At 39.4% G+C, this 72,089-nt stretch overlaps 2 protein-coding genes across 2 annotated transcripts in view; both read left to right on the top strand.

Moving 5' to 3' along the window:
• Positions 1-8,046, top strand: part of slc39a7 (solute carrier family 39 member 7) — a 13,118-nt gene extending 5,072 nt beyond the window's left edge. The window contains exons 3-8 of the mRNA XM_049601843.1: positions 626-794; positions 1,132-1,212; positions 2,369-2,503; positions 2,769-2,882; positions 4,081-4,277; positions 7,047-8,046. Coding sequence (XP_049457800.1) covers positions 626-794; positions 1,132-1,212; positions 2,369-2,503; positions 2,769-2,882; positions 4,081-4,277; positions 7,047-7,301 — 951 coding nt within the window. The 3' untranslated portion in view covers positions 7,302-8,046. The remainder of the gene's footprint in view (positions 1-625; positions 795-1,131; positions 1,213-2,368; positions 2,504-2,768; positions 2,883-4,080; positions 4,278-7,046) is intronic.
• Positions 8,047-50,430: 42,384 nt separating this feature from the next.
• On the top strand, positions 50,431-60,915 carry LOC125904444 (chitin synthase chs-1-like). Its single transcript, XM_049601838.1, has 22 exons — positions 50,431-50,468; positions 51,682-51,817; positions 52,174-52,362; positions 52,491-53,367; positions 53,616-53,799; positions 53,979-54,074; positions 54,368-54,529; positions 54,619-54,793; positions 54,958-55,059; positions 55,182-55,323; positions 55,557-55,757; positions 55,867-55,982; positions 56,110-56,278; positions 56,428-56,607; positions 56,750-57,028; positions 57,147-57,318; positions 57,411-57,448; positions 57,556-57,620; positions 57,833-57,943; positions 58,030-58,244; positions 58,368-58,461; positions 59,567-60,915. Exons 1-22 carry the CDS (start codon positions 50,443-50,445, stop codon positions 59,672-59,674), a joined length of 3,837 nt encoding a protein of 1,278 aa, XP_049457795.1. The 5' UTR covers positions 50,431-50,442; the 3' UTR covers positions 59,675-60,915.
• Positions 60,916-72,089: the final 11,174 nt, after the last annotated feature.

The raw sequence follows: 72,089 nt of genomic DNA, 5'->3' as shown, positions 1-72,089 counted from the left end.
CTTGAAAAAAATAAAAATACAATTTGACACTTGAAAAGAACTGTTTAAAATATCTGGAAATTTGCTCATGCTCACTGGTATTTTCCTTCCTGCTGAGAGTTGGATGAGAAGATTGATAGCACTCTCATATCTGCCCGTTCAGACTCCAGGAAGTCACAGTGTGTCTGGCCAAGAAGTAGTCAGGCACATAATTCAGGCTAACTGTTCAGCCTCATATTTAACATCTCATCTTACTCTCTGCAACAAGCTTTTCTTCTCCCCTTAAAATGTCCAACTATTCCTCTGAGGGCTCTGCAGGCACTCATCTAGTCAAAGTGACAATTAAAAGCCAGAATTTGTAGTGACTTTTCATTATCGCATTCTATTGTATTGTTCATATTATTTTGTCCACCCAAACACATAATAATTTCGACTCCATTACTGCAAAGTAAATTTGACTTTTGCATGGCCAAAAACTTCCCAGTCAGTTGTATTCCTCCCAGGAGAGGCTTTCCATGTAATCATTTATCATATATTTGACCCATTGGTTCTGATTGATAACAATATGACTGCTGTTTTACTCTCATGTTGAATTGCTGATTATGATACCAATGAAAAATAAACCTCCCTTCATCCCTGTCCGCAGGCCATCGGAGCGACCCTGTTGATCAGCGCTGCTCCTTTCCTCATCCTGTTTCTGATCCCAGTTCAGTCCAACAGCGACCAGCACCAGAACCTGCTCAAGGTGCTGCTCAGCTTCGCCTCAGGTGGACTGCTGGGTGACGCCTTCCTGCACCTCATCCCACACGCTTTGGGTAGGTAGTAGATCAGTAGAAGTCACTTACCTTTTTCACCCATGTAGGATAACTTGAAGCAAAATGTTTTATTTAGGTGCATTTGTAATGTCAAATACTGTACTGTACTATATTCCTGATTCATCAGCTCACAAGAATGCTACAACAGAGAAAATATGTATAATCACACGTTTTGCTCCACAGCAATTTGCAAACTTTATACGGATACAAACAGTATTTTCAGTCAACTAGTGACAAGAGCAACCACATGCTCATTGAAAACATCGACACTGTAACAGGATCTTCAGTTTGTCCGAGTTCAATGTCTGTTTCCTCTTGTTGTATTTGTTGTGCACAGAGCCCCACTCTCACCATGGAGGAGAAGATCATGGACACTCGCACGCAAATGAAGAGTCACATGACCACGGTCACTCCCACGGTACACAGTGTTACCCTTGTCTTTCAGTTTGTGTTGTCAGTGTTACCCTTGTCTTTCAGTTTATGTGTTGTTACTTGGTACTCGTTATCTCAGAGGGGCAAAAATCATACATATACAACTTTCAGCTGTATACTGTAAGGAGTTGGCATGTGACGTTACCAGAAATGTATTAGTTGATACAAATGCCACTGAAATTCCACAATTCTCGATACCCAATTTGATATTACGGGAAAAAAAAGAAAGATAAATCCCATGTTCTTAAACATACACTCCTTTATCAAGGACTTGTGGGCAAGGCAACATATTAATATATGTACTACACTACATATTTCTGCTCTGTTGTCATTGTTGTTCAGCTCTTGTACGTGTAAGATAAGAAGCTTGGTCTTTTTGGTAGGCTATTTTTCCCGCCTCTCTTCCACTGTGATTGGGCAGAATGGTAAGAAATAACTGTGACATGCGCAGGGTTTTATCCAAAGTTTTTTTTTTGGGGGGCATTTTGCCTTTAATGGACAGGACAGGTAAGCGTGAAAGGGGGAAAGAGAGAAGGGGGGATGACATGCAGCAAAGGGCCACAGGCTGGATTCGAACCCAGGCCGCTGCGGCATCAGCCTTGTACATGGGGCGCCTGCTCTACCACTAAGCCACCGACGCCCCAATATCCAAAGTATCCAAACCAAATATAGTGCGCCGTGTAGAATAGACGCTCAGTGCCTTGTAACGCTGCTGGCATTTTTAGCATAGTGTAAATACACAGTGCTCACATTGCAGAAAATTTACGAAACACACTGGCCTTGAGAAAGAATGCTTTTCTTTTCAACCAGTCAAGGCAGAGCTGTCGCTGCCTCTGCACTTGTTGCTGTCTTCCATGTGTTGTAGTTCCATTCTAGTAGGCGGTCTCCTTCTTCCTTTGGCATTTCACGGCAAACTACAACACTTGTAGGTGTATACACTACCCCGTCAGGTCCGGAAGAATTGCATCCTCTATAGTACTGAAGAAAACTAAGTACCGTCACTTTTTCAGAATTTTTGGCACGGTATTGGTTCTTGTGACATCCCTATTAATGAGCAGAAGTTAACAGATGTGACATCGGTAGATATATCACACTCTGTTCACGTATCACAGTTTCAAGCTGTCTGTCCTCTGCCTGTACAGGAGCCGCCCACAGTCACATGATGTCAGTGGGTCTGTGGGTTCTCGGTGGGATCATCGCCTTCCTGGTTGTAGAGAAGTTTGTGCGGGCGCTGAAGGGAGGGCACGGCCACGGACATTCCCACGGCCACTCACATGGTACGGTGGTGCAAAGTAAAAGATGTTTATTGTCACACTAATATTTATCTGCAGAACAAGAATATTCTTAATTTGATGACATTAAAGATTGCAGTTTATGCCTCGTGTTATTTTGTATGTTTGTATAATTTTGTACAGTATGTTCAGTGTATTAGCCAAAGGAGCTAGTAACCCTAAACATTTATCAGCCTCTGTAGCCACTGCTCAGAATCTCACAGTCTATCTGGAGACTGAGGCTAATTTGAACTTGATGTAACATTTTCAGATGCTCCCAAGGAAAAGGACAGTGATGGAGAAGAAGAGAAGGAGAAGAAGAAGAAAGAGGAGAAAGACAGCAAAGACGAGAAGGTGCCAAAGAAAGAGGAGACAAAGGGGACAGGTGAACAATACCTTGATTTTTATAGATTTACATTTGAACAAAGAAGATAAACTAAGCAGCTCCCTCTGGTGGTCACTCACTGAGCTGCAGTGTGGTGGCATGTAAGATATCAGCAACTTTAAAACACGACATTTGACATCAAACATTTATAATTTTAGTTATTAAAACACCAAATTTACTAACTTTATTATTTGTTGTATTTTATTAAAGCAAAGTTTTCTGGGTTTTTTGTTTGTTGTTTGTTTGTTTGTTTGTTTGTTTGTTTGTTTTTTTTGCAAAATATACTTAGCTTATTTTGATCATTGAATAAAGATTGTAGTGGTTCCTGGATATATCCAGGAATGTGGTAAGCTGTTATTTGTAGATTTGTAGATTAAAAACATCTAGATGTTTATATTTAAACTAAATTTTAATAGTGATTTGGTATATTGTTTTGTTTATATGTACTGGTCCAGTATTGGCCTTGCAAAATCAAAACTGAAATTTGACTTTTATTGTGCCTTTTTTTTTACTGATAATGTATTGTGTTTTGAGAATGTAGTTTTATAGTGTAAATGTTGTAGACATGACAGAAGCAACTCTTTATTCTGACTGTTTTTCATTTTAAGAGCAGATCAATACTTGAACTGCTGCATTCTGTCCAAAACCACTCAATTAGAGAGGTGATCAAAATAAATAATATAAAATATATTCACTACTGCCCTCAAGCATTCCCACAACTGAATGAAAAAATGAGCATAGTGTCTGAAATCTGAATGTAAAACTCACTTAGAATTAAGACATGAAGTGTTAATCATGTTGAGTTTTATTCTCATCTTAAGTCATGTTTTCAGAAGCTGCAAACACTTGGCCTTGGCTTTTATAAAGGCACCATCAATTATAAATCTAACATCAGCATTTCGTTGATCAAGTTCGTCATTTGCCTGGAGGGGCAGAAAATTATAATTGTGCTACTCCCTGTGGGCTGAAACATGTTTGGCTTCATTTCAGTTACTTACGTCAGTGCAGGTATGTGCTGCTGGCATCATTATAAGTTTTCCAATCAGAACAGTGTAGCCTCCATCTCACAAACCGATAATACTCACCCCAGAAATGCTTTGTTATCTAATGACCTACATTGAGGCTGTCTGAAAACAAGGTCTTAATCAGCTCATTGAGTTCTTAACCTGATTTTTCTTCATTGTCTCTACTGACAAAGATATCAAGGTGTCAGGTTACCTGAACCTGGCAGCTGACTTCACACATAACTTTACCGACGGCCTGGCAATCGGAGCATCGTTCCTCGTTAGTCCAGCTGTTGGCGCAGTCACCACCCTCACCATCCTGCTGCACGAGGTCCCACACGAGATCGGAGACTTTGCCATCCTCGTCCAGTCTGGCTGCACCAAAAGAAAGGTAGTTGACTTCTCAAGCTTCAGGTTATAAAAGGCAAATCAAATTTATATAGTCTGCATTGTAAAATATTCCCGCCACTCTTCACCATAAAACACTGGGAATTGAGGCTGGATATCATTTAAAAAAAATACAATACCAGTAACTTTAATGTGACACAGATGCCATTAAAGTGCTTTATTTTACACCCTTTGTTCTACTTCATTCTACACCTGTGATATGCACAGAAACATTCAGTTGCGTAAAATGCCACTGCACTTTCAAACATTTTGGTGGCATATCAGCACGATGAACTCTGTCAAATACACATTATACAATTGACACAGTCTGTGTGGGTTGTAGGTGCTGCAGTAGTGGGCCAATCACATGTTGCAATAAATCAAACAACACCTGTGGTGATTGGCTTCAGAAGTATTGATACTACTTAGTACTGGGTTATTTTGATCGATACCTTAAAGGGAAATTTCAACCTGTCTCCTATCGTCCTAAATTTGTTTCAAGTTACTAGTGACATAAAAATAATAGTTAGAATGTTAGCCATTAGCCTAGATACAGCCGGGGCGCATTGTAGCGTCAGACCTGTTAAAACGTAAGTGAACGGGCATACCTGTCAAGTGTTCAAGTTAGTCCACTAAACAAGCTTTTTCTCCACAAAGAGCATCTCATATCATTAGGATAAATGTCAGAGAACATATAGAAAACAACATGTAAACGTGTTGTCTTACCTTACCGGTGTGGTGCCGTGTTTGTTTATCCATTTAGCTCTGCTTTCCAAAGCGCGGCCGAAATATATCTCGCCAGCTCTAGATAAAGCCCTGCTGGATACTAACGTTACTCCAGGTGGAGGTCACATCCAGACCTTGAAAATAAGGCTGCAACTGGTCCCATTCCTTGCAACAGAGGCATTCCTCACAGGTACACCACCAATCTCCAGAGCTATGCAGCATTGCAGCAGCCATTCGTCCTCTACCTGTTGCGCCTCTCTCTCTCTCTCCTCCTCCGTTCTTCAGTTTCACGAAGCTCTTCGTCAGTGTATCCTTCCAGCTGTTGCTGCTTGTTCAGGCACGCTATGAAATCGCTGCTTGTTCTCGTGATATTTCGGCAGCGCTTTGGAAAGCAGAGCTGTGGTGCGTTCCAGGCAACCCGTAACTCGTGGTTTCACAACCTGTAACCCGTGAAAGTGCACTGGAACGGCAGTCAAACCCGTAACTTCCCACCCGTGAACTCGTACCAAAGCAATGTACTCCCAGTTCTGACCTCTGACGTCATATAACCCACAAACAGATGCGGTGATGCTGCGTATGATACACAGTAGAATTTAGGACAATGTAAAACTGTCTGTTGAACTGTTTGTGCACCACAGAAACATCAGTTTGTCACGGTCACACTGATTTTGTGTTCACGTTTGTGGCTGTGCACCTGGATGGAGGTGGGAACTCGGAGATTTCAACTAGGAAATTTCCCAGTTCCCAGTTGTCTGGAACGCAGCACTAGATGATAAACAAACATGGCAGCACACCGGTAAGTTTTCTATATGTTCTCTGACATTTATCCTAACAATAGGAGGCGGTCTTTGTGGGAAAAAAGCTTGTTTAGTGGACTAACTTTGCACTTGAAGTATGCCCGTTCACTTACGTTTTAACAGGTCCGACGCTACTAATGCGCCCCGGCTGTATCTAGGCTAACGGCTAACATGCTAACTATTATTTTTATGTCACTAGTCACTTGAAACAAATTTAGGATGATAGGAGACAGGTTGAAATAAACCGAAATTTCCCTTTAAAGGTACTGATACCAACCCTTGTGGAAAACCCTGCCACATCCTGATTGGTAATTATATTGTACAACCATCCAGCTCCTTGGTTTTCTCATGGAGCCTAAAAACTCTAGAATTTCATTGTTAATGTTAAAATACAACACAGTTTCATTTTGAGAGTCAAAACATCCAGAATAAGCTGGGAGCAAATTTTAGGAATTTGGAGGCCCTTTAACAAAATAAGTGTGTAAGTACTAGGGATGGGCATTTAAAGGGATAGTTCGACATTTTGGCAAATTCGCCTATTGCCGTAATCCCTATAGTCATATGGGTAGGTACATTACCTTTAATTATCAGTGCCTGTTGTTCTGAGATCGGTGGGGCAGAGCTGCCTGCTGCTCGGTGCACAAAATGGAGGTGAATGGTACAGCCTCCTCTCTCCCTCAAATAACAAACTGGAACTACATGAAACTTCACTTTGCTCCATGTCTTTGGCTTGTTACCGCAATCTTTTACAATACATGTGTAAACCATGATTTACAACAGCACTCTGTAAACTTTTCTCAAACTTTCTGGTGTGTCCAGCTGACAATACTGCAAATGCAAGGCTGCAAGCAATAACAACGGCACTGTCTCAGCTGCGCATTGTGTCACTCCGCCCAGTGGTTTACTCAAGAAAGTAGTTTCGAGTATTTGCTTCATGTGTCGTAATGTTACTTAATTATACATTATTATTTCATAGCGTGGGGAATGCGCAAGCCATGTGTTTTCCACTAGAGCGTTTTGGAGTCATTTGATGGTGTATTTGGTTAGTTTTGAGGGAGAGAGGGGGCTGTACCGTTCACCTCCATTTCAGCTGGCAGCTCTGTCCCACCGATCTCAGAATAGCAGGCACTGACAATTAAAGGTAATGTACCTACTCATATGACTATCGGGATTACGGCAATAGGTGAATTTGCCAAAATGTCGAACTATCCCTTTAAGACTGTAGTAATCCTCTTCTTCTCTCCCATCAGGCCATGTGTCTACAGCTGGTGACAGCCCTGGGAGCTTTGGCCGGCACAGCTTGCTCCCTCTTGGCTGAGGGCGTGGGCGCTGCGGCGACCGCCTGGATCTTGCCGTTCACAGCCGGCGGGTTCGTTTACATCGCCACAGTCACCGTGCTCCCAGAACTGCTGGCGGGCCGCTCCAGTTTCGGCCAGTCTGTAATGGAGATTCTGGCCCTGCTGTTCGGAGTCAGTATGATGGTGCTGATCGCCGAGTACGAGTGAGACGCAGCAGTGTGGACACAGAAGGAAGAGGTCAAAAAACGGTTGAAAAAAAATGCTGGCTTTTAGTAGAGTTCAAGTGGATTGTTATTTGTCAGGGGTGTATTTTGTTTTTTTTTTATATTCTGTTTTGGGAAGAACACCACGTACTGATGGCAAATGGATGATTTTTGTTGTCTTGTGTTTTTTAGCAGCTCACAGTCACATCCCTGATTTGTGTTAATGTCTCTTTTTCGGCTCCATGGCGGGAGAGACTGAGAGCTAGAAAGAAACGACCTGATGGAAACGTTTTTTGAGGACTGCTTTGCCGTTCGCTGAGGGCCTCCATCAGGACAGGAGGTGAAATCTTCCTGTCCACTGGTCCCAGAATTCATTCACCGCTTTCATCACAGGGATCATTCAGCTGCAGTTTTACTGCAGTGCAAACTGACAGCCGGTTTCCTCCAAAAAGTGGCTTGAAGTAGATTTATTTTCCAGCCACAACACTAACCTTTTTTAAACCTTTCAGAGTTGGCTCAGTGAATGAGCAAAGAAAGCAAAGATCTGTCTCAGTTGTTTTCACTACAGTGACCTGCTCAGTTATACGTGTTCAATGTCTGTTTCATTGGGAGATGTTGAATGTTAATATTTTTACATTCCACAAAATAAAAGTAAATGTTGTGGCTTGAACAGCTGTACTCAAATAGCACCATGTTTACTGTCAAATCATTAAAATCTTTATAAAAGGAAACGCCGTTTCAACCTTTAACACTCCTACACAATCTGTTGTTTTTTGTTCCAACTGAAGGATGATAAAGAACGCTGAAAACACTGACAGCTGTGATGAACATCCCCAATAAAGGTTCATAATTTTCAGTGATAACTTTTCAGCATATTCTCTTACACATACTTAAAAATATAATGAACTGTGATCTACATGGTTGAATGGCCTGTTTGGAGAAAAAAAAAAAGACAACTGATAATTTCATCTGCTCCTAACCTTGTCTGAAGAAGAGTGTTTGGCTCAAAACGTCACACACAGTACTTTTGCGATGTGCTAAATAAATGCACGTGAACTGGGAGCATCAAGTGTGTGGACTATCCTTCTTGACGATCTGCTCTTTACAGACTTGACCACAAGAGGGAGCAAGATGTCCTTATTGTTTCTTTAAGATGCATGACAGGTTGCATACACATTTCAGGAGTATGAAAACATTTCACCTGATACCTGTCATGCAGAGAGAAGCGTTACACCCACGCTGACATATGAATGGGTTATGTTGCTCTGCTACTGTAAACTTTAACTGCATACTTTCTGCACTTTTCTAGTTAGTTTTAACAAAGGTGTTGAATTTTGAAATTGACTTCTTGAATGTTGATTTCCATTTATGTAATGAGTTATTGATATTTGTTTTTCCCTGAATCAGATCTAAAGATAAAGGTTGTCTTACAGTGTAAAGATCGTAAAGCCTTTTACAGCAAACCTGTGATTCTGGACAATACGGATAAAATTAATTTGACTTGAAAATGTATTTAAAATATTAAAATATTTTCAGTGGCATCAATGGGCTTAGGTGCTGTACTTAAAAAACAGTAAGATTATGCATCTAGGTGAACCCAACAAGTTTTTTTTTTTTTTTTTTGGACTGAATAGGTTACAGCAAGCCTAGCTTTGCTTATGAGGCCTTCAGAAAGGCAAAGTGATATCAGTTTGCGTCACTTCCTCCCAAAGAATGATCTCCCCTCTCAGACAGTATAATTAGAAAATTTTTGCTAGGCTTAAAGAAGTCAACAAAAATATTTTCTCCTATTTGTCATTGAATGAAATAAAAGATCTAAGATTTTTTTTCTCCTCACAAATTTGATTAATTGCGTTTCAGTTAGTTTCACTTTGCACCTTTCCCCAGAAACTCCATCCACCTGATACGTGTGGCATATTTAAGATGCTGATAAAACGGCATCAGTGGTACACACGTGTGGCTTGGGATGGTCACAATAAAAGGTCACTAAAACGTGCAGTTTGACACACAACACGATGCCACAGGTGCCGCACGTTTTGAGGGAGTGTTCCATTGTCATCCTGACTGGATGACAATGGCAAAGACCATGACTGTGAACCAAATGTTTATCTCACTGTCATTACCCAGCTCCAATAAAGTTTCCGTGAATGTCTCCAGCTGCCCTGACAGCGGATGACGTGTAACCACAACAGCCCAATATCTCTACATCCAGCGGCTCCACCTGCAAGATTGTCTGATTACAACTGACATACACGGGGCAAGGTTGCACGGGCGTCATGTCACATAAGCGGAGCGGGGCTCTCACCTGCTACACACACTCCATTTGCAGCTTGCAGTGGTTGTCTGCTTCACTGTGTGTGTGGAGTTTTACCAAGTTTAATGCAGTTGGTAATGGAGTGCTTGGAGGTGTGAAGAGTGTGTTAAGCAGCATTGAATTAATTAACTGGATCATTTTGACAACATGACACATTCATATATTTTTATGTGAAATGTAAAAATACTCAAAGGGTTGCTCTGCTGCTTCTGGTACAGTGACGTGTTCATTTTTATCACTTATAAACAGATCGGTATCGTTTTCTTTTTTTTTTTTGCACAGGTCTGTGTAGTTGTTACCTGTTTTTACCGGTATAGTCTGTTTAAAAAGGATTAAAATGAATTTCTCACAATGCATGCAGCAGAGCAACCTAGTATTTTTTTTTGCATTTCACATTTAATTGTCTCAATCAAATCAATGCATCCTGTTTCAGCTGAATAATTCAGTTTCAATTCACCCATCAGAACCCAAATGTGTCCTAAACACACATACACACACACACACACACACACACACACAAAATTGTAATGGTGGATTTCTTCCGTCAATGCACTAATTTGGAAAAACAAATCCAAAACAAAAATAACTAGGATACTTTACTGTGTTTTGTTTTTTCCTTCCATTCCAATTGACAAAGAATCTTAATGCAGAAATCACCTAACAGTAAAAATGACAATAAATGGCCTTGACAGACTTTTTTTTTATTTTTCAATAAAAACACAAGTTTATTTTTCATGAAGAGTTAACGCACATCAGTCAGTTAAATAATGTTTTAAAACACATTGCTTATCCTCCTGAGGGGTCCATGTCATTGGTTCGACAGCCCATTGGTCCGACTGTCTGCGGTGCTGAACGGCTCGCGGCAGGCGTATGGTGCGCTGCGACCGGCTTGAGGCGGAGCAGGCTCACGGCTTATGTGTTTGTCACTTTCTTTTTCATTTTAACCCACACCATGATCTTTTCCTGACCCTAACCAAGTGGTTTTTGTGCCTAAACATAACCAGACCTTAACCACAGGCATCATGATGATTTCGGAACGGACTTCGGAACAATGAGTTTAATATGGTCGGAACAATGGGATGTCGAACCAATGGGCAGTTCCCCTCCTGAGAGCCTGTGTCCTCATGTGAGGACATTACATTTTGGGTTTACTGGACCTTATACTTCATTCTGCTTAAAGGTAGGATCTGGAGGATTTTCAAACAAAACAAAATATAGACATATACAAATGAAATCCTGCTTAATCATCACCTATGGGCTTCTACTCATGTGTGGTGGTGACTCTGTTTGCAGAGCTCCTGCCCTTTAACTGTATTTTGGTGTTTTTGGGAAGCTCGGACCGCTTCTGGGCGGAGATTTCCCCAGCCAGTGAGAGAGCGCAGGTGCCGTGCCCGAGCGTGTCCGAGCGTGCACCAGCGCGAGCCTTGCCTGAACCTCTTCTGTGAAGCCTTCTTCCATACCTCCGGGCTCCGTACACCCGGGAGAGTTGAGCCTGATAGGAGGGGCCAAATTTGAATGTGTATTTACAAACAACAACTGGAAAATCCTCCAGACCCTACCTTTAACTTAGACCTCTTGTCGTCACCCATTTTTTGTCCCATCTAGTGGTAGTAAGAGCACAATACACTAATGTGTGGAGCTACATTAGGGTCAAAAGTTTTGTACTTGAAAAAATAAAATTTGCAACTGAAAATTCATGTGTTGATCTTATATTTTTTAAAATACAACAATGTATTCAAAATAAAAATAAGTGTATGAAATATTTTTTCAGGTTAAATATAATTTTGATTCACTTTTGTAATTCTTTTGAATAACTAATTTATTTTCACTTTTCACTTCCATATATATTACTGCACATTTTAGTGACCTTTTATTGTGACCATCCCAAGGCACACTTCTTCAAAACCTTTGACCCTAATGTAGCTCCATACTAATCCATGTAAAAACAAGTTGGCAGTCATCTCTGTCAAATCAGTCTGCAGCCAATTCCGACACAAAAGTGAACAAGGTACAAAACCTGATCACTTTTACAGTTGAAACTTGTTTATTTATGATTAATAATGTTTGTAGGTTGATATGGCAACAAATTTGGCAAATTTTAGCAACAGTGACAAGATAAGATGCTGTTAATTAGAAAGCACTTGTTTAAAGACATTGGGACTTTATCATCAGCTCATTGAAGGACATTGGGATTTTTTAACGTCTCGTTTGAGGACATTGGGACTGTACTGATCCCAAATAGCTAGGAGAAATTAGAAATACATACCAAACAAAGGTGAGGTCCCAGGAGGATATATATTTTGTATTGTATTTGTCATTACTATGCAATATGTCTCCAGAAAACAGTGTGTTGGAAATATCCTGAGGTGAATATTTGGTGTACATCATCAATAAACTGCTCTATAAGATGACTGTATCATTAGGAAATCAAACAGAACTGTATTTTCCTATTTAAACGGTGTTTCCCTATTAATTTTCCCGGTGACATTCAGATTCAAAGTAGGCTACAGATATTTTTGAAAAATTCCTGAGTAAAAGCTATAATTTTACTCATTAACTTAATAAACACAATGTTTGGATAAAAATGCAGCTATGTATGTGCAGTCTTTGTGGGCTCCCTGCCCTTCCTCACTTGATCCATGACACCCTCATGTACTTTTTGCTTTCTTTCCCCTTCCTTTCCTTCTTTCTTTCCTTTTTTTGGAATTCAACTTCCCTTTCCTGGGGAAAGACATGACAGTGTGTGTTGGTGCTCCAGCAGCATAAGCAGTCACTCACATTGGCTCGAGCTACATTTAGAGACAGCTTCTAAAGACTAAACCATTTTGGACTTTTAAGAGGTGAGAGGGGCCCTTAAGCCCCACTTGTGCCATTTCCATCAAACATTTTCGGTATAGTACCTTTGGCACCAAAAGTAACCCTTCAGACATGGACCTAGACCCTAGTGTTTCCACTGCAAACAGTACTCTTTCATGTGGGTGGGGTTATTGTCAGTCACTGCTCCATCCAGAACTCACTGTATTTAAAGATATATACTATCTTTATTACCGTGGTGACACAGAGGAAAGTCTGCACCTCCTTTATCGTCCACAGAATGAGGCTGCACGCCAACATTTTCAGAACAAAATAAAACAGGCTGCAGTGAGAGTCTCTCTCCATGGGATATCTAAAATTAGTCAATGTTGAATGTGAATTAGTGAAAATAACCAGGTCTATGGGGATTCGGTGACCAATTATGTCAGATATCACTGTATTCATTCTAACCCAAAATTCATACATTTGTTCACATTCCTAAACTGTGTGTAAGAAAGTTGCATTGTGTTCAGGCTGGCAAAAAGAGCAGTAAGGATTAGGAATGGTTTTAGTGGCTTTAGTTGAAATGGATACACTGGTGATTTGGGTTCTTTGAACATCTGAAAATATTGCTCCAAACTGTACTCCAATCAATTGTAGATTCATCAGAGGTCAAATTTTCTTCCCATTTTCAGACTATTGGGAGTTCTCCCACAAGAGCACCTGTTAGACTGGTATAAATCCAGTCTTCTAAAAGGGGAATCAGAGAGCCAATCAATGGCAGGATGTGCCTTCAGACCCTTTCCCCACAGGACTCCATAACTGTTAAGGGCAGAATGTAAACGTAGAAAAAGGACGTATTTGGGATGTTAAAGCAGGCTCTTAGGTTCTCAAAGGTTAGAAGACCTTTTGAGTTGTATATGTGGTTGAGAGTATCAACACCTTTCTCACTTCATCGCTGACAAACAAAGGGCTTGTTTCCAGATAGTAAATGCAAGTTGTGCCATAATGGGATTTGAAGATGCTACTTATTGGTATAATGTAAATGTCCCTCCACTTGTTTGAGGTTAACTGTTGTATTAGTGATGATAGGACCAAAATTTTGCATTCATTTCTTTAAACTGAGACATGAGAAGGTGGGGTCCTGCAGTCCTTGGGCTCCAATTAGTTGTTGCTCTATTTCTATCCATGGAACAATAGATGAGGGGTCAACAGTCAATCCATACTTTAATATAGCGTAATGACAAGCCATGTGATTTGGTTTTAAAGTCAGGCAGAATTCCATTCTTTCTGAGGGACCCCTCCCCACATAACTCAAATTTAGTTCATTGATATTTAAATCATCAAGGTGACAGCTTTACAGTGACTGTTACAGTGAGGAACTTTCTACAGAAAGACACGGAGTACATAAAACATGTAGATATGTAGGTGGATGAGCAGATTGTGCAATCTTTCCATGATGTGTTTTATTTCCTTGTATGTCTGCAGGGGACATGTGTTCAGTCACTCCACCTTCTGCTTGTTAAAAAAACGAAAGTGTGCAACAGGATTATATTTGTGATGAGTAAATAAAAAGGGACCTTGTCACTCCTTTTTCTGGAAGCCCTCTCGTCAAAATGACAGGTGTTTTCTGGACTTCTCGAAAAAAAATTTATATGTGCGTCATTTAATTGACTTAAAAAAGAAAAACAAAAAGGTGCCATGACTTTCAGCATGATTACGTGTTTTTCTAGTTCTACAGCATACTGAGGGTTTTATTCATGTCATCATTTTGGTTTAGTTTATTATTTTTAAAGACACTAAAGGCATCACATGACGAGGGGCATGACAAAGTGTCAGTATTTCATGACCTGGCGATGACAATGGGCTAAAAAGTTATGGATAAATGTTAAGATAATGGACAACCTGCAGCCTCCATGGCTGAAAAATGAAGCCAGTAAGGAAGTGCTAAAAACTGCAGTTCTTTGAGTGGTCACTTGAGGCTGACTCCAGAAGCTGTTCAATCCCCATAGACCCCCATGTTAAAATGCCTTTACAGCAGAAATAAACATGTTTATAACCTGAAAGCTAATATCCCAGTTCATGCCAACTGTACAGGGGGTGAATTTGTTTACAACTCACCTGTTTACATTTTAAAAAGGCTTAAAGTTATACCAAATTAAGGACAGGCTGCTTTGAGTGACAGGCTGTCTGCCGATAATGTCCTCAGCGTCTCGCTCAGATCCATCTCTCGCTCCTCCAAAGCACCAGACTCTCTGACTCCAAAAATCCAAGATGGCGACGGCCAAAGTGCAGAACTTGAGGCTTTGAAACAGGAGTCCCCAAACCAGAAATGACCTAAACAGTTCAAAAATATATGTTTTTCATCCAGTTTATAACCAGTTCAAATGAACACATTTGAAACATGACACCTGATGTCAGTGGAGGTGACTTGAGTTCATCTGAGAGAGCTGTTCAGGGAAAAATAATGAAAGGTTGGAAACTATGTCTGCCTCCATTTTGGGACCCACAGGTGCAGAGGAGGAGGAGCAGGCTGATGTTTTAAGCGTAAATTTAGTTCACCACTGTTTCAGTCATCAAGGTGACAGCTTTACAGTGCCTGTTACAGTAAGAGCCTTTCTACAGAAAGACACGGAGTACATAAAACACGTAGGTATGTAGGTTGATGAGCAGCTTGTACTGTCTTTCTATGATGTGTTTTATTTCCTTGTATGTCTGCAGAGGACACACGTGTTCAGTCACACCACCTTCTGCCTGTTAAAAAATCTAAAGTGAGCCACAAGAATGTGTTTTGACGAATAAAAATTAAGCCTCTGTGTGTGAACAACTCTCACTCTTTCTTTTTCTGGAAGCCCTCTTGTCAGGATGAAAGGTGCTTTCTGTTTTTGATGACTAATAAATAAAAGCACATATCTGACAATCCTCAAGAACAAATTATGTGTCATTAAAGTGACCTATGTAAATAAAAGGTGTGGTGACACAGCATGACTATGTATTTCTCTAGTTCTTCGGCATACTGAGGGTTTTATTTCATCCTGTCATTTTATTTTAGTTTATTTCCCTATTCTTAAAACAGTCATCAGTGTTCTTTTCTTTTGGAAGTTCAGAAAACTGTCAAAGAAATATTTTAATTAAAAAACAAACACTTAAGACATAATTTCCCGCTTCACAAATGTACTGGTTTAAGTGATATAAAATCCCAAAAGTGGCATGTCACTGATTCATTACTGGAGCACCCTTGAAATGCCTGTCTTTAGGGTTTGCTGTTGCTGTTTATAATTTAGCAGGAGCACATATAGAATCAAGAAAAAAAAAGCCTTCATACAAACAGATAAGATACCGATAAATAAATGAAATGAATGATAAACCTATACAACAGGCTCGATGAATAGAGTCTCAAAAAGAAAATCTTACATGTTTAAAAAGGGAGCGGCACGGTGGTATGGCGGTTAGCACTGTCGCCTCACAACAAGACCCTGGTTTGATCCCAGGAGGGAGCCCTTCTGTGCGGAGTTTGCATGTTCTGCCCATGTCAGCGTGGGTTTTCTCCGGGTACTCTGGCTTCCTCCCACAGTGCAAAGACATGCAGGTTATTGGTGACTCTAAATTGCCCATAGGTGTGAATCTCTTCGTGTCAGCCCTGTGATAGTCTGGTGACCTGTCCAGGGTGTACTCTGTCCCTCGCCCAATGTCAGCTGGGATAGGCTCCAGCCCCCCCGTGACCCTCAAGAGGATAAGTGGCTATGAAAATGGATCAATCATCAATCAATCAAACTTTATTTATATAGCATTTATATGCAACCCCAAAGCGCCTATATACATATAGACACATATACAAATTGCTTTCAGTGTAATTTGGACATTTTAGTTCTTTTTTCAGTTTAGTTTAGACTTGTCATCGTATCAAAGCACACGTGATACTCATAACACGGTGGCTCAGCGGTACATTCAAGTGTTCCAGTAAGAGCGTGCCAGCATGCATGATACCGGGAACCTGAGCTATAAGTAGCTTACTGGAATTCAGACAACATTAATGTCATTACCTGCACATAACCTACTGTGACATATGTCACAATGTTGTCTGTGGAAAAAGCCTGTTATCAGCAGATGATGTGTGATCTGCTGTTAGATCTATGTACAACCTCGGTTCCAAAAAAAAAGTTGAGGCGTTGTGTAAAACGCAAATGAAAACAGAGTGCAATGATGTGCAAAACCTTTTTCACCTATGTTCAATTAAATACAGTCAAAGGACCAGATATTAAGGTTTAAACTGATAAACTTGATTATTTTTTGTAAATATACACTGAGCTTTATGTCTGCAGCATGTTCCAAAAATGTTGGGACAGGAGCATGTTTACCACTGTGTTACATCACCTTTCCTTTTAACAACACTCAGTAAGTGTTTGCAAACTGAGCACACTTTTTGTTGAAGTTTTTAAAGTGAAATTCTTTCCCATTCTTGCTTACTTCTTTGCCTTCAGTCACTCAACAATCCGGGGTCTCTTCTGTCATTTTTTGCACTTCATAATGTGCCACACATGCTCAATGGGAGACAGGTCTGGACTGCAGGCGGGCCAGTGCAGTACATGCACTCTTTTATGAAGCCACGCTGTTGTAACATGTTCAGAGTGTGTCTCATTGTCTTGCTGGAATAAACAGCTACTAACACACCCTCATACCATCACAGATGCTGTTTTTGTTTTTTTTTTTTAGCTTTGAGCAGATAATCTGGATGATCCTTTTCCTCTTTAGGCCGGAGGACACAACGTCCATGACTTTCAAAAACAGTTTGAAGTGTGGACTCATCAGACCACAGCACACTTTTACATTTTGTGTCAGTTTATGTCAGATGAGCTGCGGCCCTGAGAAGTCAGCTGGGTTTCTGGATGATTTTGATATATGGCTTTCTCTTTGCATGGTAGAGTCTTAACTTACATTTGTAGATGCAGCAATAAACTGTGTTAATCGACAAAGATTTTCCAAAGTGTTCCTGAGCCCATGCATCAATATGCTTTACACAGTCATTTTAGTATTTAATGCAGTGCCACCTGAAGGTCAAAGGTCACAGCTATCAGGGTTGGTTTATAGCCTTGCCCCTTATGTGCAGAGATTTCCCAGATTTCCTTCATCTTTTGATGATATAATGGACTGTGGATGGTGAAATCCATGAAGTTCTTGCAACTGTGTCTTTGTGAAAGGTTGTTCTTAAACTGCTGGACTCTTTGCACACACTGTTTTTCATAAAGTGACTGTCCTTGCTTTTGAACACCTTTCATACCATCAAATTCAGTATGAGTGTATATTTATAAAAAACAATAATATTTATCAGTTTGAACATGAAATATTGTGTCTTTGTACTGTATTCAGTGGAAACTAGGTTTTTTGAGTGTTGTAGCATTTTGCAAACGAAATGTGTCATTTTGGCCAGTGACTTTCAGCTTAGGCCTGATTGTAACAAAGTAACTTCTGAACAGACAAATGTGTTCAAGAAAATGAGAAAAACTGGAATATGGCTCATGAATAAATATGTGAAGTTATTCAGGATGCTCACCTCAAGGTTTTAATCATTTTATTGCAACAATATTTATTTTGGTGGTGTGGCTTTGCTCATCTGATGCTCAGGAGCAAATCTGAGATTGACACAGACTGTTCCACTCTGCAGAGCAGTGTCGTCATTAGGACTGGGTGAGGCTTCAGCCCTGCTATGTTTTGTAAATAGCCCAGAATCTAAATATATATACGCTATATATATGTTTTAAAAAATTAAGAATAGGCCTAAAAATGTAAAAAAGCACAGGTCTAATGATTTCTCTGTCCGATTTCACTTGTGTCTGAATAATGTACATATTTACATTCCACTGCTGTTAACATAAATGCATACACTGAACTATTTTTCCAACTCTAGTCGATATTTTTTCAATGATAGCACTTTTTCTGTTTCTTCTCAGTGCTTATTACTAACAACTACTAATAGTTAATATTTAAGTTAATAATATGTTTATTTAAGTTATTTAAGCAATAAATAAGTTAACATTATTTTGACAATTCATGATAATACAAAAAGTTAGTACAGTTTTGAAAAAGATTTAAAGCTAAGTAGAGTGCCAGAGTGAGTCAAAATGCTTGTTTATCATGGACTCCCTTACAGAGGTCCGGGCTAAGCTCCCAATGTCCTTCAGTCCTACAAGCGCCTGTGCTGCAGAGCCTGAGATACAAACATGAAAAACATTCACAGTAGGAGGCATAGCGAGTTAAATGTCTGTGTAGCAGTGAGCAAACAGACAGAGTTCTATTGTGAGAGACCGAATGTGGACATGCCTGACTGAATATACACAATATATTCACAATATACACAGCCTGTAACATCATGGCTAGTTTATGCTGCTGTGTATCTTCTGTGCAGGTCTGACAAGTCTAACAATGACAACTAACTCCATCATTTTTACGAGCTAGTCCCTAATAAGAGTGGTTTTTGCTCTGTGCTGGAACACTTAAACTAACCAGTGTAAATTTACACGTTGCCCTTAGCATTCCTTGCTATTACAGTGTATAAATAATGGTTTACATTTTTGCTAAAAAAAAAAAAAGAAAAAAGAAAAAAGATTGCTTCTTTCATTTGACAGCTCTCTTAAGTTGAACAGACATATTTTAGCTTTTCACCTTTCATTAACAATGAGTGCCAATCAACTCTTCACTGACAGCTGGTGAACAAGAGACTGCAGGTGTTCTGGAGTGGCCTTGATGGAAATATCACAGAGCCACCACCCAAAATAGGCCTTTTTTCATGTTTCCTACTGCGTTAAGTCAAAACATTGTCGTCTATGTAAAAGGCTCATTAAATCCCAAACGTCCATCAAAAAAAAAAAAAATGACATCACAAAACTATGTCCAGATTATACAGACAAATAGATGTCAATTAACATAGATTGATGAGAGCCATATGGGTGGATCTAAAGCAATATTTCTTTTTATATACATGTATATATTATTTTTTACTGCAAAACAAAAGCCAAAACACACATACAACAACATAAGGACGACAAGAACAGTGAATACAGGACGGTTAAAGAAATTTGTCACAGGAACAAACAGCAAGGTTATGTTATTTGTGTGTGTTGTGTCAATTTGTTGCTGCAGTTGTGTGTATGTGTCTGTATTCTAAGCAGTCTGATATCAAGTCAATACAATGAATGGATGAAAAAAGTAATTATTTCTAATGAACAAAAAGCAAAAGGACAATAGTCACATAAATGTCGTTTTTTTAACAGCCTATTTAATTTATGCCTCATACGCAAGTAGTTTTTTCTGTTTACCCATTTTTTCCCAGGAAATAGTGATAGTTTGGTTGTGTATTCCTGGAAATGCTGTCACTTGGGATTAACTCGTAACATAAATGCTCTACTTAAATGTTCATCTCATATTGTACTCTTTGTATTGTGATTAAAAATGTTCAAAACCTTATCAACTAAAAATACTTTACAAACGTTACATTAAAAATCCAACTGTTGGTAATAAAGACAAATATACTAAATATAGAAATAAGCTGATACATGTCATACAAATAAGTAAGCGAAGACATTACACCGAGCTTATCAAGGCTGCTCATGGTGATCAGAAGCAAAGCTGGAAGGTGCTAAATGAGGTTCTCAGTCGGGGACAAAAAACTACTGTACTTCCTGACACCAAAATCAAGCAAAATGCCAGATCAAATTCAAAAGGTGATGATCTTGCAAATAGCTTTAATAATCATTTTAACTCTATAGGAAAAACTCTCTCTGAAACTATTAGTCCACCAGAGGGAGCAAATTATCAACAATATCTTCAAGGTAATTATATAAATTCTTTCTTTCTTGCACCAACTGATAAAACAGAAGTAACTAATATTATTATGAGTATGAAAGACTCAAATACTGCAGGCGTGGATGGTATATGTAGTAAAATCATTAAAGCCATTGTGAATGAAATTGTTGATCCACTCGTCTACTCCATCAATCTCTCTTTGCTTTATGGGATGGTACCTAAAATGACAAAGATAGCAAAAATTATCTCAGTATTCAAATCCGGGGATAAAAATAACATGCAAAACTATCGACCAATATCTATACTACCCACCTTCTCCAAAGTATTTGAGAAAATTGTTTATTATAGACTTAGTAATTATTTAGATGGATTGAATATAATTATTCCATCACAATATGGCTTCAGAAAGAAACACACAACCTGTATGGCAATTATAGATCTCACTGAAAAAATTAACGACGCCATTGATAGAGGTGAGTGTGGGATTGGAGTTTTCCTCGATCTATCTAAGGCGTTTGATACAATTGATTTCTCAATCCTCTTTGGTAAATTGCAACATTATGGTGTCAGGGGCACAGCGCTAAATTGGTTCAAAAGTTATATATATGATAGGGAGCAATATGTTCATGTAAATAATAATGAATCACAGTGTAGCATTATTAAATATGGGGTCCCTCAAGGATCTATATTAGGTCCACTTCTTTTTATTTTGTATGTAAATGATATTGGAAATTCTTCTCCTATTTTACACAAAGTCCTTTTTGCTGATGACACAAATTTATTCCTGTCACACAAAAACTTGAAACATCTCCAGAATCTTATGAATCAAGAATTAATAAAGTTGGACACCTGGTTCAAGTGTAATAAATTATCTTTAAATATAAATAAAACAAATTTCATTGTATTCCGCTCAAATAGAAACCGAAATGATGTTGAACATGTGTGTATAGAAATAAATGGTAGAGCTATCGAGAGGGTAGACTCCACTAAATTTTTGGGAATATACATAGATGAATTTTTAAATTACAAAAAACATATAAATGATCTGACTAAGAAATTATCCAAATATGTGGGCTTATTTTGTAAAGTCCGACATTTTCTTTCTCTTGAAGCTCTTTTAACTCTGTATCGGTCTCTATTTGAGCCTCACTTGAACTATTGCAATGTTATATGGTGTAATTCATATCCCAGTTATCTTGAGAAACTAAAGACCTTACAAAAGAAGGCAATTAGAGTAATATCATGGACCAAGCTAAATGCCCCCTCTGATCCTCTTTTTTACAGTTACAAACTTTTTAAACTCACTGAATGTAATACTTTCCATAATGCCTGTGTGATGTATGATGTAGCATTTAGACTCAACGACAGACTCTGCCATCTCATCCCAATTTTTTTACCCACTCATGAATACAACACGAGAGGAAAACAGCTTATAAAGGGAAAGAGACGGAAACTACAATGCACAAGTCTTAGTGTGACCGTTAAAGGACCGCAGACTTGGAATGAGGTTGAGAGCATGATTAAAGAGTCTGCATCACTGTCTATTTTTAAAAAAAGATTAAAACAAAAATTGCTGCTAAATTATGTCTAAATCAAGCTCAGCTTGCTGGTTTTTGTCTCATGTACCTGTGCCTGATGTGTTGATATTTGTGTCGTTGTTTGTGTCGAACATTAGACTTTTTGTGCTGATGAAATCACCTTAGAGTTAGGGTTAGGTTAGATGATAGGTTAGAAATAGGAATTGTTGTTGTCATGATACACTATATTGTTATTTTTCTGTTTTTGGGCCCCCGCTTATAAGCTACAGAAGCTTCTGGGGATACCCTTTTTTACAAGATCATGTCTACTGTATATTGTAAATTGTATTTGTATTTTAAAATGATTTGTAAAATAAACTGAACCCTGAAATGCCTTGAGGACATTTTTCATTGTTATTAAGGAAGTCATGGTCTGGAGAGAAGCTACAGTGGTTGGAAATTATGTAACAGTGAGTTGTTGCTTTGTAACTTGAGGTGTCAGATTGTTGTTGTTTCATAACAACTAAAAAATGGAGAGAGATGTCATGTGTTCATCAGCCATAGCAGGAATGCAGGGACAACCCTGCAACCACAGCAGGTCAGCAAATCAGATTATGTGAACTGTAACTTTACAACCACGAAAAATACAACCACATAAAAAATTCAGTGTTTTTAAAGTACAAAATGTGACCCAAATAATCCTATTTAGCTCAGCCAAGCTACATTATTAGCACATTTTAAATCCCTTGCCAACTTTATTTTATATCCTGTGTTTTTGCTTTTATGCTCTTTTGTTTTCACTGCTTTTTGTTTTTTATCTGCTGTTTTCTTTCTATAAAGCACTTCAAGAAAAACGCTACATAAATGAAGTTTTATATTAAACTATTATTTAGCTCAAAGTGCCACTAACATGGCTGTATACTCTTTGTCTTGTTAACATACTGGATGATAATAAGTCCAGTGTATGACTGTGCAAACTACGGTATATGTTAGATTTGTATGTTTTATATGCATCACGTCAACATTTCTAAAGTGACAAAGTATATGACTTGACTGTCATATGATGTGGGTGTTTTATAGCGAGCTGCTGTTTTGTTTCCAGCAGGGATAGTAACACGAAAAGCAATTGTTTTTTAACAGGACATTGCTGTGTTTCCAGTTGGGATAGTGTCACGAAAAATGGCTGTTTTTGACTTGAAGTTTACAAAAGCATGCACATCCAAATGATAAAAAACAAGGTACTGGACAAGAAATTATACAAGAAATGGAAAAAATAGAGTCCGCACACTCGACAATGCTCCCATAACAATTTATTTAAATCACCACCAAGGTGACATTTCAAGCTACGTGCTCTTCATAAGACAAAATACAATACAGAGACACGCCTTCACATACCTGCTAGGCCAGGTCACTTGACAGACCACATCACAGGTTTGTTTTTTACTGAGAGTTTGCTGTGTTCCTGCTGGGATTGTGCCATCAAAAGCAGGTTTTAGCTGACACATCACCGCATTTTCTTATTTCCTGCTGGGATTGTGCCAGAAAAAAACATGTTTTTTTTTTTTTTTTTACCGACACATTGCAGTGTTTCCTGCTGGGACAGTGCCACCAAAACAGTACGCCAAAACATGTCCTACCCACAGGTAACCAACACTGACAAAAAATAAAGGGCCAGTCGACAGACGAGGCTTAAGCCTAGTGCCAGACTCTCTTAACATAAAGGGACTTGCACAAACATATCTTTAAAGAGTTGATTCAGCCTGTTCTGCATTAAACTAAGCCCAGGTGTAAGAGGGAGGATCAGAGCTACTCTAGGACTAAACTGAAGCTTAAATTAATCCTCCAAGGAAGCAGGTTTAACTTCTGCTTAACCATGTTTTTGAGAGAGCATGGACTACTTGTAATATCTAAATGAAGACCAACATGCAATACAGAGGCCAGCCAGACGAGTACTTGTTGATAGGACTAATTCACTGAATGGCTTTGATGGTTATGCTTTCACATTACAGCACTTCAGTCTATAAAGGCAGATATCACTAAATATAAGCAATATTAAAAATAAGAACTATGAGATACTGATACTTATGAGGATGTCTCACCTGAAGAAGTTGTACTTTCCTTGTGGTTACATTTTCATTTTCATTAAACTCACTGCAAACTGCAGCCCAATCACTTTTCTTTTGCTCAGTAGCAGCACTATGGTTTTTACTTTCAGTCACTGAATTGTTTGACACAATTTGTTTCACTTGTGTTTTTTCCTATTCTTCTCCTATTCTTATTTTTGCCTCTGCCATTGCTTGGTTCCAAGATTCACACCAGTCATGGTGTTCTCTATTCAATTTGGGGTTTTTATGAGCACCATGAGACCAACAGCATGTACATTAAGATAATGAGGCTTAACCCAGGTGTTCTCATTTCTTACCTTACTCTGGGACTCCACAGAGTAACTAAGCCAAATTCAAGCCATGTTCATGAAAGCCACGTAAATGTAATCATTTAACTAGTCCACATTAAGGTCTTCTCCTTTCTTAATCCAAACCCTGTTTGTGAAACCAGAAACCAAGTTTAAAGCTACAAGTTAAGCTAAATATCATAGTACCATAGTTTACTGGGCCAACATTTATTCCGTCGAGCACAGCACAGAAACTTGTATGTGTCTTTCTTTGAAAAAAAATGTTGAGCTTAAAGATAATAACTCGACTGAAAGAGGCATCAGAAAGATCAGCAGGATATCGAATGAGGACCAGCTAACTGGTTCAACAAAGGTTTGGTTGTTTGAAGTTTAATTTTAGTTACTAATCTTGAAGGTAAGTAACTACAGGGATACAGCAGAAGCTTAACTTACAGTAGTTACCTAATTTACCTAAACTAGGTTTAAAAATAGATTGTGGTCTGTACAGTTCACACCCCCTTCAAAGCAGTTTACCTCTTATGTATTTTCAGATCGATGCATGTCTCTGTGCCTCTCCGATCTTTCAAAACCAAAAGTGAAATCTATAATTAGGGATATCCTGATAATTGTACATTAGATGAATCATTTATTTGAGACGTAATGGATTGGAGTGTTCCCCAGTGAAAGATTATAAATGACTGTTTGCTTTGCCAACGCTGAACGACGTCATATTATTGTCATTACTGTACTTATACACAGACGTCAAAAACCTGAATGTTAATTAGGGATTTGGAAGAGGCCTAAAGCAGTTCAGAGCTGAGTTTCACAGCATCAGCTGTGAGATTGGAGTAATTGTTTATACAGTACAGGAGAGTTATTATTAACTATAGTAACTCAAGCGTACAGTTTCATGAAAACCACAGAGCATTTGAGAGAGAATATGGAATTGTTCATCAATTGATCTTTGGGATCATAAGTCATTGTTTTTTTTTTTTAATGAGAAGTTGTTTTCTTTTCAACTGAAATGTCCTTTGTCGAAAATGACTAATATGATGTCACAAAAGCGGTTGTGAGTAATTTCAGATTTTTACGGTTTGGTTGAGTTTAGGTAGGTCAGACTACCATGTCACTACCTGGTTAATCAATGTCAGGGAGAGATCGTGGTCAGAGTTTAAAGAAACTTACAACTACAGTTGGTCTGACACAGGATGCAAACAGTCAAATCAAAGGTTAAGTGCTTTATTTTCTGTGTTATTCATATTCATTTTGCCTAAATCAGAGCTGTCAACTAAAGTTACTTGACACCACATATTGCCCAAGTTATTTATTCCTAAAATAATTAAAAACTTAACATACACAGTTCCAAAAACAGTTTACAGTAAAACTTGGACAACAAGCTGAACAAAGATAGGTAAAATAAACACACTTAGAGATGTGCAAATAAACATAAAAAACAACACTGACCTTACAATGCCTATACAGATGTGTTATTATAAATAGTAAACAAGAATACAGAGTGAATCAGTCATTCATTTTTCATAGTTCGCCTGTTCAGGGTTGCGAGGGGGGGCTGGAGACACTCTACACCCTGGACAGGTCGCCCGACTATCACAGGGCTGACACACAGAGACAGACAACCACTCACACTTCACCAGTTACCCTAGGCATGTCCAGAGTCTGGTCCGGGGGCCAATTGTGGCCTGCTGACTGATTTTCAATGGCCTGTGGCTTGCCTTTCAAGTGTTAGGCTACTATATGTGGTTGGCACATGCACAGTGTAAAGTTGACAGCGAGGGCTGCAGCTTTCAGTAACGGTGGAAAGTTGAATACAATTTAACTGAAGGATGAAACAGTTGCATCTTATATGTATGTCTGTGTTTTTTTTAATAATCCATATGATGTGAGAAGCAGTTAATTTTACATGATCAAATCTGGCCCCAGTTCAAAAAAGTTTGGAAAGCCCTGAATTAACCTAACTGCATGTCTCTGGACTGTGGGAGGGAGCCAGAGCTGACACGTGGAGAATGTGCAAACCAGCCAGCCTGCAGGTTTGAACCCAGAACCCTCTTGCTGTGAGGCAGCAGTGCCAACTGCTGCACCACTGTGCCACCTGGAATGGATCATATTGAGACATATGAAATAATTAATGAAATGGAACACTATTGATATTATTCTATTTTTAGTAGAAGTTTGTATTTATTATTTACCTTTTTTTTTCTTATAACTCTTGAGCTGCTGCAACATTTGAATTTCCCATTTAGAAATAATTAAGTCTTAACCTATATACATGAAGCAGGTGGTTTTATACAATAAATTCATACATACATGTCTATCTACAGCATGCTTAGATATTCATATTGGATAATGATGTGTGTATCTAAACAATAAAATATAAAACGTATTATTTGTAAGTACAATGGGTGCTTAGTACTACTGGCTTATCTGCATGGATTGTTCCTGCAATCCAGTTGCCAAAGTAAATGTTCACATATTGCCTTCATGCAAACCACAGATACATTTCATTTATCTATGATTATGTCACAGATACATCAGGTACAGCGGATTGACACTTTCACCAATGCTGTGGTTAACGTGGTTTGGTTTAGGCACAAAAACCCATTTGGAAAGTCAGGAAAAAATGTCATGTTTTGACTTAAAATATCTGTTTTGGTGGCACAATCCCAGCTGGAGATGGAGCAATGTTGGAGCAAAAAAAAACCAACTTGCTTTTCATGGAACTATTCCTGGTGGAAACACTGTGATGGGTTGCTAAGAAAGGCCCACATCTGGTGGCGGCTGAAAATCCTCTGGAAACACAGCAATGACTCATTAAAAAACAACCAGTTTTATTGTTTGTTGGTCTCTAACAGTAATTTGCAGTGGTTTGCAGCTTGGCAGGTGTCTTGCCTCGGCGTCGCACCATCCATCATCCCCTCTACCTCAGGATGTCAAATTCAGCTCATATTACATTACTTTAGAAACTTTGATACGATACATATTAAATGTAACGTATTTGTGGTTTGCAGAAACCTACAATGCCATCATTTCTTTCTGGTGACTGGGCTGGTTCCTGACACTGTGGGCTGGTGTAAAGTGTTTATAGTTTTGGCCTGTGGAAACTGTTCTTGTTTCTGGCTGTTTTGGTGTACAGTCTAGGGCCTACCTGAGGGGAGAAATTGGAACAGGTTGTAACCAGGGTGTGATGGTATGCTGTGATGTTACCTGCTTGCTTACTCTGGAGGTGTATAAGTCCTGGATGGAGCCTGGCAGTTTGGATCTGTTTGGATCTAAACCTGACTGTAATGTATGTGCAGAGAACAGACTGGATAGTTGCAGAGTAAAACTGGATCAGCGACTCCTGGTTGGCAGACTCACCATAAATTGCGAGCCAGACAGTGCCTCTTGATTTATTACTATCTGATGAATGATGGAATCACATCCACTAAAATGACTTAAAGATACATTGAAGTCTTCTACTGATTAGAAAACATCAACAAAAGCGGGCCAGTCAGTGGCATCAATGCCTTCGTCATTCAGGAATTGCCTACACACTCTGGCCACATGAGGCTGGGCATTGTCCTGCACCAGGAGGAACCCAGGGCCCACTGCACCAGTGTAAGGTCTGACAAATGCTCTGAGGTTTTCGTCCCGCTACCTAACTGCAGTCAGGGTACTGTTAGCTACGACATGAAGGTCTGTGTGACCCTCCAAGGATATACCTTCACAGACCATGACTGACCTACTGCCAGTGCTTAATTTGAGCCGGAAAGTACTGGAACGCGTACCAGGATCTTTTCAGAAAAGGCCCTGGTGCGTTCCAGAGCTAATTTGCATGGGTCTAGAACTTTTCGCATCTAAACAAACTACATACAGTATTGGCTGATGTCACTAGTGTTGCAGGGTATACTGGTAATGGTAGACCGTGGTACTAAAACTCCACAGTAGCCTACATATGATAGTTCAAAGTCCAATCGCAAGACGGTGAGTGTCCATGCACCATCCCGGTGGCGCTGGTCAATAACGGCCACCTGGCACTCAATATGCTGCTGTAGTGGTTTGTTTTCCAGGCATGTGAGTATCTTTGAGCAGTGAAAGTTATTATTTATTTATTTTTACTTGTCGGCAGTGATTTGTCTTCCACAGAGCTCTACGTGTGAGCATTTTACTCGCATTTGCGACTAAAAATAGTTTTGTGCGCACAAATTAAATCATTCAGCTCGCTGTGTGAGTACAGATTTCAACCAGCAGAAAGGAAAATCAAATCCTGCCGGTTGTGGGTTGAACGGGGGTCACAGACAGGATACGGCGGTCAAATACGGCGGAGGCTCATAGTACTCCGCGCCACAACATAACGGCTTACCAGCGAGTCCGACTCCAGGTCCAGTAATTTGCTCTTCTTGGTGTCATGACTGCCCAGAAGTACCTGAACAGCTGAACCGTGGCGGCACACAGGTTATGTGGCGTGTCAGAGGAGAAACGAGCCGTTCACATTTCTCTCTGTGGCAGGTAACGGCCCACAAACCTCACCGCACTTAAGGGACTGTTCTTTACTTATGAAGGGACTTGTCAGGGGAGGAGGGTGGCGGGAAGGCGGAAGAGTGGGGGAACACTGCTCTCTCAGAGGCCCAAAGTGTTCCCCTACTTTTAATTTTACAAATTAAGCACTGCCGGGTTGCCGGTTTGATCCTGGGTGTGGGAGCCCTTCTATGCGGAGTTTGCATGTTCTCCCCGTGTCAGCGTGGGTTCTCTCCGGGCACTCCGGCTTCCTCCCACAGTCCAGAGACATGCAGATTGGGGACTAGGTTAATTGATAACTCTAAATTGTCCGTAGGTGTGAATGTGAGCGTGAATGGTTGTTTGTCTCTATGTGTCATCCCTGCGATAGTGTTGTGTACCCTGCCTCTCGCCCGATGTCAGCTGGGATAGGCTCCAGCCCCCCCGCGACCCTCAAAACGATGAAGCAGTTAGAAGATGAATGAATGAATGAATGTTACAGGCAGCATAACGATCACCACAGCGCATCCAGACACTTTCACACCTGTCACGTGCTCAGTGTGAACATGCTTTCATCTGTGAAAAACGGTAAGCCAGCTGCACGGTGCTGGGCTGTGAGCACAGGTCCCACTAGAGGACATTGGGCCCTCATGTCACCCTTATGGAGTCTGTTTCTGACAGTTTGGTCAGAAACATACACACCAGTGGCCTGCTGGAGGTCATTTTGTGGGCTCTGGCAGTGCTCCTCCTGTTCCTCCTCACACAAATATCGATCTGCTGCTGGGTTGATGGCCTTCTACAGCCCTGTCCAGCTCTCCTCATGTAACAGCTGTACTCCTGGTATCTCCTCCATGCTCTTGGGACTGTGCTGGGAGACACAGCAAACCTTCTTGCGACCACATGTATGGATGTGCCATCTTGGGGGAGCTGGACTCCCTGTGCAACCTGACCGGGCTGCAGGTGCTGCCGCATGCTACCAGTAGTGACAAGGACACTAGCAGAACACAAAACTAGAGAAGAATCAGTCAGGAAGGATAAGGAGAGAGCAACTGTCTGTGGCCACCACATGCAAAACCATTCCCTTTCTGGGGGTTGTCTCACTTTTGCCTCTCCATTACACCTGTTGTCACTTTGATTTGCACCACAGCAGGTGAAACTGGTTCACAGTCACTTGTGCTTCCTAAATGGACAGAGCAATATCCCAGAAGTTTAACTGACTTGATGTTACTGTGACCATTAAGTATCCCTTAATTTTCTTGTGCAAAAGAAAAGAAAGTCCTCTTAGGGACAGAAAACCTGCAGCAATCTCTTTTAACTAACTGACAAAGTTAAGACTGCATCTTCAGAAAGCACAAGCACAATGAAAACATCTTCAAAACACTGAAATGAAAAATGTTGCAAGTCAGACACACATAAGTTAAGAGACACATTTACCATTTGACACATTTGTGGCATCTGAAGTTTACAGAAGACACTAAACTGATGAATAATGCTTGCTAGTAAAAGGCCAACACAAGTCTAGCCAGTGTCTACACCCTGCCAGTAGGTGTTAACTCATTTGTCATCGACTACCAAAATGACCCAGGAACTAAAACAAAAATAAAACTACTGGCTGAAGCTGGGGACATTTTGTAGCGTCTGGTAAATAAAAAATTTGGCTAAGGTAAGTGACACTCCCTTAGAGTGTTTGCAATAAATCACTGTGTCACCTGCTTCTGCCAGACAGGAGTCATTAAAAGTTCTGTTCAAACAGCCACAAGACTTCCACAGGCATTTAAGATATTTGAACAAACCACGAACACTGTTTTTTTTCTGATAAAGGTTGATGAGACATATGTAACATGTAGTTCCACAAGAATCTTTTCTGTGGCAAAAATTAATAAAGAACTTTATAACATACTGAAAACGTGCCACAGAGAAATCACATTTTGTGTGACTGACTCATTCTGCTCTGCAGCACTTCTCCAAACTGCTTCTATTTACTCCAAATAAACTTTAGATTAGTATATTTTATATTTTTTAATATAACACTGACAGATGTTGTTGCACTCGACACATTCTCACACCCAACTTGTCAAATACCGACACTTGGTCAGTGGTGCTACCAAGCGGCAACCTCCAGGGCTGAAAAATGAAACACTGAAGTGCCAGAAACTGCAGTTCGTTAATGGCCACTTGAGGCTAGCTCCAAAAGTGAGTCAGTCCCTATAGACACCCATGTTAAAATGCACAACTTTACAGCTGAAATAAACATGTTTACAACCTGGTACAAAAAAACTGTTTTGGTTTTCCCACTTATGACAACTATGCAGAGGGTGAATTTTAATATAACTCACCTGTTTATGTTTTTTTTAAGCCTCAAAGTTATGCATAATTAAAGGCAAGGCTGCTTTGAGCGACAGGCTGTTTGCTGATGGTGTGCTCGGCTTCTCAGTAAGATCCATCCATCCATCATGTAACGTCACATGACACATAAATAGCGTAGCATGCTACCCATACACTAAACTGTTACTAAAATAACTTCCATTGACTTTTGACTTTTGGTTTCACACGGGAAACAAACAATGGTCTCCAAGGTTAAAGTTTAGAGTTTGTTTGACCAATCCAGCTGCCCTCCAACTTCCCTACGTGGACTTTGTTGCTCTTTCTACTGTTGCAGTTGCTTGGTGTGTCTCATAATGCTGCTAAAGGGTCTAACGCCGACTGCCACTGACTAAGCCTTGGTATTCAATGGGTTGGAAGTGAGACTAGGTTGTTACACTACATATGATTTAAAAAATGGTAAACTAAGAAGAAAAGAAACAAACTGGCTGACAGTGAATTTCAGCCAAGCGACTGATGAACAGTTTTCAGTAGTAAAAACAGTTCAAATGAATCAGTAAAAAGTAAATCCACTGTTTGTTACAGTTTCCTTTTTATGGCAAGTGCAAATAAAAAGTAAAAGCCCTATTAGGTAATGTCAGTTTAATAAATGAGAAAAATAACTGTGAAAAACAGCTTCAGTTGTGTATTGCCACAGGCTGATGATGAGTTAAGTAATAAAAAGGTGTGGTGTTATTTAAAAAAACTGAAAGCAACCCATGGCTTATTAAACGGTGTATCACACAGAATGACTAAGCAGCTTGTTGCAGTTTTTCTTCCTTGTATCAATCAGGCGTGGTTAACAAAATATTTGCATATACAAAGCACTCAAGTATGAGGCGAGACTTGAAAAGCTATGTGAAATAATGGCTCATTAACATTTGTTAGTCATGGCGTCACAACAAAGCTTTTAATGATAGAGAACTACAGTTTCTAGGCAGTAAAAGAGTTTTACTTTGTTTAAAATTCAAATAAGTGATTCAGTAACATAGTATCAAAGTATTTTTTGTATTATCACAAGCAATTCCTGAGGCCTCTTTCTAAAAGCAGTGGTATTGTTTGCATTTTTTTTCATACTGAGACCATGGCCCAAAAACTCCTGTTGTTTCCTGGTGCCTTGCATAAGATAATCATAATGGCAATGGATTTTTTATCTCCCTGGAGCTCAGTATGGGTCACAGCAGGTCACAAATCAGATCGCTAAACTACACCTGTGTAAACTGTAACTGTACAGGAAAGGCACATATTTTATCACATTTAAAAACATGTTTTAAAGGTGCAATCTGTGAGTCAAATGTAAACATAGGATAGATTTTTAGTCAAGCTAGCAGTGTGTCTTCAGACTGAAATGTTTCAACACCTGTTGGAGGAATCAGGGCCTCCCAAAAGCTCTCTGGGGCCCAGCCACTAAGGGGGGTGGGGGTATTTATTATTTGGGTCGGTCATTACCAATAAAAAGATTTTTTTTTTCAATATTGAAAAGTAAAATCATATTGGCCCTAAAGAGCATCGGCCTATTGTTAAAATTCGCGGGTTTATTCCAGTTTGCATGACCATTACCTTTAAGCAGGTGACCTCCCACATATTTTCATAAGAGCTAAGTGATTCCTCCACTCCTTCAGAACCAAAATGGAAACCTATAACCTTTTTAATTGCGCAGAGGGTGAGTCACCTTATTTGAGACGTAATAGGTTAAAGTCTTCCCCAGTAAATGAGTCTTATGAATCACTGTTTGCTTTGCCGACGTTGAACTACGGTCATATTAGTGTCATGACTGTACTTGAACACAGACATCAACAATTGTCCAAAATCCAAGACAATGCCAGTTCTAGCCAAGTAAGCCATTAGTAGAAATACCAGTTGATAACAACACATTATTTTCTTCATTTGATAATCTGGAACTTGGTCTAAATGCAGCCCACTCTTCCAGTCATGAAAGAATTACTGAATTACCCCCCACCCCTGGCCTTCACCTGCAAAATGTCACTCATACTAACATGCATCAACCAGAGAGAGACACAAAATGGCTACAAAGAGACGTAAAACCTATGTTTCTTGCTTCTGTGTAAGAGAGGTGGTAGGTCCTTTTGCATATCTGCACCCAGGGGCCTGTTGTCTCATAGGTCACCCATCCTCTTAGTTTATGCTTTCCTGTATGAGTTTCTAATTAGGAGAATGGTATTTGAGATATTGAATGGTCTAATTTATTATTGCTATGTATATATTTGATACAGTTTAATGGATGTGTCTACTGTTGAAATGCAGGTTATTGTCCTTTCCCTACTTTTCCAGCCTGTGCTGAATTAGTTCCTAATTAGGGTTGTGGTATTTCATATTGAACAGTCTAAGTATGGTTACTTTTATTTTGATATAATTTAATAAATGTGTTTACTGATGAAATGTCTTGTGCAGACATTTATATTGTTGTGAACTCTGCCTACATGCAGGTGGCTGTGGCATGTGGCTTTGCTCAAGAGGTAAAAAACCTGCAACTACCAGAATGCACTGTGCTGCACTGGACCAGTAAATGCTCATGCTGGTGGGTGACGTAATGCAAGCTTGTCTGTTTAGGCGCAATATGGTGGCCACCTGGTAATGAACAATCCCAATTTAAAGTAACATGAAAGAGGTCAAAGTACCCCTTTAACTCTCCTGCTACCCCCCTCACAAGTTCCTGTATACTGACCTGCATTGCTCTGCAGGCACTGGACTGGACTCAAACTGGACTGTTTGCACTGATACATCGACCATTATATTTTTTGCCTGTTGGGTAACTTGATATGCTGAGGAACTGAACTGTATATCACATGTTTTCCATCGTACATATGTTTTACATTTATGTGTTTCCTTCTGGGATGCACTGGTTTTATTTCGTCTGTTGCTCTTTTCTTTTCCTCGTCTCTCACAGTTTGGCTTGCCACCAGTTGTGTTGTGTGGCAATAATAACAAAGTATCAAGTATCAAACCTGATTCAGTATCAGGGTTTTACATAACACTGAGGTCATGAAGTTTCATTTCAGTATTTTTTTAAGGAAAAAAATAATTTCAAGTGAACTTTGTTTTGAACCATAAACCAAAAACTGTAATTTGCAACTCTGATTTATTTCATAAGGGTATGAAGGTAAATGCTGAGTCCATCTGAAGCACCATCGATCAGGCCAAACATCCCCGACCAGCAAGACCCATGTAGGCCCCATATACAAGGGTTGGCAATTATGGTATAAAACATTTGTTGTAACAAATGTAAAACATCCAGTGTTTTTCATTACTTTAAGGGTCATTGCTGATAATAACAATAATAATAGTATATTTTTTCAATACCATGATACTGTAAAAATGCAATATCGTCTGAGACAGTTATCATACCATGAAAATCTCCTACCATTGCAACGTAAGCTTACAACTATTCGGTCAATATTTGTGTGCTGTTGGGGGGGGTTTCACATATTTTTCCTTTTAATTGATGTCTTACTGTTATTTACTTCTTTTTTTAAACAAATAATGCATACATAAAGGAATAAAGTGCCAATATAAATGATACCACCACTGTTTTGGTGACAACCTTGCTGGGGTCCGTATTAAAAAAAAAAAACACTGACAGTGACTCTTGCCCTGAATTATTCTTCCTTCTTGCACATGCCCACATGTGACAGCTGCAGAGGCAAGGATTGGAGTGAAGTTGCCAGAATGAATGAAGCCATATTCTCCCACACAACCCCACCCTCTTATGTAATGATCGACTAGTCAGGAAACACATTTCTTAAAATTTGGTGTTCATTTAATTACCAGCTGCGAAAAACATCACAATGGCTGGTACTGATTCATCCTGGTGACGCTAATTGTAGCAGGAACTACCACAGAAGTGGTTTTAAGTGTTATGCCAGGTATTTGTCTTCTGACATAACATTGCAACCGTGCAACACCCAGCCACGAAACTTTACAGGTGTGTAGCTGACATCAAAATGAAGGCTGAGTTTGAAGATGGGTGAGGTCTGTGCAAGAGGGCTAGATGTAGGGAAGGGGCCATTAGCCCCATGTCTTTAAGCCAATGGTCGACATTCATTTTAAAGGCACTATGTGTAACAATATCAGTTGTCAGTCAAAAGTGTGTCCTAGCACATGTATTTACCTCCATCAGCATATCTAAGTATGTCCGTAAGCTCCAAAATTCTCATTTACATATACATTGTGACTGGTGTCTCATCATGTACGTGCGCCATCTTGAAAATACAGGTACGCACAGGGACATACTTGAGAAATACGGAATCCCCTTTCGCGTTTTCACTTGTCGGTTTCCATTTTCCGCCTGCAGCTAGAGTGATAAAAAGCAGCAGCAAGCAGGCTAGTCACAAGTGCTGGTGCATTTGAAAAAAGGCAAAAAAGCAACGTGACCGGTGATTTCAAAAAACGAGGGTCAACATCGGGGTAGCCTTTCCCAGGTGGAGAGAGCTGCTGAAGGCGAATCGCAGCTAACAGAGGCTGTTAGCAACACAGTGTTGCAAGGAGAGGGATGAGGTGTGTGAGGTTGAGCCACTTGTCAGTTGTCAAAAGACAAGACGTGATTGGTTTGTTTTGATTTACACCCGCCCCAACAGTCCTACGTTGTAAACACAGCCAGCATGGTGAGGAGGGGGTTTGTCAACTCGCGTCGCGTGTGTCTGTGTAGGAGCCTGAATGAATACTCCATGAAGTATCGGATGACATGGTTTCATCAATGTTATCATAGCTTTTTGGTACACAGTGGCTACCGTTGTTGCAATAATCGTTTGAAACAGTGAGGCGCTAGAGTGCGCTATCCGTTTGAATGCAATATACGATCTCAACACTAGATGGGAGAAATTCCTACACAGTGCCCGTTTAAGTCATGGATTGCTGCATCACAGGTGGAGTAATCCCATCACGAGATGGTCTCTAGGTTTTCACATTATATTTACTTATTCATCAGTTCTGGTATATTTTCATTACATTTTCAAATCCTTCCTATGTGATTGTCTAAGTACTGTCAGGAATAAACATACTCTTTACTGTAATTCATCTTACTCTTTTGCCCAGTAGTGGTCACATTTAAAGCTACTGAGTCCAAAAAAAAAAATATATCGGAACAAACCTCATCAGAAAATGTAGATTGTCAGTTGCAGAATGGAAAACCTGTCATCAAACTGGTAAAATCCCCAGATTCCTTAAAAAAATACTGAAATGAAACTTCATGACCTCAGTGTTATGTAAAACCCTGATACTGAATCAGATTTGATACTTGATACTTTGTTATTATTGCCACATTATTGAGGGGGGTAGCAGGAGAGGGGTACTTTGACCTCTTTCATGTTACTTTAAATTGGGATTGTTCGTTACCAGGTGGCCACCATATTGCGCCTAAACAGACAAGCTTGCATTACGTCACCCACCAGCATGAGCATTTACTGGTCCAGTGCAGCACAGTGCATTCTGGTAGTTGCAGGTTTTTTACCTCTTGAGCAAAGCCACATGCCACAGCCATTTTTGTCTGTTTTCTCTGGTCATGATGCACCAATTTCAAAAGTATTTGAGTCTTTCTACTGAGCGCTATGTACAGTGAGCTGACTGGGGCAAAGTCACAGCCAATTATGTTAAAGACTTCAGCCTCTATCCGCTCTAGTTTCCTCTTTGTGTGACTGAACTTCCATACCAGACAGTCAGAGATGATGATGCTCTCTATGTTGGCTTAATGGTTCAGTGTGTAGGATTTAGGGGGCTATATTGGCAGAAATGATATATAATAAGTATGAAGTATGTTTTTATGTGTATAATCACCTGAAAATGAGAATTGTTGTGTTTTTGTTACCTTAGAATGAGACTTTTATATCTACATAGGGAGAGGATCTTCGTCTATGGAGATCACCATGTTGCTACAGTAGCCCAGAAGAGACAAACTAAACACTGGCTCTAGATAGGCCATCTGTGTTTTTGCATTTTTGCATCAGCCACCGTCATTAGAAGCCCCTCCATGACAAACAGCATTGGAAAAACACTGATTTTTTTAAATGTGAAATTGTTTTATTTAGTGTTTTTTGCGGTTTAATCAACTGATCCATTTGTTTTGGAGAGTAAGGACCTCTGCAGATGATTCGACTCCCAGTGAAAACGTCCGGAACAATGGAAACTGGAGGAATTCTAATTGGGAGGGAAGTTTCAGCTGGTTACAATCTGCAATCTTCACCGATAGACACAACAATATCTCCTTAAATCTTACACACTGTAGTGTAGTACAGTCTTCGCTGGGCCTTTTTCAATGATGTGGTTAGCACTGATGTTCCATTTGTGATTTACTACTGTGGGAATCTACTGTGTCTGTGTAAAGCTGCTTAGTCATGGTTTCTGTACTTTGTTTACAGGTTGCAACAGAAATCTGACAAGGGCAGCAGTTCATCTGAGACCACGTGCTGTATGTTTACTGATTTTAAGAAGGTGATACCTGCTTCTGTAGAGTAAGTAATCACATGCATCTCCACCTGTTTCTCATTAAAGCTGACATGCACTGGAGAAACTGCAGTCCTCCATTGCTGGGCATGTTTACTGCAGCAAATGTGTGAAATCTGTGCCTTGATCATAGACATCTTGGTATCTACAACCCCAGTTTCCCAGTTTTAAAAAAGATAGGACGCTGTGTAAAATGTAACCAAAAACAGAATTCAATGATTTAAAAAAACTTTTTTGACCAACATTCAATTGAATACACTACAAATAAAAGATAAACTTTATTGTTTTTTGTAAAATATATCCTTTTTCTGAAAATGACGCCTGCAACACCTTTCAAAAAAGTGAGGATAGGGGCAATAAAAAAAGGGGGGAAAAATGTTTCTCAACACACCATTGCAAGACATTTGGGAATTTCACCAACTACAATCCATAATGTCATCAAAAGATTCAGAGAGCCTGGAGAAATTTCTTCATATAAGGGATAAGACTGAAAACCACTATGACCTTTGACCCCTCAGAGGGCAGAACATTAAAAAGCCAACATGATTGTAGAAAGTATATTACTACATGGGCTCAGGAACACTTTGGAAAACCATTATCAGTAAACACAGTTTATTGCTGCATCTACAAATGTAAGTTAAGACTCTACCATGCAAAGAGAAAGCCATATATCAAAATCATCCAGAAACCCAGCTGACTTCTCAGGGCCGCAGCTCATCTGAGACAAACTGACACAAAATGTAAAAGTGTGCTGTGGTCTGATGAGTCCACACTTCAAACTGTTTTTGAAAGCCATGGACGTTGTGTCCTCCGGCCTAAAGAGGAAAAGGATCATTCAGATTATCTGCTCAAAGCTAAAAAAACAAAAACAGCATCTGTGATGGTATGAGGGTGTGTTAGTAGCTGTTTATTCCAGCAAGACAATGAGACACACTCTGAACATGTTACAACAGAGTGGCTTCATAGTAAAAGAGTGCATGTACTGCACTGGCCCGCCTGCAGTCCAGACCTGTCTCCCATTGAACATGTGTGGCACATTATGAAGCACAAAATATGACCCCGGATTGTTGAGCAACTGTCCAGGTATACTGCTCGTATATCAAGCAAGAATAATGTCTGAATTCCAGTAAGCTACTTATAGCACAGGTTCCTGGTGTGATGCATGCTGGCACGCTCTTTCTGGAACACCTGAATAAAGCAGAGCCACCATGTTTTTAGTATCACCTGTGATTTGATACGATGACAAGTCTTAGTGTCTGCTGTGAGAACACTTCTACTTCTTCTTTTTAAAAATGTAAAATTTAATTTGTTTTCTTTTTGAACTCTATTCATTGAGCCTGTTGTATAGGTTTATCAGTCATTTCATTCATCTGTTGTTGTTTTGGTCGGGGTAATAAAATGTATTAATCAATCCAAAAAAGCTGTATTTTAAGATTTGATTTTTTTAAGTGAGCTTTATTGTTTTTGGAGTAAATGTATGTAAGATGCATGTTACTTTTCTTCTTTCCTTCTGTGCTTAGGTATCTGTTTGTACTGTATGCCGGCTTTATTTTTTTTTGCCTCAAAAGTGCATGAACAACTTTTTTTTCTTTTTTTTTTATCTTTTAGCAATAAAAATGATATATAAAAAGCTTTAAATTTGTTTTATGATCACTCTGGAGCCAGACTGTTATCAGACCCCAGACTGTTGAGTAACTGAAGTCATACAGTACAGGCCAAAAGTTTGGACACACCTTCTCATTCAATGCGTTTTCTTTATTTTCATGACTATTTACATTGTAGATTCTCACTGAAGGCATCAGAACTATGAATGAACACATGTGGAGTCATGTACTTAACAAAAAAAGGTGAAATAACTGAAAACATGTTTTATATTCTAGTTTCTTCAAAATAGCCACCCTTTGCTCTGATTACTGCTTTGCACACTCTTGGCATTCTCTCCATGAGCTTCAAGAGGTAGTCACCTGAAATGGTTTCCACTTCACAGGTGTGCCTTATCAGGGTTAATTAGTGGAATTTCTTGCTTTATCAATGGGGTTGGGACCATCAGTTGTGTTGTGCAGAAGTCAGGTTAATACACAGCCGACAGCCCTATTGGACAACTGTTAAAATTCATATTATGGCAAGAACCAATCAGCTAACTAAAGAAAAAGGAGTGGCCATCATTACTTTAAGAAATGAAGGTCAGTCAGTCCGGAAAATTGCAAAAACTTTAAATGTGTCCCCAAGTGGAGTCGCAAAAACCATCAAGCGCTACATGAAACTGGCACACATGAGGACCGACCCAGGAAAGGAAGACCAAGAGTCACCTCTGCTTCTGAGGATAAGTTCATCCGAGTCACCAGCCTCAGAAATCGCAAGTTAACAGCAGCTCAGATCAGAGACCAGATGAATGCCACACAGAGTTCTAGCAGCAGACCCATCTCTAGAACAACTGTTAAGAGGAGACTGCGCGAATCAGGCCTTCATGGTCAAATAGCTGCTAGGAAACCACTGCTAAGGAGAGGCAACAAGCAGAAGAGATTTGTTTGGGCCAAGAAACACAAGGAATGGACATTAGACCAGTGGAAATCTGTGCTTTGGTCTGATGAGTCCAAATTTGAGATCTTTGGTTCCAACCGTGTCTTTGTGAGACGCAGAAAGGTGAACGGATGGATTCCACATGCCTGGTTCCCACTGTGAAGCATGGAGGAGGAGGTGTGATGGTGTGGGGGTGTTTTGCTGGTGACACTGTTGGGGATTTATTCAAAATTGAAGGCACACTGAACCAGCATGGCTACCACAGCATCCTGCAGCGACATGCCATCCCATCCGGTTTGCGTTTAGTTGGACGATCATTTATTTTTCAACAGGACAATGACCCCAAACACACCTCCAGGCTGTGTAAGGGCTATTTGACCAAGAAGGAGAGTGATGGAGTGCTGCGGCAGATGACCTGGCCTCCACAGTCACCGGACCTGAACCCAATCGAGATGGTTTGGGGTGAGCTGGACCGCAGGGTGAAGGCAAAGGGGCCAACAAGTGCTAAACACCTCTGGGAACTCCTTCAAGACGGTTGGAAAACCATTTCAGGTGACTACCTCTTGAAGCTCATGGAGAGAATGCCAAGAGTGTGCAAAGCAGTAATCAGAGCAAAGGATGGCTATTTTGAAGAAACTAGAATATAAAACATGTTTTCAGTTATTTCACCTTTTTTTGTTAAGTACATAACTCCACATGTGTTCATTCATAGTTTTGATGCCTTCAGTGAGAATCTACAATGTAAATAGTCATGAAAATAAAGAAAACGCATTGAATGAGAAGGTGTGTCCAAACTTTTGGCCTGTACTGTATATCAAGCAAGAATGGGAAAGAATTTCACTTTTAAAACTTAAAGTGTCACCAAGTTCCCACATGCTTACTGAGTGTTAATAAAAGAAAAGATGACGTCAAACAGTGGTAAACATGCTCCTGTCCCAACTTTTTTGGAACATGTTGCAGTTTTGAACATTAAATATCTTGTGTTTGTACTGTTTTCAAATAAATTTAGGTTAATAAGGATTTGGAAATCATTGCATTCTGTCTTTATTTATGTTTTACACAGTGTCCCAACTTTTTTGGAATCGGGGTTATAAAGATAGGGGATATTGTGGCTTACACAGTGTATAAGCTGTTAGTAAATACATTTCATCCCCTGGTATAAAAATCATATTGATATCCTAATTATTATCATGCAGCCCATGAAAGTGTTAAAAAGATGGCATTAACGGCACTTAAATATTCCCTACAAAAATGATCTGATGGGAGCATTTCTTCTTTTCATCTTTTTTTCAAATCAAACTGAGCAGCTGTGCAGATAGTGTGCAACGTTCCACATGTTTTTCTCCGTCTGATGTATCAGAGCTTCAGGAGGAAGCTGCTTTTACAGAGGAAGACAACACTGCATTTCTGTGCTAAAACAGGAGTATCAGGAGAGGGAGTCATGTGTATCATATCATGAACTACCTGTCCCTCCGCAATCCAGCTGTAAATGTCAGTTTTGAGTTGGCTGTACATACTTAGGGCTTGTAGAGGAGTTTGCGTTCATGCTGAGCTTGTGAGGAACAGGGAGAAAAGTGTCACTTTAGGTCTGTCTTGACGGGTGACTTTCAGACCAAAGAAGGACACAGACAGAGCATTTTAGTGATATCATTACTGTTCTGTTGTTAAGTCGCCTTGGCAACACACAAGCACAATACTTGTGTGTTTGTTTAGACTCCTTAAGACATCTGGAATGTGGGTTATACCAGTCCCACCCCAGAGAAGGAAGAAAAAAAAAAAAAAAGACAGGTGATGAATGTATTTTCAGAGTCATGGGGAGGAGGAGCAATCAGGAGGAAGAGTTCTTAAAAAGTCACATCTAAAGGAGGGTAACTGGTTTTCTTTCTGAATTACCTGATTAAATTTCCCCTTATGCAAATTCGTCTTTGATGTTTCCTCTAAGATGTTCTTCTTATCTAGCAAAAAAAGAAAAAGACAGTCACGCTAACCTCAGAAGAAGACTTTAGCTATGTGTTGTTAAAATAAGTCCTATGCTCCACTGTGCAGCAAAATCAAAGATATCCTCTCTTTGCTTTTGTTTTAGAGTGGTACTTCAGCTATTTAGTACAAAGCTTCTATATAGTTTTGAAACTCACAAAAGGCAGATGATAAAAAAAGCATAGTACAGAAGAGTGATAGCTTTTTCCTAATACATATAATGATACGTTTACGAAAACAAATGATTTTCCCAGTTTGATGTGGAGGATCTTGACTGGCCTGCCCAGAGCCCTGACCTTAACCCCCATCCCATAGCAGTCTTGCAAAATAGTGTGGAGAGGGAACTTATTTTGGTGGAACATTTGCAGGTGGGTTGGTTCAAAATGGCGAAAGCACTGCAAAAGACAATGCCACATCAAACATTAAAAGATGTTTAGCACGTAGGTCGCTAGTTCAGAAGTTGTTGTTATTTCATGCACAACAGTAAAGGGTCATTTTTCCAATTGTGGTCCATTTTGGTCTGGAAACATTTTGGAAGATTTTTTCCATCACAATAAACAAAGTGATGAAAAAGACATTTTGTCACAAAATAATCTCATGACATAGTTTCCCATGTCTGTTTAAGCATTAGCATTAAATATATACAAAATATACAATATACTTTGCTTAAAAGAAATATGAGCTGTTTGGAAATGACAGCCAATAAACATGTTCTTGAAAAAAAATTCACCTGATTTTGACAACAGTAACAGCATATTACTGTCTGTAACAGGCGGCCAATGACAGGCTTGTATCCATGGGCAGATTATGAGACAATGAGCACAGACATGCAGATGGCCCTACCACTTCTCCTGAGAGTCGGGACACACAGACTTTATAGTTGTTAAGCCTCTTTTTGTTGTTGTTTTGCACCTCTTCGTAGTAGTTGCGCATCTCTCCGTGGTTTTGTGTGTCTTTGTAGTCATTTTGTGTCTCTTAGTAGTTGCTTTTTGTCTTACTGCTGCTATCTAGAGTTTCTTTGTAGTTGTTTGTCTGTTTGTTGTCATTTTGTGTCACTCCATGCCTATACATAATGTGAGCCAGACTCAGTACCTGCCTGAATTAATGAGCTATACATTTAGCCTTTAAGTCTTCTGATCAGGGTTTGTTGATTGGTGTTCTGCATTTGTGGTTATGTCACATGTTATGTCACATTATGTTTACCTTGGAAACTGACACACCTGTATAGCCTTTTTTAAGGCGAACCCTTGTTTAGTCTTTTTCTCCCTTTTCACTTTCACATTATGTAATCTTTTAAATCTGTTCCTTTTGTGTTTTACTGTAAAGCATTATGTCTGTTATGTTTGTAATGTTTGATAAGAATAAACTTCCTCATTCACTCGTTGCTGCTTTTTCCCCTCTGTTTTATTACTGTTGTTACACCCATCACTGGAATTCCTCCATAAAGTGTTCTTGTAAGCTTTGAATTCTTCAAGAAGGCAAGTTTTCTGTTGGAAGTAGTGGCTCTGAGTGGCTTCAAGTGAACAGTCAGCCATGTTCATTTGTAAAATATATGGGAATTAATTCATACAAAGCATCTTTGAGTATCCTGAAAAGCGCTATATAAATCCAAGTAATATTATTATTAAACAAAACCCACTGAAAATTATTTAAGATAGTCAGGAACTAGAGAGCTTTATGCAACTTAGATGTTTATCTGATGTTTGTCAGATGAGCTAAGTTTATCTTTGAGAAACCTGCCCATAGACTAAGAAATGGTCTGGCAGAAAGAAAGCTTGCAGGGTAGGATGGAACACAGCTACATGTATTCTCAGGAACATATCCATATCAGGCAGCAATTTGTAGCTGTAAAGAGAAAGACATTTGATATGGGAGCAGCACAGAGTCCTGCAGGGCCTCATTCTTTTTGTGTCCCTGTTGATGCTGGATGCATCAGAGCCGAAGTAGACAAGGAAATGAAATCAATTTCTTTTGTTACATAATCTGGCAGCAAGAAAAATAAAGCAAGAAAACTTCTGCATCAAAGCAGTTTACTCACCACTTCTTCTTTGTTCCACTGACGCATCATTTTCACACCTTGAACAACTATGTCAACAAAATGTTTCATTTTATTTTTATGTTATTTCAAGACACATTTTTTTGAATAGATGTCTGAGCAGGCCGACATGTCACCAAACCACTTAAGATGTTTGTCTAATGTAAGAAGCAGTGCATGAGGGCACAGACAGACAGAGTGACATGTCAACCAAACAAGTGAAAACATTCATTTAAGCACCTTCTCTCCGATGGAGGTGCCAGTTGCATGTCAGTTGTCACAGCTGCTTCAACACTGCGCGCACAACTTAGACACTTCCTGCATGGACTGCGTTGTGCTGAAAATGATGCATTACAAATTGTGTACCACTTCCTGCATTCACTGGAGAACACACAGTAATTGTCTTGATGTTGCTGAATATCATGTGTAGATGAAATCAAGTGCACTTAATGGACACACCGCTCAGCGAAAACTTAAAAGCTTTGCAATTTAGCATTACCACGGTCTTAAGAATGTACAGCTTAAATTCTAAGTTGATCCAGTGAAAACTCTCGGAGGAGTTCATGAAAGTATGCCTGGAAATGGCAAAAAAAATGTCTTAACAATGAAACGTTAATTTAAAATGGCTGACTCCCTGTTTGGTTTAGGTTATGGCTCCAAGAGATTTTTTTGTAAGTCTTGGGATATAACATGTGCCTCCCAATTTTCTTACCTCTGGGGCTGCTTCAGTGAAATTTTCTTAGGAGCACTATGAAGCCATTTTTCACCAGTTTTGATGCGCGCACAAAGTTTCATGAGTTTTCAAACATCTTTAGCCGCTCAAAAATGCTTCTTTTTGTGAAATAATAATAATAATAAACAAAACAACTTGTATGGGGTCCTCGCAGCAGTAAGTGCTCCTAATAAATGTCTTTTACATTATTTTGTGGAAATGTAACACTAAAAAATTACACCCATGTAAAGAGCATGGAGGGATGATGGGTCTGCCGGACAAAGGTCCAGGGGTCTCCCCTGGCTTTCATCTGCAAAATATCAATCAAATAAACACATGCTGACTAGGAAGGAACTCAAAATGACCACGGCGAAACATGAAATGATTACAAAGAGACACAAAAAGACCACAAAGAGACACAGAGAGGTTGCAAAAATACTGCAAAGAGACACAAAGAGACTCACAATAACTACAGAAAGGGGCAAACAAGCAAAAAGAGACACAAAATGATGACAAAGCAACACAAAGTAACTATAAAGAGATACAAAATGAGTATTAAGAGATGTAAAGCAACTACAAAAAGGGGCAAAAATCAACCACAGACACAAAAAGCCCTGCAAAGAGAAAAAAATGGCCACAATGAGACACAAAACCACAGAGAGATGCGTAACAACTACAAAGAGACAAAATAACAACAATAACAACAAGTGGCTTAACAACCATAAAGTCTGTGTTTCTTGTTTCTATGTACAGTAGAAGAGGTGGTGGGGCTTTTTGCATGACTGTGCCCAGGGGCCCATTGTCTCATAATCCGCCCATGGTGATTGCTTAGAAGTACGTACATGCAGGTCAAAGTTGTTTGAGTTACAAGAAAATTACTTCTTAGATTCCTGTCTCAAAAACTGTTCAGTACAAAAGTAGAACAATCATGTGTAAAAAAATTATTAACCTCAACTAGTCATATTTCTTATCACCTTTATTTATTCAGGGCAGTTGCACTGACAGCTCTCTTACAGAAACACCCTGTTCACACGCACACAGTTTAACACATTCACACCTGAAAACTTGCCAGTACAACAAAACTCTGACCTGTTGGCCAATAAGCAGCTGGGCTTTGCTCAAAGGCTGCTCTGAGATCAACAAGTTCTCATGCATTTACTGTTTTGGCTTCATCATACATAAAAATACAAACATTTGGACGCCAAGATCTTTTAAAATGTTACTTTAATTTAGTTCTCAATGTCTAAATGCAGCTCAGGGGAAACCTGCACAGATATTTGGGCTACACTTTCTGCAGTGTGCACATTTGTTGTTGTTTTCCCCACAGTATCGCAGCTTACATCACACATAAAAACTAACAGAAATCTGAAATGATAATGTAAAAGTTTAGCAAAAGAGATAGCTTCAAACTGTCAAGTGTGAAACTATCGCTATAGAATTCCAAGCAGTGTTAAACTATACAATACCAACAGTTCATTTAAAAAGTAATTTTAAATTTTTTTATCAGGTACAGTATATTCTGTAAAGGATAGGGTGTAGATCCAGTGCCATCTAGCACATTCGGCACCCTACACTAAAGGGAGATGCCAACCAAATTTGAGGAAGGCCTTACCGGAAACAACTAAGCATTCAATTGCAATACAAAAGAAAACACCCCAGTGATATTTATATTGTATTTATATCTGTAAAAAAAAATGTTTTGCAATTTGAAAAATGAATATTGCTGGACATGATACGCTTTTAGAAGACATTTTTAGTGATAGTTGCAAGTGACAAATAATTTTTTGAAGATTTTAAAGAGGTCTTGGTTTGGCTCATCATTCATGCAGAAAGCAAACACAAGGCTCCTGAGTGAAAATCTGGGGTTTGTTAAACCTATCCACCATCTCTCCCAACCATCTGATAGGGATTTTCCAACTCCTGAAGTTTTGTTGTTTTCCAGTGTTCCAAACTAACGCCATTTAGTAGCATGTCATACCACAACAAAAAGATGGCTTTTCTCATCAGTGTCTGACACAGAAATCACTGACCAAGCGTTGGTATTTGACAACTTCAGAATGACAATGAGTTGGATATAAAACTACTGGCACATTGTGGAATAGTTGCATTTTGTCTTGGAATATTTTCTATCTCTTTTGAGTCTACAGGTTCAAGACTCAGATTGGTAAGCCACTTATTTACACATTCCTTACACAGCAATCACTACTTCCCTGTTTATGTCATTGTTAAGGAATTTTCCGTTAGTAGTGTCAGGTAGTGTCAGAGTTCCAAAGAGCTCTGTAGTCACACCTTTGAGCTTCTGCTGGAATAAGTAATTGAGAGACAGCTTATCTAATCAGGATGAAACAGCTCATGGTTCACAAGTAGGCGTATCATATTCTTCCATCGGTCTGTGAGTGTTTTTATCATTCCAACCTGCTGCCGGAACAAATACCTTGTTAACACATGATTTTATTTTTAGACGGAGGTAAACCACTGTACTTTCAGTGCTGAAATAAAAACCAAGCAACTTAACTAAACTAAAAACAGGTAGTTTGAAGGTTTGATTGAGCTATCAGTTACCATCTCATTCCAGACAGATGATTACGTGCTAATCATAAAAGTTGGAAAACATTCTTTGGAATTTCATCATATCCAAACCAGTTAATGCTCTGATACAACCTGTCCTACATTGGATTAGGTCTGATGATCTCCTAAAAGCTAAATTAAGATCAGACTGGCGACAAGACAAGTTGAAACAGGCAACTACTTGCATTACGCCGTTCTGCAATGTTCTAAAAACCTGCCAGTTCACACCAATGCAACTAGATGAGACGGTGTATCATCTCTACACAACAACTCTCTGTACTTCCATTTTGAGTTCCAGCTTTTCAGGCTTATTTTGGGCTGAACATAATTTGTAACTTTTCGATATATGAATGAGGATAGTGATGGTGAGACACTGGCTACAGTTGCATTTGTAGTCTGGGGTCATTTGACTTGACCAGTTGACTTCACTACAAGTCGATTGGCTTTAGAAACAGGTGATTAGCCTTTTGTTCTAAAACCGGCCGCTGACGATTTGACCAGCTGAGTTGGAGCTAGTCAAAATCACCATCAGCCAACTTGAGTGGAGCTCAGATTGGCAATTTCGCACTGCTGCAGCTTTTCTCTGCAATGTTCTAAAATGGTTTCATCTTGATATGAAACTTTGTTCTGAGCTGGGCTTTAGCCTCACTTTGTCTTTTGTCTTTCAAAGACTAATAAGGGATAGAGATTTGTATAAACATTTATATGATGTTGAAAAGTAAAATTGAAATTTTTCTGTTTTAAAAAAAATGTATTCTCTGGATCAAGTCTTTATACTACAGAGCTATGTTGTCTGAAAAGAGGTCCAGGTTTGGATTTATTATTTCTAACAAGTTACAACAGAGATACCATTGGTTACCTGTCAGCAGGTCAGAACCTCTGCAACGGTCCACAGAATAAATCTGAGAGGTCATAGGCATGTCCACTGAGGCCCGGGGCAGACCCAGAACACACTGGAGGGATTACATATCTCATCTGGCCTGGGAACGCCTTAGGGTCCCCTAGGGGGAGCTGAAAAGTGTTGCTGTGTGGGTGTAGCTGCTCCACACATATCTGATGTTCAGTGGATGTTTAAGTTATTAACTAAGTTATTTTTCCATTATACTGTGCCACATTTTGCTAATTGATTCACCAGCTTCTCCAACGACAGGATCATACTCCCCAGAGGGTGATTTCTAAATATTCAGGTGCACCCCCTGACTTTTTAATCTAATGCCACTGAAATCATTAAACATCCTCTTGGTCTACACTTTGGACAAGATAGTAAAAAATAAATAAATAAAAATAACCAGACTCTAATAATATTTCTTGATAATTATGGTCTTTAAAGGATGAATTCCTATACTTTGGCTTTTCTTTTTTTTTCTTCTTCTTTTTTTTTTTTTTTTTAGCTTTTATCTAGTGCAGAAGAAGAAATAATACAATCTCATGTCTTGTGAATGTGCAAAGTCATGCTCCCCAGAGTATGAAGGTTTGAGCTTTGAACACTGTTTCAATTTTAGATCCTACAACTGAGACAACAGCAAAATCACAGTGTGTGACCTTTTCTACCCATCACTTTTATAATATGGGGAGTAATGAACAATGCAGTCTCTAGGAGGGGTTAGGCTCTAACTTTAAGTGTTAAGTGTTCCCAGTTAGGTGTTCCAAGTTGGGATTGCTAAACTAATTATAAATGTCCTAATCACTCGTGCTGGCGTAATTAGCACAGGCACACATCTAACCAATTATCAAACCAAACTACGTTTGTTAAATGTGTGTTACGTAAGAATGCACATTACATAAGAATAATAATAGAAAGAATACCTGAATATGGTCATTCCCTGTTTTTTCGTACACACGCTAAAAATTCAACCCTTAAGTTCCCCTCTCACTCCAAACCTGAAAACACACCCCCAAACCCAAACAAATGGCCCACACAGAAAGTTGCATCCTGTGCAGTCCAAGCAGCATGGCTGAAATATGAAGCTAAAAACTACAGTTCATCTAATGGCCACTTGATGGTGGCTTCAAGAGTGAATATATCCCCATAGACCCTGTATGTCAAAATGCCAAACTTAACAGTAGAAATAAACATGTTTACAGCTTGGCATTCGTAACTGCATGGGGGTGAATTTTTATATACTCCAACAATTAAATGTCATAATAATTAAGGGCATGATTGCTTCAAGTGACAGGTTGTCTGCAGGGCATCACCACAGTCTGTGCGTCAGATTCATCTCTTGCTCCTCCACAGTTCCACCCTCTCATCCAAATATGGTCACTTCTGGCTCTGTAAAAAACAAGATGGCAACAGCCAAAATACGAGTCGACAAACCAATGTTTGATGTCACCGTGGCCATTGTTTTACTTGTACATGCATTCCTACGCTATTATCTTATTAGTCTATGATGTTGTTCCCTCCACTAATAGTAGAACTAAGTACATTTACTCAAGTACTGTTCCTTGTCAGTATAGTATTTTCTGCTGCTTTATACTTCAACCCCACTTATCGCAATCTCTAGTGATGTACTTTTTACATCACTACATGTATTTGCCAACCTTAGTTATTTTGCAGATTCAGATTAACAACACAAATAAAATACAACAAAATAAATAAATCTTAATGTAATAATATAGACTTATATAATTAGATTGTATGGTGGTCACGAGCCAACCATCAGATAAAGTATAATGTTGTTACAATCATCTCCACCTTTACTAGCTTCAACATAAAGTGATGTACATATTAATAATAATTAAAATCCAATAATATAATTAGAATACTCTGAAAAGGGTCACTCTGCCTAAGGAGTACTTCAATAGTGTATTCTTACAGCTTGGTATTGCTACTTCACTTCTTGTTTAGTGTTTCCTCCACCACTGCTCCCAACACACAACAGATACAAAAACAACGTATTTACTGCCCATGTGTGACTGCTGTAAGTTCAGTTTAATTGCCTTTGCTATTGTTGTATTAATTACTACTCATTGAAACTATGTGCCAATGTGCGTGAAACCTTAATTGAACCACACTGTACTGTACAGCATGTTTCGTGTGCTTGGCTCACCTGCAGCTGCATACTGTATCTAGGGGGTGTGGCTTTTTTAGATGAGGGTTTGCCTAGAAAAGGTACTGCACAGATGTTAGGAGTGCCTCAGGTGCTTAAATACTGGCATTCAACCAGAAGCATCCATTTGCAGCAACAGACAGGCAAGAAGGAAGGATGGAGGAAGAACGGGATGCGCCTAAGTAAGTACAAATATATATTTCAGTGGTAGAAGTTAATTTCCAGTTACCAAACTGTTTTCATTAAATTAGAAATGATGTGAACATAATACAATCTATCTATCTTCTTTAATTTAAAAAAATATAACTATAATAATTTATAACTACTTTACCCTTAGATGCATGACCTATCAATACCTACACTCTTCCATAAGTGGGGTCAAAAATGCCCCCAATTAGAATCAATGCGTTTTATGTGATAAACTTAAGCAATTTCTTTCATTTTGGTTTAAGATGATGATTTGTATTATATTTTGGTCAACAAAAGAATGATTTCATGTTTGACATGTTCACATGTTCATTTATCACTTTTTATTAACATTTTGACAACTAATGACATCATTGAATAATCAATAATAGTACAATAGGCTACCTAAGGGGTTCGATTTTATTATGAGGAAGTTATATCATAGTAGGTCTGCTTATCTCTATACGACAAATGCAGTAATGAACTACACACACACACACACACACACACACACACACTTACTAACATCATTGAATAATCAATAATAGCATAATGGGCTACCTAACATGCGCGTACACACGCGCACACACACAGTAATGGTAAGATTTTATTACAAGGAAGCTATAAATATCATAGTAAGGCTGCTTATCTCTACACAGCAAATGCAGTAATGTTAGCTAGCTGTTAATGTTAGCTAGCTAACATTACAGTACTAACATTACATAGTAGTTAGCTAACACTTGCTAACTACAAAGTAGGCTAATTTGATGTCAATAATACTATACTTTATCACACAAAAGTCATGGATGTGGAAAATAAGTTCATAGTAAGTAAGTGCGACAGTAAATGTATACCTGACAGTCACAGTTGATAAGAATCAAAGATCCCTAGGTCTAACCCTTGATATTCCATAGGAAATGCTTGGGGGTTTTGACCCCACTTATGGAAGAGTGGTGTAGTGATACAAAAACAACAATTTCTTAAAATGTATATAATGTTTTTTTTAATGCAAATGGCCTCATGTCAAAAACATGTCTTATGAGGAATACCTGGAATATGAAATGATAAAAACTTTTAATTCCATAGATATTGAAGAAAAACAACCCCTGGGGTCATTTCTGACCCCACTTGTGCATCTAAGGGTTAACATTTATTACTTTTATTATATATATATATATATATATGTGACATTTTGGTGTCTTTATTTAGGAGGCCATGGGATACCTGTCGAGAGGTTCCCATCATTGAAGATGAGCAGACGCCATGGAAGATGATCAAGCTACTAAAGATCATCACTCTGTGTATCGTCACTGTGTTTGTGTTTGGATTAGCGCTATGTAGCAAGGTTTGTTATTGCTCTATTATCATTATTATTATTATTTTTATTAGAATTTAAATTTATGATGTTTTGCATAGAGAAGAGCGTAGACAGATAAAACAACAACTTCTGAGAAAATTCTTGACCCCAAATAAATTTTGGTACATTAAGGACACAAAACTCAGAACCCAACAAGAACAAAAACCTTGAAAATGAAGGAGCATTGATTAATAATGACTACATGACTGAGCCCTCTTCAAAAACTGTTTCAGTTTGAGTATAAAAAGAAAAAAATTAAAGTCAGACTGTATGGAGTAGCTGCCCTTATATCACTGTATTAACTAACTGATTAAATAATTACCGCTTTTTTCACTCTGCTGCAGGCTTCATTCCTCCTCCTCATCACCTTGTCCAACGAAGGCACAAAAACCCTCCCAGATGAAATGAGACCTGTTGCTTTGCTTTGCATTGGCTGCATTCTCATCATTTCCAGTGTCTTCTTATTACTCAAAAGCTTATGGAAGGCATGCTACAAAACATCAAAGCTACCAAGAAAATCAACTATTGCCCTGGTAAGACAAGGGTTGACATTTCCAAACTACTTTTCATCTTTGACTGATGCCAAAAACAGTCTGGAAGGCATTCTTACTCTTTTGTTAACAGTGTTGTTAAATTTAATCATCTTGTGCTTCTTCTTCAGGTTCTGTTCTTCGAGTTTGTGGTGGCTATGGGAGCAGCGATCCTCACCATCGTGGCAATGCCACACTTGGACATTGCGACAAACGTGACAATACTGAATGGTATAGCTGTTGTCTCTGCACTCCTACAGGTGATCTGTCAATGCACCGCCAAAGAAAGGAACCGCTTCCTGGTGCCATCCATCACCGCCTTCCTCCTCCTTTTGCTCGGTTATATCCTGTTCCTCTTCTTATACATCACCAAGGACCCCACTGATGTCAAGATGGCCATTTGGGTGGGTCTGGCAGTTGGCGGGTGCTTCTTGGTTTCTTTTAACTGGTGGGAGAGCTACTTCAGACTGATCAGCGAGAACAGCAGAAACGTCATTCTCAAGAACCTGTGTAAAGACATAACAAAGTGCCAGAACATTCTGAACATTCTCTCCAGCCTGCTCAGGATCGCAGTGACTGCCGGTGTGCTCGGAGCTTACGTCCATCTGGACAAAATGGACTGGGCCATTGTGACCTCCATTCCAAGCCGTGAGACCAGAATTATAGCCATTATCATTGGGGTCCAGCTGATCTCCTCTGCACTCTGCCACTGGTTCTCTTTGGCAGCCTGCAAGATGCACGCCCTGCGACGGTCCTTCATCCTCCCTTTGTACCTGGCCTCTCTGGCCGTCATGGTTCTGTTCATCGTCCCCGTTATTGTTTACTATCAAGACTACAAATTAAGTCTGAATGGGACTTCAGTCAACTTCACAGGCTACTGCAATGAAGTTGTAGATGGAAGAAACCTAAGCTTGAACGGCAATGTGTTCCCTGAGCTGGTTTTGGATGTTACACACACCCTGTGCTTCCTGGACATGTCTAGGATAACCGACATTGGCTTACTGACAGGTAATAAAGTAGAGCCTGGTATAAGTTACAATGCATGTTGACATATATTACACTCAAAAATAAGGTTTTTGTAGGTCCTTGGGGCTGTGACGTATTTGTCATAAGATATTACCAATTGACCTTGTGTTGGTATTCTAGTATTTAGTGTTGTACTTTTATAAATACACTAAAAATGTCATCATATGGTAGAGACTGAAGTCCTTTGCAGTATCCAAAGCTCATGTAATGTGTTTGTAATCTTTCTTCAGGTTCAGCAGTATCCTGGTGGCTTGGTCTTGTGTTGGCAACTCTCCATCTGTGGTACCTCAACGTGTATCGTATTCAGAGGACCCAAGACCTTTTCATGAGGAGGCTGTATGAGGGAGCCTTCATTGAGCAGTCCCTGCTCCTCAACACCCGATTTGACATCCAGACCAAATCCAGGACAAAGACGTAAGTGTGTGTTTGTTCCTCACAAGAATCATTGAAAGCAAAGTTGTTTGTTCTTCAAAGTGTATTTAGACTCTAGTTGAAATTTTGGGCTGATTGGTTTAGGCTACAAAGTTGGAATTACATGGTCTCTTCTCCAAACAAGATGTGTTTCTTAAATCTGCAAATCTTGTCATGTTAAGTTTTAGACCATTTGAAACAGCAATGGTGTATCTGTGTGCAACAATGTGGCATGAAACCTACGATGAAATGATGAACATCATTATCTCAATATTCAGGTGAGTTTTTGTTGCAGTGATCATCCTCCAACTCCTCTAATTCTATTTCTGTTGTTCACCATTTTTTCTTTGATCAAATATAGTTGTGAACATTTGTTCTGCTAGAGATGGCATGCATTCAGTTTTTTGCTTTACACTTCAATATATTCTTCAACATGATTTGTAAAAAGAAAATGTGAGCCTTGCAATTTAGTTAAAGAAATACTACCTGAAGTGGAAAGAAAAACAAAGTTGCGTAATTTGCGTCAAAATCATAATCAAATTTCATTTTCATGTTTCTCTGGACACTGCAGACTGGACAAGTACAGACCAAAGATAGGGCCGAAATCCAAGGATTTCACTTTCGAAGCCCATGTCTACTTTGATGATGCATTCCTGGATGTTGAAGGGAGTCGGGGGCGTCACCTAAACCAATACGCAGAGACCCTTGTGGGAGTCCTTGCAGAAGTTTATGGGTAAGAACCGTGTTTACAGATAGTCTAAAGTTGCGGTGCATTTTAGTGTTAAGTATCACAAATTAGTCTCTCTCATTGTCTGTCTTCAGCATCTTCACAAACATTGATGAGAAGTTCTTCAGAAAGACGCAGCAGATCCCTGATCAGAAGGTTGTAAGGACACCGTATGGAGGTCGCCTGGTGCTCACCATGCCTCATGGTAACACCATCACGGTTCACTTTAAGGACAAAGAACTCATCCGTCACAAGAAAAGATGGTCTCAGGTAGGAAAATAATGACTTGTAGTTCCCAGAGGGTACATTTACATGTGCAGTTTTCAGTTCATGTTGGGTCACACTAAAACATTTTTGATGTTATGCCCAACAATGCTTAAAAACTCACAATGTGGTAAATATTAGTTTTGTTCATTCCTATTTCTATTTTCCAGATCATGTACCTCTACTATCTTCTTGGCTATAAACTTATGACCAAATATTACGAGCGCTGGCAGAAGGGAGAGAATGAGGCTGAGCTGAAAGCAGAGATCCAGGTGAGATAAGAGAAACATCTAAAACTTTTGTAGATTTGTTTTGATGAGCTCAAACAGGCATCCACAGTATTTCTAAATGAAACTTAAATGTAACTCACAAAAAACTGTGCCCACTCTAACAGAAAGAGAAGCACAACACCTACCTTCTGGCTTTAGACGGGGACACAGACTTCCAACCGGCTGCCGTGGTGCTGCTCATCGATCGCCTGAAAATGTACCCACGTGTCGGGGCAGCGTGTGGCAGGATTCACCCCACGGGATCAGGTTGGAACATTGTAAAATTTAAATAGAAAAGACGAAAAAAAAAAAAAAAAAAAAAAATATATATATATATATATATATATATATATATATATATATATCTATATATATATATTACCAACCAATCACATGAACAATTCTTTCTAAAATTCACCACTGTTTCTGAGAAAGAAACTGAACAGCACTGACCAGACATTTGTGTCAAGGTTTACAATACCTCTGTATTTCTTCTGCAGGTCCTGCAGTTTGGTTCCAGAAGTTTGAGTATGCTGTCAGTCATTGGCTGCAAAAGACAGCAGAGCACGTCATTGGCTGTGTGCTGTGCAGCCCCGGGTGCTTCAGTCTGTTCAGAGCGGAGGCACTGATGGACGACAACGTGATGAAGAGATACTCCACTACGTCCATTGAGGCGGGCCACTACATCCAGTATGATCAAGGTAACATGCTTATAGGACTTTTTGTCTCGTTCTTGGTCTTAGTGATATCTTTGAAAGTTGGCATCCCTCTCCTCCTCTCACAAATAAATATATTTTCTGCTTCCTGCAGGTGAGGACCGCTGGCTGTGTACTTTGCTGCTGAAGCAAGGATGGAGGGTGGAGTACAACGCAGCATCTGATGCTTACACCAACGCACCTGAGAACTTCAAAGAACTCTATAACCAGGTGAGAGCTGGAGCTTATCAACCCCTTTCCAATAATATTATGATGGCTGTGAAATACTCACGATGACTGGGCAAAATCTGAGCCAAAAAGCAAACCAATTCAACTAATGATTATTTGCAATTTTCAGCGTCGGCGATGGGGACCGTCCACAATGGCCAACGTGGTTGATCTGCTGGGTGCCACCAAGATAATTTCCAAGAGAAACCCGTCAATGTCCAAACCCTTCATGTTGTACCAGCTCTTTGCCATCACGTCAGCCGTCCTGGCCCCAGCCACAATCTGCCTTTTGATCGCAGGTTAGTGTTCTGTGTTTGGGGACATAACCTCTGTCCATGCAACCTTTCTTTGAAGTCAACTGGAATTCACTGGGCATGTGATTATCTCAAGAATGTTTTGATTAAATAAATGTAAAAATAAAATATGTGCTGCCTGTTGTGGCCTCCAGGTAGTTTGACCTTCGTTCTTGACGTCCATGCTGCCGGTGCCCTGGTCATGGCTGTGATACCTCCTCTCATCTACTTGGGTCTTTGCTTCAAACTCAAGTCAGACACTCAGATCACTATTGCAGCAGTCATGAGTGTCATATATTCATTCCTCATGTTGGTGGTGACAATGTCCATTATTGGTAAGTTAAATTCAAGTTGGTGTAACTGGCAAACACGTGAAGCTTTATGTGCAGTTCTTCAGTATTTATGGACTTCCTGTTAGTAGAACTTCTTAAAGCTGCTTTAATCCTAAAACTGCTTTATACCTTCATCTCTCTTTAGGTGCAATGGTGAAGGACAAAACCATCCTGACACCCAGCAGCATTTTTGTCATCGCCATGGCCATCATTTACATCGTCACTGCTCTAATGCATCCTCAGGAAATTCATCTGGTATTCTACGGCTTACTCTACATCCTCTGCGTCCCCAGTGCCTACCTCTTGCTTACCATTTACTCCATGGTCAACATGAATAACGTGTCTTGGGGTACACGGGAAGCGAAACCTGCCCCTGGAGCTGCTGCATCAGTGCCGGCTGCCACGCAAACAAAAACAGGGAAAGGTATATATCCAGTTGATGCTAAAAAAAGTGATTTTTTTTAAATGCCAGCTACAGTGTTACACTAGATCTGTCATATTGTTTGTGCTGACTGCACTGAAACGGTTCTTCATTCTTGCAGCAAAAAACTTCTTCCAGCAGCTCATCTCATGTATGAAATGCTGCAAAAAATCCAACCAGACATCTGGAGGCGGGCAGCCGGTTGTCAGCCAGGAGAACCTGATCCCAGAGCCCGGACAGCCTGAACCTCAGCCCCAAAACACTTTTGTAGGGATCCCAGAGGAAGAACAGAGGTACGTCTAGAAGGCGGAACATCAGTTAGAATGCAAGTGCCCTTATTACAAAGCGTGAGATGATTCTGATCATTTTTGTGATTGTGTTTTAGGCAAGCGGAGCCTGAACCTTTTAACTCTCCTATCCAATGTAAGTCCAAACTATTTGCAAAAGTCTACATCTTTTTTTCTTTTTTTTTGTCGGGGGACACAGATGTGATGTTATCTTATACCCTCCTTTCTTGCTCATCTCTCCAGGTTGGGTCACACAACTACAGAGTGTGTCCACTGACATGCAGCTGGTGGAGGACTCACTCATCCAGGTGTGTATGTCTTGTTTAATCAAGGTGGCATGATCAACCGCCTCTGAATCACACTGTCAAAATGGTGCTGACCATATTCAGTTTCCCAACACAGGTGAAAACTGGCCTTAACATGAAATTGATGCATTTGCAGTAGAATATTCTTTTGTTATGTGATGTGTCTAAACACGCACAAATAATACATTGTAAAGGGTTTCTGTGTTTCTCTGCAGGAGGAGGAGCAGTTCTTTAGGGAGCTACAGAAGAAGTACCTGGAACCTCTGCCCAACGACAAAGAGAAACAAAAAAAGATAGCTAATGACCTGAAAGACCTGAGAAACAAGGTAGGTGTGAGGAGCTGAACCATACCTGACAGAAAACTGCTGTGCAATCAATCTGGCATTAATCTTATTTTTCTCATTACACACAGATAAATTTTGCATTCTTCATCATCAATGCGCTGTGGCTGGTGGCGACATTTACCCTCCAGGTCTTCGAGGAGGACTTCGCCATCAAGATCCCTAAAGTTGACCTCAACCTCCAGCCCACAGGAGAAGACATACAAATCGATCCCATTGCCTTGATGTTCATTCTAGGATTTGCGACATCGGTTATAATCCAGTTCCTTGCAATGTTCTACCACAGGTGACCACTTGTATTAAATGTCTTTGTTTCTCCGCAACAGGGTTTTGATTTGAATGATGTTCATGTATCTGTTATGTTTTCTGTTTGAATGATATCTCACGTTCTTGTTCTGCTTTCATCCAGAATGTACACTCTGATCCATTATGTGGCTTTTCTGGACACAGAACGTAAAGAACCAAAACCTGAAAAGCAGGAAGAGTACATTTCAGGCAAAAAGGTATGTATAGCTTATGTACAGCTACTGTTGTTACATCAACTGCAACTCAGGCTTCTGATTCTATCAAGGTTATCATAGTTAAGTAAAACTAAACTAAAAGTAGGTGAGAATTTTTTTTTTTTTTTTTGTTAACCGAAATAAAAACAAAAATGGTTTTGTGTACTTGCAAAACCAACGGGCCTACTGCACCCAGGCCCAGGGGCCCAAAGTGTAAGGGAGGCACTCTGGCTCTCACCTGCACAATGTCTTTCAAATTAACACACACACTGACCAAGAAGAGACTCAAAATGACCACAGGTACAAAATAACTATAAGTACAGGGAAAACAATCATGAAGAGACACAAAACAACAAAAAAGATGCATTATGCCTATGCAAAACAAGACAAAAAAGGGCTAAAAAAAAAATTACATAGTGTGTATGTCTTGCTCCTATGTTGGACATGTGGGGGGACCTTTTGCATAGCTGTGCCCAGGGGCATTGTCTGATAATCTGCCCCTGTTCACAAAGTGTTGTGTATGTATTGTAAAAAACCTATCCTAAACTTCTAAAATCTTGCCCACAATAAATACCCACTACTACCCACAACTTACCATGTTTAAACAATAAAAAATAATCTGAAATGAGCAAACCCACTCTGGAAACTAACTGAAACTAAACTGAATTGAAAACAAAATAAAAAAAAACGAACAAGAAAATAAAAACGGATAAATTGAGTTAGAACTAACAATACTTTGTCTAAGCACAAAAGTTGGTGAGGAAACTTGGAGATGAAGCTTGGTGAGGTTGTACACAGTATTATAAACAACATTTTAACACCATGATGTGTCTAATAGCACTCATTGTTTGTCTAATTGATACCTATAGCCATAAAGGGCATCATGAGTGGGATCGCTATGCAAGATGCCAATAACAGAAAAGAACATGTAATTGCCTTACAAATAGTTTCCTTTAATTATTAATACCAGCAGAGACTGAATGTACTGACATGAGTCCAACCGCTCCCTCCCGCTGCTGTGGTTAGAGATACTTTATAGTCACCTGCCAGAAGTGCTCCAGGTGTGGTGGCATTTATGTGAATAGATGTTCCTTTCATCTCTTCCCAGGTCAACTCTGTCTCCAGCACCGACTCCAACCCTGATGAGAATTCTGAGTCTGAGGAAAGTGATGATGAAATTTACTCCAGAGATCCTAATGAAGGGACCATGGTGTAAACGCAGACTCTGTGCACGAGCACTCCTTAGCACTTTTAAACTTCCACTATATGTGAGATGTTACAAAAAATGTCTTTATAATGTGCAGTATATTATTTATGATTACATCTAGTTAAGTGCAATTTATTTATGAAAGAAATGTAGTGATTGAATTTGTCACAAAGTGGTTTGTAGAAAAAAATGCATAATTTAATGAAATAGTGTGAGAAAAAGAATTCAGGAACAAAACAAGAACACAGCCTCTAAAAACTGTTTGTGTGTGGGAGTATGTGTGTTGTGTGCAAATGAAAGCATCAGACAACATCAGGTCAGTAAATGTAACACTGTTATTGAAGTTTTGTTAGTTTTATGTTAGCTTGCTGCCTCTGTGTTAATTGCATTGTAATGTGAAGAGGAATGAATGAAGTTTAGACCCAGTATGGGCAACGTGAAGAGGAACAGAACTGTCTGTGTCCACTGTTACAAAATAATGAAGTTCTTTTTATGGTGAACAAACTCAGGGAAATGATCACTTTTACTCTGAAAATCAGGGAAGTTTTAAATCAGGGAATATTTCTTAGAAATGCCAAAGAGATTACCTGATCATCTGTTTTAGAGCCAAAAATCCTGAGCTGTATGATCAGGACAGCACACACAGTATAACATTCATTTATTTATTTTTGCTGTGGTCACTGGTCGTTATCTTTATCAAGTATATTTGCACATGATCTGTATGTTTTACACTGTGTTTAAAACACCCTGAATCCCAAACCTTTGAATAAAAATTTAGAAATTTAGCTTTTACTTTTTTATTGGAATTTTATTGCACTAAAATAGTAATAAGCCTCCAGGCAGTCATAAAGTAAAAAGAAAATAAATTGTGTGAGGTTTTTTGTATGCGTGTGTGTCAGTTGCATGTAATTCTGGTTAAAATGTCTGGATGGTGACAAAAAAACTCCTCTTGAAGTTGCTCTCTAATGGTTTAAAATATAAAAAAGCTGCTGGTGATGTGATGTGTATCAGAGGAGGCACATCGCCATCAAAACTGTAACAAACTTTATCCAGTATCAGGTCATGATCTTTGTTTGTATTTATTTTTGAATGAAGTAGGAAAAAAGTTTACTTACTAAAGTAAATTTATATTCAGTGCTGTATAATTTCACCTTTTTGTACAATGAAATGAGTTGAATGTTAGAGGCTGTTTTATTTCAGTTGTATTTTGTTCTTGTTCTTGAATAAAGCACTGATGAAAGTTTTTTTTATCTGATGGCTCTTTAAATGTGAATATTTTTAGGCAACTTGGCTGTTATTATTCTACAAGTGCTGTTTCTGCAGCACTTGTAGAATAATAACATTTCATATTTTACACATGAAAGAGAAAAGACAGAGCAATAAATTGTTTGTTATATATGTTTAAAGCTCTAATGCACTCTGCTCCTCTCACTTGGAATAACCTTCAGAAAGAGTCGACACTATGTGAATTGGTCTCTCTGCCTGATTTTAAAGCTCTCATAACAGCAAGGATGAATAAATCGTCGGTTCTTGTCATTTTGCGTAGGTGTTCCAATATTTCTTACTGTGTAGCTTTCGTTTTTTTTTCATGTTTTGGCTGTAACTTGTTTGTATGCTGCTGTCTTGGCCAGGTCTCCCTTGGAAAAAGGGGATTGTTGATTTCAGCGGGACTTACCTGGTTAAAAATGGGCTAAATTAAAAAAAAAGAAAAGAAAGAAAGCTGTAGAAACCCTGGAAAAAACATATATTTTTGTTCTTTTTTTATTGTGAAAATGTGTCATTTTACAGTAAGACTGTCTCTTAAACTACAGTGCTTCAGTCCTTCCAGTCTCTTTGCTCTCACCATCTTTATGTAAATACTCCTGGCTGTATGACTTGTAGGGCTGGAATAAGATTAGATGATTATATAAGAAATGACGTGACTTCCCACTTCACCCAGTCCAGCCACCTCAGGGCAAATATTATCTTTAATCACTCTAAAAGAACAAAAAAAAATTCCAGTTAAAGATCAACAATAACAGGTGGAGCTGCCGTGCTGTATGACTGTGTAGGACTACGCCTAGAAATATTTGTGTAGTCATAATTTAGCGCATCGCTATTAAAATGAATGATGCATTTAGTTTTGTTGTACTGCACATACACACCCATCTGTACTTGTCTGAACATGTTTGGTTTTACAATGTGAATTTAGAAAGAGTTTATTTACAAAATGTATGACAAAAATAAAGGTTATTATTTCAAACCTAGAAGTCATGTAGTGAAAAGGCAGAAAACATTTTATATATTCTGTTTATTTTTACATTTTAGAGAAGTAATCAAATGTAAGATTTAGTAAAATAGTGAAAGATAAACAGATTAAATGCAGTAGGATGGAGTGCAAACAGTTGGACTGCACGGTTTCTGGTCATGTAGTCTCGCCACCAGACAATCAGAGATCTTCGCCTTCTGATAGTCTGGGGACACTCCTTTCTAAAGTGTGTTTAACACACTGGCGAAAACGACCAGCAACAAAGCAATGCCTCTTGCATTTTTTAAAAGGACACGCCTTCTCGGAAATATGTGCTCCCTCTTTTCTCATCCGCAAGGAAACAAACACACAGAGAGCTTGAAAATGGATGCCGAGAGATTTAACTCTGTTTTATCAAACGTGTGCTCATCCGTGAAGAAAATATTTTTTCCAGCGGATGTCTTAGTTACAACATTATTGAGCTAACTGGAGTAGTTTCATGTCGTATCTGACAACGGGAGGCTTTTAACAGATGATGTCCTGATGTTAGCTTTGCTGCTGCTGTTAGCTGTCCCTGTCAGCTGATGCTTTCTAGATATCGTGATTTCCCAAAACTGAATAAATACCACACATAGCAACACAAAACTGCTTTGCTAGCTCAATCATGTAACTAAGATATCCTCTGGAAAAGATATTTTTTTCACGGACCGTTTAATGAGTTATTACCTATTACAGACACCGCTAACGGCTAAGAAATAGTAATGTTTGTTCAGTCATTGTGTTTATAGACTTTACAAACATCGAATTAGTCTAAATGGTGATACAGTGATGTGAAAAAAAAAATCTAGTAGGACTATGTTTATGAGCACAAGAGTTCAGCGAGCCACTGAAGGACCGCCCTGCGGATTTACTATTGGTTCTGCAACGTAGGGAGTTTTTTTAAACTCTGAAATTGTATCCGCCCATCTAAACACAAAATTAGGGAGAAAGTCATCAGTCTTTAGTTAAACAAAGCGTCTAAAGACTGACTTGTGAGACTACTGGTCATGTAAAGTATATACAAACATTTATAGTTTAGCATTTTGTTTTGCAAGATACAAAAATTAGGCATTTGATTTTAATCTTCAGAATCAAAATTAAAGGGGACCTATTATCCTTTTCCCTTTTTTCTGTCATAATTTTACAATGTCAGGTGTTCATATTAAACATTAAACAATATTAATGTGTGTAAACTAATCCTTGTGAGCAAAAACCTCAGGTTCCAGACCACTCTGAATACTCTGTTTCCTATGTCCACCAAGTTGAGGTCAGCACATGAAGGATTTCTTTATATGGTCATCTGCTCCAGGCACGCTACTGCAAGTGTTTACATTACTTACAGTGCTACAAGTAGCTACTTGCTAACGTCAGGGAAACATGTAATCTTGGATGCTGATGTTGCTCATGTTGCCCTGATTTTGGATTATATTTCTGCTGGAACATGTCCAGTTGTGTTTAGAAGCTTTTGATGTGGATATTTTACACTAAAAAGTGCCGCGTTATTCCCTTACGCTGGAATTCCACTGGATGTGTGTCCATTGCGGAACGGCAGCGCTGGTTATCCGCTGCGTGCTCCGCCGTCCGTCAATACCTACTGGCTGCATTTGCTGTGCGGAGCGGTGCAGCTCTGCCGAAAGACATCTCGGTGCACTGCCGTGATTAATATCTCCTCGTGTGTGTCTCCTCGGTGAAATGACGTCTGAAAACCTCTGACCTGTTGACTTCAGGCCTGCCTCTAGCCATTATGTAGTTTTCAAGGTGTAGCGCGGGGAAATATGATCCGCCGTGAACACTGTGTATTTTATTTTGAAAATTAACCAGATGTTTGATTTTGTTTCTGTGCACGACTTCCTGCCCCGCACGATCTGCTCTGTGCTAAATTGCTGTGCTGTCCTACGGCGTCCGGCAAAAATAGAAGTCCTGCGTATCTGTTGCGGAGGGCTCCGGAGTGCCGGAGCTGAGACGGAGCTGGAACGCAGCAAAGCCGCAGCCGGTGGAAGCACACACATTGACTAGAATTGAATCCTATCAGCTCCACTGCCGTGCCGGAGCGGAAACGCAACCAACAGCATCTGGTGGAAATAGGCCGTTACAGTCATTCGCTGGCTGCAAGTACACAGCCAGCGTACAGGTAGCTGCATGCTAATGTCAGTGAAAGATTTTATTGGTGATTTTTCACAGCAGAAAGTGACACTATACTCAGTTACAGTAATTCCCCAGCTGCAATGACAGTGCAGAAACACAGAGATATGGAAGAGCTGGACACTCTGGCCAATCAGAGTAGACTTGAGCTTTTTCAGGGGAAGGCCTGAAAGAGACAGGTGCTAAAATGGAGTGTCTCAGACAGAGGGTGAATACAGGTGTTCCAGCACAAACAGTATGAGGAAAGTAAATCGTTTTCGACCATTAAAGCATGTGAACATGTTCTCGTACAAACCCAAAATACAAATATGAAGCTGGAAATGAGCCTAATAGCTCACCTTTTATTATTTTCTGTAAATGGCTCAACACACAACAACAGATGATAAAATTTAAAGCATGAGATCTTTAACATCAATGAAAAAACTAAAGCTAATACTAATAAAACTAATAACATAAAGTGCTAGAAAGTTAATTTGTTGTAATTTGTTCCACTGATTTTTACCTTTGCACCAATCTGGTTTTTGCACTAGCAGGCCTGGACATGCACGGTTCTCCTCATGATGGTTGGTAGTTATGAAAGCAAAGTGCTGGCAGAGAGTTTTGATCTTTTCACAGTTCCACTTTCACTTTTACATAAGTTCATAAAGGGTTAAAAAGCTGTAATTAAGGGCTTTATCAATGGTAAATAAAATCCCTTATTCTGCTGTTGAGATCTGTTTCAAGCCTTGTATTAGAAGGACACACCATCTGGCTAGTGCGTCCTCCCCCAGAATAACTTGCTTCGTTTTTTCTATTAATTTAATTATTAAGTGGACAGTTTTACTAAAATCCATTTATTAAAAAACACAACATTTATAACTACTTACTTTGTGGATTTTTGGTTTCAGAAGTAACTCATAAACTACATCTCACCTATGTTAAATTAAGCACTGTAAGGACCTTGACCTTTTGGGGCTTACTATCAAACACTTGAGTGAGTTCCTGAAACACCTGGAAACCTGTTTGGTGTGTTTGTTTTTGAGATGAAAGGTCAAACCCTTCTTAGCTGCTAAATACTCCCCTGTGTTCACCAGCTAGTCTCTAACTATGTCTGTCTGCTATTTGGTGCTGAGCATGGTAGTAAATGCACCTGCACTTCTACAGTGCCTTTCTGATCTTTCGACCACTCAAAGTGCTTTGCACTTAATGTCACATTCACCCATACTCACACTGGTTTGGCCGAGGCTATCGTGCAAGGCACTACATGCTACTCAGCGTAAACATTCACACCAACTCACACCCCAATGGCACAACCATTGGGAGGCTTTTGAGATTCAGTATCTTGTCTAGGGATACTTTGATAAGTGGACTTCAGGGGCTAGGGATTGAACCACGATTTTCCGATTAGTGGACGACCCACTCTATCTCCTGAGCCACAGCTGCATCTAATATAGAAAAGCTTTTTAGTTTTTCATTGTTGTTGTTGCTGCTGCTGAAAATGGTGTGAGCAGCAAGAGTGAAACAAAACAGTAAAGTTGCGAGCTACACACCTGAACAATGAGTTCACTAGTCAAGTCAAATAATTTATTAAGCTTGATTTGAAATCAGGGGCTGTACACATGCTGCATTTTAAGGGCGTGGAGACAGGTTGCGTCTGAGGTTGCTAAGTGACCATAACCAGCACTGTATCATAGCCTACTTACCAGAAATCCTGAGTGCAGGGCTGATCTTCTTCCAGGTGCTGTTTAGTAAGTCTACTCAGCCAAAAATATTGTCTGTGGGACAGATGTAAAGCTCTGGGTAGCCCTGCACTAAAATGATCAACTTCTCCATATTTATCACAGACTGATACTTACGGAACAAGGGAAAGATATCTGCTGGCTGTGATTGGTTGTTTCTCATCACATGGCACGCGTTAGAAGTTGAACTCTGCTTATCTTGGTAATAGCCAGCTGCGCATCTACATTGAAAACAATGAATTTTAGGAAGCAACAAATGCGGCATGTGTACGGCTAATCTTCTTTTCAGAAGGAGGGCAACGATAACGAACAAGTTTTGTGGATTAAAAAACTACACTGGACTCCTTGTCAGCATGAGGGTCAGTAAGTACTGTCTGTATTTTCATTCTAAAGTGGCCATTTCCTAACACTGAGGGCGGCTATGAGCTGAAATGCGTCCGTTCGACTGCTGCTGTGCAATCCTCTGTATTAAAAAGTATTATACTTATTAGTGAGTGCTGTCGGGTTTTTCTGCTTTGCTGTAATTTTTTGGACCAGCACCCAATTACACTTTGAGACTTTTGAGTGAGCACAACGAGTTTGCTGAAGACTTATCTCCATACACAACAGTACTAGCCAGCCAGCAGTGACCTCCCCAAGATGGCAGCGACGTTGACGCACAGCAGCCACAGGAATGAGTCATCTATGAGTCACCATCTATCTATGGTTGGACCCATCCACCATCACTCTCCCCCACCCTACCTAGACTTCTTACCCCTTTAACTTACGTTGTTGTCCAGCCATATTTTCCCCTGATGCTGCTAGGCACTGTTATCAGCTGTGTATCATGCTGACGTAAAAGGACAGATTTTTTCATCAGCGACTGAAACCGGAATTCACTGCCCAAGCACCAGTATTAACTGTCAGACACTGCTCTGGGTCAACAGGATCTAAATCTATTTGCATCAAAATCTTTATTGAATAAGTGTTACAGCTGTTGCAAATTTGCATTGCTGCTGATATGAATAGTTTTGATTCAACATAAAGTTGCAGGCAACTTGACGCGTGTGGTTCCAGCCAACACTTTGTGTTTCTGTTTCAAAATAAAACCCTTGTTGTTTTAATTGTGGAACTACGGTACTCATAGCAGCAGGCAGCTCTTTAGCAGCGCAGCAGCAGCAATGCTGTCTGTGTGAACACTGCATGCATGCAAGCTGCAGCAGTTCAGCAAGGTACCTGTCATGTGCTGCTCATGCTCATGATCATCTTCCTGCTCCCATGTTCCACTTTGGTCTTGAACCAGCCTGGCCAACATGACCTAAATGTGTCAGGAGCCAGCCTAGATGGTTCAGCCTTTCCTTGCCAAATCTGTGGTTGCTAATTGGCTGGTTTGTTACTGTCCTACTTCTGCTGACAGTGATGAGTTAATGACAGGATAAGGATCTATGCATAGCAACAAGAATGTAAAACATCTCAGCATGGTAATGAACACCAGGCACAACAACACAACAGATTAAGTTCAATAATTAAAGGCGCTGTATGTGACTCTGGAGGAAGATGGTTGATTGTTAAGTCCCATTTGCAGGTTGTCAAATGCAGATGCTTTGGGTTGGTAGTAGGGGTGTAAATCACCAGCTTCATCACGATACGATATTATATCGATTTGTTTGGATGACAATATGATTTTTGCCGATATCACAAAGTCTGTCACGATACGATTTTGATTCAGTTAGATTCAGGAGCCTGCGATCGATATGACGCGATATCATATGCCCATCTAACACAATCATTTACATCAACTCACAAAAACAACTAGAATATGATTTGACCATTTTATTTCTGAGCTCTGTTTGTTGTTTGAGCGGAGGCGCGCTTGCCCAGAAATGGTGACACAGACGTGCTATGTGAATTTCAAAATAAATGTGTAAGTTTAAGATGACGACATGGATCGATGTTTTCAATTTGCATCGATATAATCAGATTGTTAATCAATGAATCGATGTATCGATGTGGATCGATGTATCGTTACACCCCTAGTTGGTAGTCAGACTGCACCACCAACTCCAAGCATCAGTGATTGATGACCTGGAATTGAGACTCAACATTCAGCCATCCTTGATTGTTTGCAGTCAGTGGCATGGTACACACCTGGGCCCCATGCACATTGCTTTGTGGTTTTTGCTCCCTTCTTCTCTTGTTTTTACAGCCCAACAACTGTACAGCACATTTTCACTCATCCGCGCGCTACACTCTCTGTTTTTGTGACTTCTTTTGATTACTCTTTAGTTAATAAATCACTTAATTGTTAGTTACCCCTGAGCCTGTGACACATCACTTAGTACTGGCCATGTTACATGCTTTCCGGTGAGACAAAGACAAATTATGTCGTTATGTGGATATTCAGGGAACAGCAGAAACAGCTGATCAGTGATGTGAATTAAATGTTCGCTACATCAGAACTCTGTAAAGATGTTTCCATATTCCATTTAGTTCCTAACTCTTCTTCAACAAAGGCAAAAGTCCACCTCAAGCAGGTGTAAAAGCTTTTTCTCGCAACTTTTAATCGAATGTTGACGTTTCCATACAGCTCTCCTAATGCCATACATAAAGATATACCAGGAAATTTCAATTAGTAGCTCGGGCTATTATCTGCGTAAAGCACTGAACTCAACAGGCTTATATTTGGAACAGGTGTCTATATGGGACAGACTTTTCATTTCCTTTACACAAAACTGTTGCTCAGCCAATGGGAAATACTTTAAAATTGTTATCAAAATTAGGCTTTAAATAACATATCAATTGTATGCGTGTTATGGCATTTGTTTCATGGCATCCAAGGATAACTGCACCCAGCATACTGACACAACACCACTTTATCCTGTTAAAACAATATTCATAACTTGAATTGATTTTTATGAAAAACACTTTTGATTCTATTGATCGGTGGACCCCTATGGACTAGAAGAATATGAATAACTTAGCAGGTAATTGAGGAAGGGACACATAGGCCCAATCCCAATTCCTATCTTAACCCTCAATCTTAACCCTCAGTCTCAAAAATCTGCGCTCCTGCGAAGTGCTAGTGCTGTCCCGATTCTCAGAGTGTTGAGTTGAGGGCCAAGATAAGGGCTGTATGGCCCTCACTTTTAAGATTTTCCAGGACCACCCTTGGCAGTAAGTGCTATCCCAGAATCCTTTGCGTATGATCTGCCAAGCTCAGCTGAACCCAGCCGAGTACAGACGATTCAGTTAATGCAAGATGGCTGCGACAAGTGTAAGGCAGCATAGTTATAAATGTGAGTATTTTCCTCGTTAATAGTTGTTTTAAAATTATGATAACCATTGCATTATCTTAGTTTAACATCATTTTATGGACTATAATATAATATATATAATGTCTAGCGTAACACACATATTTTTGGTCGCGGGCAACGGCTTGCCTGCCCCGCCACACGTAACCCCAGTTCTCTGATAACCGAGTATGCTGTCATTCAGTTACAAAAGTCATTTTTCTCAGTGATAATGTAGTTGTTAAGTTGTTTTAATATACGTGAAATGTTTGTAAGATGACCGGACGGTGTCATCTCCTGTAGCCGTAGAGTAACTTATGCAGCTGGTAACGTTACAGCTGCAGGTTAACGTTAGTGATCGTATTATGTGGTGACTTTCCGCTGAATAAGTTACGTCGGTTGTTGTGGTTATTTGGTTGAATATCAACTTATAACACAAAGAGTGAAATGTTAACGCGGATGAAAGTCACCAGGTAACACTTGTGTGACTGTGTAAACAGCCTCACCAGTTCTGCTGGATGTTACAGTACAGACTACAGTATTCATTGTGATAATACTTGCAATACTACATGAAACTAAACGAATAACTTAACGAATATCTGACAGTTAGCCCTAAAAAATAAAAGTAATGTTGTTATCTCTGTTCCATTTCAGGGCCACCACACAAAACACAAGCCCTGATTCATTTCAGGGCCACCAATGAAGACAAGTTCACAAAAAGCAAGCAGGCTCCAAAAAAACTATGGGAGTGAGTCATTTGTAACTTGTGAACTGTTCATATTCATAACATAATCCTCGTAACTCGTCACAACGGCAACTGTTCCCCTAGTGATCAAGCATTCTGTTTCAATATGAAATCAGCACAGCTGCAGATGGCAGCAGATTATTGTTTGGTAACTGCACATTTGTTTTGGAGCTGCCCCTATACTGTCACTTTTTGGAAAGATTTTGTCGAGTATATTCGTTGCAACTTGTATGTTCTATTTTCACTACTGTACAAAGATGTGATGTTTGGATTTTATGATGTCAGCATTTCAAAACAAAAACAATTCTATATCATTAATCTATTTATTATCTCAGCGAAATTCCATATTCATTAGAAAAAATTTTGTAACAGAAAACCCTTGTTCAAAATTTTTATGAATGAAATGCAGCAATACTTGGAAACCATTCAGCACTCCACAAACTCCAAAGCTATAAAGACTCTGAAAATATGTAAACAATTTAATTGTTTGAGCTGCTGAACTTTTTATTTATTTATTTGTTTATTTTATTTATTTTTCTTTTCTCTTAACCTTGGCATATTTGTTCTGTTCATGTCTGTCACTGCTTGTTTTGTACAAGAACTGAAATAAAGCGTTGGGAAAAAAAACTCATCACGTCTTTTTATCGTCGACTACTGATGACATATATTTCTTCTTCTTTGAACTGACAGACTGGACGGAGTATTGGCGTATTGCTGCCTCCGACAGTCTTAAGACGTATTTGCCTTTGAGGGGTGTCCCATTTTAAAGTCACAAGATAGCCCTTAACACTTGGTTTTGAGGGCTAGTGAGATTGAGGGTTGATCTTGAGAATTAAGACTGAGGGTTAAGTTAGGAATTGGGATTGGGCCATATTCTGACTTTTTGACTGCTTCAGAGGGAGGGAGTCACCACATCTTTTTTGGGCAGGACAGTAAATTTGAATGAATTACAGTCTGCTTTGGTGATCATGGTTTCAGTAAAATGAAATGAACTGATCTAAGGATGTGTAGCATCTCCATATTGACAAAAGTTTAAACATTTTATTTGTATGTGCAATCTAAACAGCTAACAAGTGGGTAGTCAACAGTCATCCAAAGAACTGCTTGGCAACCAGACCAGGCCTCTAATTGAGACAGATGTGTCATTTGTCAAAATGTGTAGCTGGGCATTTAATTGGGACTGGGCTTTTAATTTAAGTTTTACGGTATTTCACTGCCGAAAATATGTTCTTTTCATAAAGCTGGGCTGTCTATGTAGTGGAAAGATGCAATTTTTATTTAAAATTGGTACCACATGATCAAAAAAATAAATAAAAAAAATAGAGGGAAAGGGCTCTGGCATTCGCTTTTGCTCAAGAGGTGGAAAACCTACAACTACTAGTATACACTGCACCCCCCTAAACCAATAAACCCTCCTGCTGATGGGTGAAATAATGCAAGCTTGACTGTTTTTCCACAGGAAACAGTATATTGGCTGGCTGATTACAAACTATCTCGAATTACAGTTGAACAGTAAGCTAAAACCTGCTTCTGAAGACCTTTTAGGCGAGAAATAGGCAATGCAGTATCAGAATCTTGGTTCATATTTGATCAGCACTACCTAGTTTTACAGTTTGATCTGAGTATTTTAAGCTTCCATTTTCAATATACGGGAAACACTATGGAGTTCTTGTTCACAAATTCTCACATTATAGTCAAACAGTGCACTAAAATATATTTTAGGTGAAAAATAAGCAGTATCGAAACAGAATCTTGGTTTATATTTGGTCATCACTGCCTTGATTTACAGTTGATTGAAGTTTGATCTGAGTTGAAGAGACCAAGACAGAGGTGGGTCTCTTTTCTACTTTTTGTGTCCATGGTGGCAGACATGCAAAAATGCAAGTACTACAATCCATACTTTGAGCACTGTATTTGAGTTGAGAGATGAGCAGGTAGGTCTGGGCGCTGGTAAGACGAAGGACACTTTACTAAAGGTCATTTACAGTACATGTACTACCTACTGTTATGATACAAAGTTTACCTTTTAAAATGCGCATTAGAATATGTTTATGGAAACACGGCTATTGCTGCCATAACAATGCAGCATGACTGGAAATTACTTTTAATGCTGAATTCCCAAAATAGATTCGTAGGACTGTGAATGGCACTTTATGCTGAGTGATTACATGGTTTGTAATGACTTTCATAATGCAGCATCATAAAAGTAATGACTGGAAGACGTAAATGCACCTTGGAAAAGTGTTTGGGTGGTTAAGACATAAAGGTGGGGCTAACCTGAAGT

The sequence above is a fragment of the Epinephelus fuscoguttatus genome, linkage group LG17 (assembly GCF_011397635.1).
Source record: "Epinephelus fuscoguttatus linkage group LG17, E.fuscoguttatus.final_Chr_v1".
In the NCBI taxonomy this organism is placed as follows: domain Eukaryota; kingdom Metazoa; phylum Chordata; class Actinopteri; order Perciformes; family Serranidae; genus Epinephelus; species Epinephelus fuscoguttatus.
The sequence above is the reverse complement of the archived record's forward strand: the minus strand, read 5'-3'. Positions and strand labels throughout refer to the sequence as shown.

Excerpts from the sequence above, each read along its gene's own strand:
- LOC125904444 (XM_049601838.1), top strand. The coding sequence starts at position 50,443 with ATGGAGGAAGAACGGGATGCGCCTAA. Across the intron at positions 54,794-54,957 it reads ACAAGAAAAGATGGTCTCAG|ATCATGTACCTCTACTATCT; the intron begins GTAGGAAAATAA and ends TCTATTTTCCAG. Across the intron at positions 55,758-55,866 it reads CTACATCCAGTATGATCAAG|GTGAGGACCGCTGGCTGTGT; the intron begins GTAACATGCTTA and ends TGCTTCCTGCAG.